Below are 72,089 nucleotides of genomic sequence, written 5' to 3' on the forward strand. Positions count from 1 at the left end.
TAATTACTTTCGGGTTCGATAGGCGTCTTCTTGTGGTAGTCTCACAGCAGGGCCGCTTGGAAGAAAGCAGTTTATCAAGTCGTGGGGAGTCACTGTGACACCTCAGGTTGCGGGGAGCATGTCCACTACACTATCAATTGGTCAAAATCAATAATACTCCCTATAATGACTAACTCATGGAATCCTGCGGACCAAAATCCAAACTTTCCTATTCCAACTGGAAATATCAAATATCTAGGCATTAATATCTCAGCAAAACTTACAGAGTTAAATAATTAAAATCACGTACCGCTACTGGAAAAAAATTGTGATGATTTAAAATGTTAGAACAGTCTACCTATCTCACTTTCAGGGCGTATAACTACAGTAAAAATTAAAACGTTACCACAAATTAATTATTTATTTTCAATAATCCCATTTAAACCCATATTAAAATGGTTCCAAATGCTAGACTCTGCTATTCTAAAATTTTACTATAAAAATAAGAAAAATAGAATCAGCCTAGCTACCCTTGTCATGATTATGCAACTATTTCAGTTAAACAAGTATTTCAGCTAACATTGTTTCCAATAAGTAGGTGCAGCTTCAAATGATTTAGGCCATTAATATAAACCGCTTTCGCAAGGCGCTGGCAGTGTGGTTTTATCTTGTTTGTCACAGGAGGGTCGAAAGTACTATATGTCTCAGATATTGCAAGAGGTAGCATCAGATGATGCGCAAAAATTGTTGCTGCACGTAGAACGCCGCGAAGATCATCTCTCGTGATTGGTCCGTTTTAGTCACACGCTGTGATGACGTACTCAGTGTGCCCCCTTGGTTCTACATACCATCTACGCCGCCACCTTCTTGATCAATTTTGCAGCATAATTAAACGTATCATCATTACTCGTGGACTCACTGTAGTAGTCTCGCCACACTGCACTATTTGCATATCTGTTGTTGACCAATACTGGCCACTCATGCCAGAGTAGCATCTGCTACCATTTGCACACTGATTGAGGAGTATCTGCAACATTTGCACAATAAACATTGTCCCAGATTATCGCACTACTCGTCATTTACACTGCATACACTCCTCAGAATCAGAATCAGAATCAGAATCAGAATCATCTTTATTTGCCAAGTATGTCCAAAACACACAAGGAATTTGTCTCCGGTAGTTGGAGCCGCTCTAGTACAACAGACAGTCAATTTACAGAACACTTTGGAGACATAAAGACATTGACAAAAAACAACAACAAACAACAATTGTGCAAAAAGATGCAGAGTCCTCAGTTCGAATGGCTAATATCGCAATAGTCCGGTGCAATGACCATTGTGCAAAGGGCACTCAGACTTCAAGGAGTGTATGCGGTTTAAAGTGACGAGTACTGCGATAATCTGGGACAATGGTTGTGCAAATGTTACAGATACTCCTCAATCAGTGTGCAAATGGAGCAGATGCTACTCTGGCATGAGTGGCCACTATATGCAAATAGTGCAGCACGGCGAGACAACTACAGTGAGTGCACGAGTAATACATAATACAGAAATGTGACAACGAACTCAAGTCAAAAAATTGCCAGCTTGTTGTAATGGAATTGTAAGTTAGCTGTTCAAGAAGTTGATTGCAAGAGGGAAGAAGCTGTTGGAATGTCTACTAGTTCTAGTTTGCATTGATCGGTAGCGCCTACCTGAGGGAAGGAGCTGGAAGAGCTGGTGACCAGGGTGGGGAGGGTCCGAGAGGATTTTGCACGCCCTTGTCTTAGTTCTGGCAGCGTGCAAGTCCTCAAGGGTGGGTAGGGGGGTACCGACAATCCTTTCAGCAGTTTTGATTGTCCGTTGCAGTCGGAGTTTCTCCTTTTTTGTAGTAGCACCAAACCAGACTGTGATGGAAGAACACAGGACTGATTCGATGACCGCTGTGTAGAACTGTCTCAGCAGCTCCGGTGGCAGGCCATGCTTTCTCAGAAGCCGCAGGAAGTACATCCTCTGCTGGGCCTTTTTGAGGACGGAGTTGATGTTGGTCGCCCACTTCAGGTCCTGGGAGATTGTAATTCCCAGGAACTTGAAGGTCTCGACGGTTGACACAAGGCAGCTGGACAGCGTGAGGGGCAGCTGTGGCGAAGGATGCCTCCTGAAGTCCACGATCATCTCTACAGTCTTGAGCGTGTTCAGCTCCAGGTTGTGTCGGCCGCACCACAGCTCCAGCCGCTCCGCTTCCTGTCGATATGCAGACTCGTCACCGTCCTTGATGAGGCCGATGACAGTGGTGTCATCTGCAAACTTCAGGAGTTTGACAGTCGGGTTCGCTGAGGTGCAGTCGTTCGTGTAGAGAGAGAAGTCTCGGCGCCCTTTGCACAATGGTCATTGCACCGGACTATTGCAATATTGGTCATTCGAACTGCTCTAACTGCTAGAGGACTATGCATCTGTTGCACAATTGTAAAATAAATAAATAAATAAATAAATTTACCGGCATTACCAGACAATTATCCATCCATCCATCCATTTTCTGAGCCGCTTCTCTTCACTAGGGTCGCGGGCGGGCTGGAGCCTATCCCAGCTATCATCGGGCAGCAGGCGGGGTACACCCGGAACTGGTTGCCAGCCAATCACAGGGCAACCAGACAACTAGCAACCCTTTGTTGCTCAGTGACTGTTTTTTTTGTCAATGTCTTTATGTCTCAAAAGTGTTCTCTGTCAATTGATTGTCTGTTGTCGTACTAGAGCGGCTCCAACTACCGGAGACAAATTCCTTGTGTGTTTTTTTTTGGACATACTTGGCAAATAAAGATGATTCTGATTCTGATTCTGATCTAGGTCCAGTTGTTCTAGCAAACACTGTTCCACAGCCGCCATTGTTGTTGCTATGTTCCTTATTACTGAAAGGAAAGTAAAATCGGCTACCGGAAATGGCCCAAAAAAAAAAAAATGCAGAGGAAACTCCACCTTGTGGTGCCCTAGCCAATACCAGCCATAGTAACACCCCCAATTTGGAGGTGAAGTGCAGTAGATTTTCAAAACTGCGCCTGTGAATTACGCTTGATTATAAAGGCAAACTGCGCGCGGGACAGCCACAGTGACGTCAGCGCGATCACCGCCCGCGTGAGTATGAAGAAGCCTTTTGAGACAGACCCGCTTGGAGAACATCTTGAATGCACCACACATCAAATATACATATGAGGGCATTAATATGGCAGACGCTATCCAGGAGGGGGAACCCCATGAATGTGCTGCAAGGACAGTGGAGCTGTCTCAAATCAGACAGGATTTGCAAGTTACGCCCGACTCGGATACTGAGATGATTTTGTGTACAGATGGTTGATGTTTCAGGGATCTGGAGAGAGGCCTACAGGCAGTGTATCTAGTGCTACAGCAGGATGGCAGCAGTCAAGTTGAGGTGAAGGAATCCGAGAAGGTGGAAGGGAAGCAATCGGGACAATTGGCAGAATGGAGAGCGGTGGTAAGCACTTTGGAGTTAGCGGAAGAAAAAATAGTGAATGTTTATACAGATTCCGCCTATGTTTATGGTGTGGTGCATATAGAACGAGCACAATGGTTGAGAGCAGGTTTTCTGACTGCAATAGGAACGCCGGAAAAACATCAAGATGAGGTCATTCGGCTTCGGGAGGCTTTAATGAAGCCCTGCAAGGTAGCTATAATAACATTTAAGGAAAAATAGTAAAGGAAATAGCTTGGCCTAACAGGGAAATAAGGCGACGGATGTCGCCAAAAATGCAAACGGCGGGTTACTTGCCAACATATCAGATGGTGTACACAGAATCAGGACCAGTTAAATTACTTCCAAAGGTGACGTTAGAGACATTGCTGGAGGACCAAAAACGCGCGTCCCCGGAAGAAAAAACTATTTGGAAGGCCAATAAGGCCTCTCCAGATGCCACAGGCTTGTGTCACGTCACCCTGATAGTCGTCCTGTTCCCTCGGCGGTCCGGCTCCGGGTCCTGGTGGAAGACCCTCACGGCGCAGCAGATGTGGGTAAGGCACAAATGACACAAGCACTCATATATTGGTGGCGCCCTCATTTGCAGAACACAATTGAGAATTTGGTGAAAAATTTTGAGGTATGTCAACTATTTAATATTCGGCCAACCATGAAACCTCTCCAGGGCAGCTTTCCACTGCCTAAACACCTGTGATAGGACATTCAGTTGGATTTTATGGATGTTGATCGGGTGAGGGGCCAACGCTACCTCGTGGTAATCTTTAATGCATATTCTCGCTGGCCTGAGGCCTATCCCTGTAAAAAGGAGGATTCTGCCTCTGTCATTAAAGCGTTGGTCAACAGTTATATTCCCATTCATGACTTCCCCAAACAAATTCGTTCAGATAATGGCAGACATTTAAAAAATAAACATCTTCAAAAGGTTGAGGCAGTGCTCGGCCTCAAACATTCAATTGGTACAGTGTATCATCCCCAATCACAGGGGAAGTAGGAACGCATGAATCAAAATCTGAAGTCCAAAATTGCTAAAGTTATGGTTGGAACAAAATTGACATGAGTGGATGCACTTCCCCTAGCACTCATGTCAGTCCGCAGTTTGGTGAACTCGCAAACCCAGTTCACACCATTTGAACTAATCAGGGGATAGCAATTCCCAGGTCCATCGGCTGTGGCAGGAGCGGAAGAAGAGATGGAGCCTCTCAGGTAAGCCGTACTTCAAAGCCCTCAACCGCCTTGTCCAAATGTTTTTCAAACAGGTTGAGAGGCCCAAGGAGGGGACTATTCAGATGACATCTTTACGGCACCATGGGTCTACCTGAAAGTCTTAAAGCGCAAATGGATGGAGCCAAGATGGATGGGACCATACAAGGTCATTGAGAGAACATCTCACGCCCTCTGGCTATCCTAGTTTTTCCGCTTTTGTTTTGCCTGGATCACTGGGACGTTACGGAGGGGTGGTTTGGTCAAAAAGAAAGTTGCACTGTGACGAGGGGAAGGAGACAGGTGTTAGAGAGGGCTCGGTGACAGGTGTTAGAGAGGGCTCCGGGCTTAGCAGACACATGTATGCAGCACTATGGTAGTGACGTCACTATTAATTACACCAAGGGAACCACTCAAACGTTTCGATTTAACGTGTGTGAGGTACTCGACTGTTCCTCTTATTCTTACCATTGGCCTCATTTGTATCTGTGTCTGTATGGATGGCACCCCTGTGATGGGTGGGGTGGAGTGATCGCTTACATGGGGAAATGGTCGGTCCCACATCCCTGGAAGTATTTCGGGTTAGTAAGGGGAAGTTTGGGTCCCCAGGGTGGAGGAAGAAATCCTGTATTGTTGACTATTAAAAATTTCTGGCGAGGACCCAACATGGGGTTCCTATGGGATCATATAAGATGTGAAGGACACAATCATGGGTTTTACATCCCTCTTGGGGCTGAGGTCTCTGGGAGGTACCCGGTGAGCTTGGTCAGGGTTATTTTGCATGAACCGGTAAAGAACTAGAAGTCAACTTTGTTAGAGCAGCAGAAGACGGTGCAGGTGTTTGATACTACCACCCTCTCCCTACCCAATAGATTTCTTGCATCTACAGGGATAGATGAGCCTTCCAATAGCTAGTTGCAGGCAGTGGAGGATGTAGCCAATCGCACCGGGTTAGCGGACTGCATTATTTGTTCACCCCATAGACAACTCCTCCAGATAGTACATTCCATTCTGGGGTCGACCACGACCTCCGATTGGTCCATTATTCCAGCCCCCCCGACCTAAATGGGATTGGTTGTTTGAGTTGATGACAAAAGATAATTTGAAACCTAGGTGTCAGCCGTATGATTCGGTGTTTCCATTGACAGCTCAGAATGCGACACCTCCCATCTTTAGGGTATCGGCAGTAGGTGGTCATATTTGCCTTAAACGGAGACTGGGTGCCTCCACAGCAGTTGATGTAGAGATAATTCAGCCTTGTTTGTGTTTGTCTGAATTTGATTTGATGGACAATGTGAGTGTGAGGGACCTAATTAAGCCTAGGGCGGACATTTGGTGGTGGTGTGGATGGCCCTGTTTGCTCGAATGAATGCCTCCCAATTGGTCAGGTGCATGAGCTTTGATTTCTTTAATTTCACCTGTCACTTTGTTCTCTTTAGAACTTGTAGAACCAGACAAATGGCATTTACCCCCCTGGCTGGAGAAAGGGGAGGGGCAGCAGGGTCTGCCGGGACTACCTGTCGGCGGCCACTGGAGCCTCATCCCCAGTATACATAGATGCAATAGGAGTTCCGCGCGGTGTCCCCGGTGAGTATAAACTGGTAGATCAGGTTGCAGCAGGGCTTGATTCCATTTTCTTGTGGGTGACCCCTCATAAAAATGTTGACTGTATTAATTATTTGCATTACATTCAACAGAGACTTACTAACTTTACAGCAGACGCAGTGGCAGTGATTCATGGGCAGCTGTCTGCTTTTTGGGACCCGTGGATGATGTCCTGGTTTGGAAAATGTAATATATTGGTTACTTCGGTCATGGTCTCGGTTACTGTTATGGTCGGTATGTTTGTTTTTTGCGGGTGCTGTTGTATTCCGTGTTTGCGCTGTTCCATGTTTGTAATCGTGTAATCATGACAGCTATAGAAGGAAAATTTGGTCCGCCTCCACCATATCAGAGCCCCTTTACTTCAGCGGAGCCTGTATCTCTCTTAGGAGCAGAAGAAGGGGCAGTGTCCATTCCCGAGGAGAATACCACTGTCTAACATCTGTATCGACTGATGATCATACTATCCAGAAGGTGGACGAGCTGAAATTTTAAATTTTGCACTTGTATTTGCGTTGACCTCAGACTAGCTGAGATCAAAAGGGGGAATTGTAATGATTAACCAAATATTTCATTTAAACAAATACTTCAGCTAACATTGTTGGCAGTAACTAGGCATAGCTTCAAATGATTTAGGCCATTAATATAAACTGCTTTCATAAAGCGCAGGCAGTGTGGTTTTATCTTGTTTGTCACAGAAGGGTCGAAAGAACATGATTTCTCAGATGTTGCAAGAGGTGGCCTCAGATGACAGGTGAGGAACTGAAATAAGTCACGTGCCTGACGTCATCAACAGCATTCAATAAGAACCAGACAGTGCGTGAACAGAGGAGCAACATCTAGAAACATCCTCATAAAAGCTATAAAATGTAGAGGCTCTTTTTTTGCTCTGTCTGCACAGACAGAGCGTGAACAGAGGAGCAACGTCTAGAACAGTGATTCCCAATGATGGGAGGTGGTTTTGTCGTTTGGTTGTGAATGGCTGGGAAGTGATGTGGTCGCGTTGTGGCTTGGTTTGTGCTTGAACAGTGGTGCTTTGTTCCAGTGAAGATAGGGTGTGGGGGTGTGCTGCTTGGAAGTTCCCGGTAGGGTGCATGTGGAGGTCACAGGAAACATCTGTCAGAGATAACCGTTGCTACAAAGCATTGCTGCAAACCAAATGAGGAAGTGAGAAGTGTTGAGACAGCGTCTGGCACCAAAGGCTGATGTCGCAGCAACGGCCATCATTCTGCATAGCAACAATGACGTCAATGGACCCTGGACCAACCAGACGAAGACAACTCCACACTTCCTTTTTGAAAAATTGTATGAGACTGGGTCCAGGAAGAGATAGTTTTGTTCGGTCTACACCATCTCTGCTAAGGCTAAGATAGGCGTAGCTGCTGATCCAGAGCTCTGAAGTATGTATAGACTCCTCTGTCAGGAATAAATTGGTTGGCTTTTAACACGTCGTTATAATCGTAGTTCTTTCAGGAAAACGAATACGCTTGGAACCTCGAGAGTTAATAGGTGATTTTAAAAACACAGGTTACTTTAAATCGTGACCCCCACGTGATCCTGGAAGGACATCAGATAAAAGGACAGGAGTGGACAGGGATTCAATTGGAGTGCAATCTCCCCGGTGCACCGACAGAAAGAGGTGAGCAGAAACCTGTTTGATTTTATCACGAATTCTGCACATTGTAAATTGTGAAATTTGGGAGATTTGTGGTACAATTGTTTCATTGTCAATAATTACTAAGACGTTGTGTTGTTGTTGTTGTGTTAATCAGAAGTCAGGTAACAGAAGACCTGACTGGCCAGGGTAACAGAGGACCTGGTAAAAGTAGGGTAATGAAGTATCTCCTAGTCCCGTCGTAGACTGACTTCAAATTGGACGTGGTTTCATACTATGACGTTTCGGTAGATGTTGGGGATTTTGGGACCCCCAAAAACCGATTTAGTATAAGATGAGTGTGCCACCAAAAGCCTGGGGTGTGAACTGGACAATCGAGTGTAGAGGTAATGAATTTGATATGTATCAGAGTGATTACCAGAAGTCTTTGGAGGATTTGTGGATTGAAATAGAAGGTCAGTTGTTGGCTGGCATTGAAAGAAAGAAGCAGAAAAAGAAACAAGCAGAATTTAGAAGTGTGTGGGCAAAGTGAAAAAGGAAAGGAAGATAGAAAGGCAGAAATGTACCTTGTTTCATGTAGCAGATGAGTTTCAGAAGGAAGAAAGAGAGGTTATTCTGAAGGGAAAAGAGATGAAGGAGAAGTTGGACACTGCAGAGTGGATGGAGAAAAGAGATTTGAATAAGAAAATAGAAGTGAATGAAAAATTGAGGAGAAATGTTCACGAGATTTGTGTGGTGTCCACTGCCATGCCAGCTGTTTGGCGCGAAAAAGCGTGACAAATCAACCCACTAAATCCAATTACGGACCTTCCCAAAAGCGCCCCCCAGTAACTTCCCTTTATCCGGCTCTGCTGGTCGAGGGAGCTGCTCAAATGACAGACCAAGACAGTAAAACTCCCATCAGCACCCCCAGCCTATGCTATTCTTAACCCATCTGACAAACGACAACCCACGTACCCACTGCAGGCGCCCGTATACCAAATAGTGGGCGAAGTGAACCTGGTTGGTACGTCAGGAACACCCGACTTGACCGGACATGGAAAAAATATTGGCTGCTAACTGACAAGGTACAGTAGAGTAGTATACAACAGTTCTAATTGGCAAATTTTGAGACAACAGGAACCTTCCTCGAGAAGAGACCAGCCCAGAGATATTGGAGCGGGCAACACCGGCACTACGTTGCAGGAAGTTCCCGCTTGAGGGAACCGCAACATAGTGACGAGTCTGACTCTGAATTTGACGATGATCGAGAGGGAAATCAGGAAGAGACGGGCGGGGAGCTACCCCCAACTTTTGAAGTTACAATTGGCCCAGGCATGAAAAGTGGCCACTGACAACAAACAAGAAGGAAAAAAGAACAAAAAAATGGAAGCAGAAAAGCAGATGTGGATGGCGCAGGGATCGACGAGGGGATGAGGCGGGATTCGTGGTAGGGGATACACCAACGGAGACAGGGGAAGCGCTCGCCAACCTCCACCGGACCAAGCATGCTTCAACTGCGGTCAGTATGGACACTGGTACCATCAACCCCCACCGATGCAACAGCGACCTCCAGTGGGACCTGGAGGGGCCCTACCTCAAAGAGGAGGCTACGGAGCTCCACGCGGCAGAGGTGGACGCGGCCCTGCACCCTGGCAACAGCAACCGCAGCAGGCTCCAAAGCAACAACAACCATCTAGCCAGTGCTACTGCGACGAGGACTGGTCCGGTTACCAATAGGGATGCCTGGAGCCCGGGGACGGAGGTAAGGCAGAGCCTCTTATCCCCGCAAAGGTGGACAAGACGGACATCCACATGCGAATGGACACAGGTGCCACATATTCATCTGTATGTCTACCACTTCACGCATCCAAACACTCAGGGAAGATGACCACCTTAATGGGCTTTGCAGGGGTGCCCAGGAGTCTGCCGATTTCAACACCATTAAAGACTGAAATTTCTGGACAGACACATGAGCATCAGTTTGTCATGACGAAGGGGGTTGCTCAAGTGAACCTGATGGGCAGAGATCTGCTTATCAAAACCAGCGCTACCATCCTTTGCAGCCAGGACGGACTGACGATACAGTTCCTAGATGGGACTGTGATGAACTGTGAATGGAAATTGTCCGCCAGATGGAACATGGTGCAACATGAACTCCCGGAAGCGACCGCTGACATTTATTGGGCCCGACTTCAACCAGAAACAAAGGCGGGAGGCGGCGTCGAATCGGCCTTCCTGCAGTGAGGCCCTGGATCGACTCTCTTGCCTCCTACAGCCCTCCGATCGATCACTTCCATCTCACTCTGTACTATGACAAAAATGACTATTTGGTTTACAGAGAAGCCTTTGATTCAATACAGGGTGAAAACTGGACACTCAACAGTACAGGTATTAAGCTAGGTGTGGCGGCTTCCTCCACCTTGACGCCAGACCAGAGTGAGTGGTTTATGATGAGTTCGACATCTTTTCCACAAATTTCACTTGCACTTGCACTAGGTCATTAAGCCAGAGAACTGGGACCCATGGTAAGGAAATGCCATTTGGCGAATGATTGGCAACATGGTCAAATACCCAATGTGTTGTACTCTCCTAGTACTAAATGTTTTTGTATTCAGGGTGCCGCAGTGGACGAGAGGGTGTTGGAGCATGTGACACTGGTGCAATTCCATGGCAGAGAGCTCTTGGACAATGAGGACGCCGAACAGCTGTTGAACTCACTGCCGGACTCACTGTGGTCTGAGGGGCCTGCCGATGGGGGACTATGTGCATCCGTGACGCCGGTCACGTTCTAGGTAGACCCGACTGCTTTTGTTAACGTGCCGCAGTACCCCTGCCCAACCCCGATTTGTCCTCAGCTCCTCTTTCAGGTGGTCGGGTATTCTTCACCAACGGCTGCTGCTGGAGACATACCTCGGGACCGCTACAAGCGGGGGGTGCCTTCTTTGAGGCCCTGACCCCAGGAGACACAAATTCTGACTTCCAAACGCTTTGATCCACAAATGACTTTGTGAAACCCTCTGCTCAAGCTGCAGAATTGCTGGCCATGTGCAGGGACTGGAGTTATCTGAGTGTAACTTTTTATTCTGATTTGGCCCATGTTGGAGGATGCTTGTTTGTTGATTTGGCTGCATGGAGACGACAGGGTTTTGTTACGTCCACTGGCGACCCAGTGGCCCACGCAGAGCTGATTCAACGACTGAGCGAGGCTGTTGATAAGCCAGTGGAGGTGGCTGTGGTCAAGTGTCCAGGACATGTGAAAGCGAGCACACTGGTAACCCAGGGGAATGGTGCAGCTGATGAGAAAGAAAGCTAAGAAAGCAGCAGGCTATCAAACGGATGCTGAAGGTAACTATGTTGTCAAACAGGATCAGTTGATTGACTTACTCCCTGCAGTAACGGTTGATGTAGTGCGCGACCTCCAAGAGGCGGTGCCAGAGGAAGACAAACGTAAGTGGCAAAAGAAAGGTGCTGAGTATGACGACAAGAAGAAGCTGTGGTTTGGCCCGGCGAGAGGCCCTAGGAGACTGGTGTTACCGACAGGAAAGTTCATGCGGTTAGTGGTTGAGGAAGCGCACGCCCCGGCACATGAGAGTTATGTGTCGATGCTGAACAAGCTGTGCTTTTGGTGGCACCCTGATCTTCTGCGTAAGGTAAAAGAGTTTTATGTTTCTTGTGATATATGTCAGAATTTCAGTGTTGGAGAGGAGAGGGAAATGCAACACACTGAGATGGGCCAATGCCCGAATGATGTGGTGGTAATGGACTACACCGACATGGTAGCCCCAGTCCAAGGAAAAAGGTACCTATTAATGATTGTCGACACTTTTTCTGCATGGCCCGAAGCCTATCATTGTGCAAAAGAGGACGCGCCGTCCATCATCAAAGCGCTGGTTAACCATTATATCCCAACACATGGGTTTCGTCGAGTAATCAGATTGGACAATGGTACCCATTTTACGGCTAATTCGTTGGCTACGGACGAATCCATGCTGGGGCTCAAACACAAATTTGGCTCAGTCTAATATCCTCAGTCCCAGGCCCATGTGGAAAGGATGAATTGGACGGTCAAACAACGGCTGGCGAAAACGTGTGCACACACAGGGCTTAATTGGCTGCATGCCCTGCCCCTTGTTGTGTTCTCCATCAGGCAAGCAATTAACCGCAGGAGAAGGTTCACTCCTTACCGGCCGCCTGATGCCTGGTCCAGCCTCGGCTTCGCTCCAGCCGGACATGGAACCGCCAAAGGGCTATAAGCCCTACTGGGAGCAACTGTCATCTCTTGTGTCCTCGCTTTGTGTTTCAGATCCCTCTGTTGCAGACGTCCAAGTCAGTCACCCTTCCCTTCCAACTTACGTGTATTTGAAAGGGCTCCAAGGGAAGTGGTCTGAACCACAGTGGACTGGTCCGTTTGAGGTTACAGTTCGGACATCTCACGCCCTGCGTCTCTTTGGAAAGGGGGGCAAGTGGTACCACATGTCACAGACATGCCCTGCGCAGGCCTCTATTGTAGAGAGGGAAAAAAAAGAGTGGGCCTCTCGTGCCTGAGTGACTTTCTGCTGTATTGTGTATGCTGGACGTTTCTTTTTGCGTGCTGTTATTCGCCGAGGTCGTTTTTACCTAGTCTACCTAGTTTCATTTATTTTCATTCATTTTTCATTTCTTTCATCTTTGTGTATGTGTGTATGGATATTGCGTTTTGGTGTTAAATTGATCATTTAACATTGGGTGAAAATATGTACATCCTGTATGTCTGGCCGAAGAAGGTCATAATCATGACTCTGGTGATCTCTTTGATTATAGTTACAGGAATCTATTTCGGAATGCCCTCAAACCAAGAAGAACGAGTGGGAAAGCGCCGTGAAGCCAACAGGGGCCCTAGAGTTGAACTACACGCTGGGGGAAATTCCGGTACACCAATTTGATTTGTGTAAGGTGATAGATTGTGTAAACTGGGGCGATCCGGCGGGGTACAACATTTACTTGTGCGCTTTGAGTAGAGGACATGGAGCAGCTAACCGGTACCCGGTAAACCATAAGTTCAGCGCGGACCACCAGGTAGATTCATGTTTCAGCTGGGAGCAGGTGATTATCCACTCGAAACCGGGATACTGGGAGCCGATGAAGGGTAGGAATTGGCAGTGGAAGGACAGGATCAAACTTGAAAAAGGTAGTATGTACCCGGTAACCCCTGGGGACCGACACCCCGTACTGCTTGTATGACCTTCTATGATATAAATAGCCCCCCATTGAAAGAGTGGGGCGAACCAGTGCCAACCTTTACGGTCTTAACCTTGGGTACTGATGCCTCAGGGGCCGACCCCCTAGGACAGATTATTATTAATTGGCTACAACCGACAAAAAAAATCTAATCCAATAATGAGAAAATTTGCTAATTTAACAGTATAAAAAAACGTGGATCCGGTGGTTTTTCGAACCTCTAACATGACGGCATATGACCTAAATAATGACTTGGTCCAGGGAATGGTATACCGATGTATGCCAGAGGTGGCTAAGGGGCGATCGTCAGGGATTAATACAGGAAATTTTTGTTTTAAAGAAATTATTGTGGAAGGTAGGGACGCAGTCAAAATCAATCAAAAAGACTGCCTTGTCTGTGCTACTATGAATAACCTCAATTGGATTGTTAACTCTGTGATCCAGGAAATTTTTACTGCTGCTACTAAGTTCGCGTCGTGATGACTAAAGACAATCTGGAGGGTGAGTGCCAGCACTGGCACCACGTGTATCCTCTAACAAAGGTAAAAGGCGCTCCCCTCTATGATGTTGAAATGGTCCCGTCCCTACCTTGCATCTCCCAAAATAAGAGTAAGGTAACTTTTGGCCACAACAACAAACTATCTCGACCAATTGGCCACCTGGATCCACAGTTTTGTAATGTCACACTTTCAATTGACTATTATAAAGCGGCCCGATTGAGAAAGACGAGGTCCAATTTGTGGTGGATGTGTTGTGAGTTGTCAGTTGTGGGACTTCCTGCCCAGTGGATGGACAGGCACATATGCATTGATTTCTATGATAACCCCCACGGTGATCAAGCCTCTCTCTGAGCAAGAAAACAACCACATTGCGGCTTTCACCTGGGGGCATGACTGGTGGGGTTGCTTAACCCGCTCCCGCCGTTTGGTCAATGGCTTCAATGTGGGTGGAAACGCCTGGGAAGCAGGAGAAGACCCCACCTTCCTTGATCCCATCGGAGTTCCCAGAGGTGTCCCGGATGATTTCCGCAGGTCTTGAGAGTATTTTCATATGGGTAACCCCGAATAAAAATGTTGATTTTATTAATTACCATCAATACCAAATTCAAAGACTGGTGAATTTCCCCTCCCAATTGGCACAGGGCGTCCATGAGCAACTATCAGCTACCTCTCTCATGGCATTCCAGAATAGGCTGGTCCTCGATAGTATGTTAGCGGAAGAAGGGGGTGCCTGCTCTCGAATCAAGGGTCACTGTTGAATGATTATCCCCAACAATACGGCACCAAACGGAAAGATCACCAGAGCCATGTAAGGTTTGCAAGCCATGTCTGTTAAATTTAAATTAATGTCCGGAGTGGATGACGACCCATTCCATAGCCTGCTGAACAGGATGTTTGGTAAATGGAAAGGTCTCATGCTGACTTTGGCAACTACCATCCTGGTTGTCATTACTGTGCTTGCTTTGTGTGCTTTGTGTGTCCTTTATCATTCCTTGTCTCAGGAGTCTTATCCTCCGGATTGTCCACAAGGCCTTTGAGGGGAAGGACCCCCACGGCCATGGTCAGTTGCTGCCCCCGAAAGAGGACGTGGAGACCAAAAGCGCGCTCGCTCCGTTCGACATGGCCTTGGTATCCTCTCCTTAAGTTTTTTTGATATTTGCTATATTTAGTTTGGGCTATATTAAGTATTAGAGCGAACTTGGCTGCATATTTAGAGGGTGATCCAAAGGGGTAATGATGGGATGTGGTTTTGCCATTTGGTTGTGAATGGCTGGGAAGTGAGGTGGTCGTGCTAGTGGCTTGGTTTGTTCTTGAACAGTGGTGCTTTGTTGCAGTGAAGATAGGGTGTGGTGGTGTGCTGCTTGGAATTTCCCGGTAGGGTGCACGTGGAGGTCACAGGAAACATCTCTCAGAGATAACCGTTGCTACAAAGCGTTGCTGCAAAACAAATGAGGAAGTGAGAAGTGTTGAGACACCGTCAGGACAACGGCTGATGTCGCGGCAACGGCCATCAGTCTGCATAGCAACGATGACGTCAATGGACCCTGGACCAACCAGACGAAGACAACTCCACACTTCCTTTTTGAAATATTGTATAAGACTGGGTCCAGGAACAGATAGTTTTGTTCAGTCTATACCATCTCTGGTAAGGCTAAGATAGGCGTAGCTGCTGACCCAGAGCTCTGAAGTATGTATAGACTCCTCTGCCAGGAATAAATTGGTTGGCTTTTAACACGTCGTTATAATCGTAACGAAAACAAACACGCTTGGAACCTCGAGAGTTAATAGGTGATTTTAAAAACACAGGTTCCTTTACCAACCAGTGTACCAACATTAGTGCGCCGTGAGCGCTCTTCATGTGTGCTGTGGGAAATATCAAATTTTACTTAATTGCTCAAAAAAATATTAATTTCTAAGAAATAATTATCTTAATTAATCTATTTATGTCAGTGAGGTAAGGTGACAGACAGAACAAATAAATGTTCTTCTATTAGATGGCAGGAAGTACATACAGTAATTAATGTATCCACTTTTTGTGACATTTTTGTTTGTTGGTGTGCCGTGAGATTTTTCAATTGTAAAATATGTGCCTTAACTCCATAAAGGTTGCAAATCACTGACCTAGAAACATCCTCATAACAAGCTATAAAATGTAGAGGGCTGAAGGGGGAGGTGGTCTTTTCTTGCTCCATCTGCCCAGTGGATGCAAGGTTCGGCGGGGGGGAAAAAACGGCCCGGAATTCTGTGACTGTGTATTCCTGTATTACTGAACTCTGAAATACGGATCAAATTGCAACCTGTGTGAGTTTCATTCTTTGATTATGTTTTAATGGAAAAACAACAAGCATGCAGTGGTGAGTGTGTTTATCAATCAAAGGTGAGGAAGTGATGCCAACTCACAACACCCTTCAGAAAGGTAACAGAAGTGGCACTTGACGCACCTAACGTCAAACACTGTTACTTAGCTAACCTTTTTTTTTTTTGTCCTGTTCGGCTGTTAGGTCAAGCAGAATGGAGGATCTGTATCCCTTTTATTGCGGAACAGTTTTAATGCGTCACAGTGGAGTTTTTAAGCTGCCACTGTTGTTTCTTAGTATTATAATGGATATTTATTGAGAATCAGAGCCCCAGCGCCAAGCAGTCATCCAGCCTGGGGGGCCCGGTCTCAGGAGCACTGCCATGAAGCGAGTGAGAACCCACTATGACTGCCAGGTCCCCGACTGGCAGTTATTGTCCCTACCCCGTGTATCAGTGCCCCCCTTGAGTGGTGTGGTACATTAAAATCTGGAGAGGCCAGTGAGCCGGGAGAAGGGCTGCCAGGCACTGCTGCCTAACAGCCAATCCCCCACCCCCCCCACCCCCGCCTAACCCCCCCCCCCCCCACACCCAAGACCCACCGCCCCCGGAGGTGCGTGTATGTGATGCATTAAAAGCAATGGGGATGAGTGTGTGTGATGCATTAAAATCCTAGGGGGAAGGCAGGGTGGAGGGGCAGGGCGTCCAGACCGGGAAACAGCACTGACGTACTGAAAGCCGGTCCAACACCTGCACCCTCCCGACCCCATACCACTTCCCCAGGGACCCACTGGATATGTATGTGTGCCCAGATGTGTCTTTATTTTGCCAAGTACATCCAAAAACACACAAGGAATTTGTCTCTGGTAGTTGGAGCCACTTTAGTACGACAACAGACAGTCAATTGACAGAGAATATTTGAGACATAAATACATTGAGAAAAACAGTCACTGAGCAATAAAAGGTTGCTAGTAATCTGGTAATGCCGGTACAATTTTATTTTTTTGACAATTGTGCAAAAAGATGCAGAGTCCTCCAGCAATTAGAGCAGTTTCAATGACAAATATAGCAATAACAATATAGCAATGAAAATTGTGCAAAGGGCGCCGAGACTTCAAGGAATGTATGCTGTTTAAAGTGACTAGTTGTGCGATAGTCTGGGACAATGTCGATTGTGCAAATGTTGCAGATACTCCTTAGTCAGTGTGCAAGTGGTGCAGATGCTACTCTGGCATGAGTGGCCAGTTTTGGTCAACAACAGATATGCAAAAAGTGCAGCGTTGCGCGACTACTACAGTGAGCGCACGGGTAATAATCGGCCCGACAGAAATGTGACAACAAACTCAAGACAAAAAATTGGCAGCATGTTGCAATGGAATTGTAAGTTAGCTGTTTAAGAAGTTGATGGCAAGAGGGAAGAAGCTGTTAGAATGTCTGCTCGTTTTAGTTTGCATTCTTCGGTTGCGCCTTCCTGAGGGAAGGAGTTGGAAAAGCTGGTGACGAGGATGTGGAGGGTCCAAGAGGATTTTGCACGCTCTTGTCTTATTTCTGGCAGCGTGAAAGTCCTCAAGGGTGGGTAGGGGGGTACCGACAATCTTTTAAGCAGTTTTTATTGTGCATTGAAGTTGGAGTTTGTCCTTTTTTGTAGCAGCACCAAACCAGACTGTGATGGAAGAACAACAACAGTTCCTGTGGTAAGCTGTGCTTCCTCAGAAGCCGCAGGGAGTACATTCTCTGCTGGGCCTTTTTGAGGATGGAGTTGATGTTGACCGCCCACTTCAGGTCCTGAGATACTGTAATTCCCAGGAACTTGAAGGTCTCGATGGTTGACACAAGGCAGCTTGACAGCGTGAGGGGCAGCTGTGGCGAAGGATGCCTCCTGAAGCTCACAATCATCTCTACAGTCTTGAGCGTGTTCAGCTCCAGGTTGTGTCAGCCGCACCACAGCTTCAGCCTCTCCACTTCCTGTCGATATGCAGACTCGTCACCGTCTTTGACCGCCAGGTGCGTTCAGGTGCAGTTGTTTGTGAAGAGAGAAAAGAGCAGCAGAGAGAGGACACAACCTTGCGGTGCCCCGGTGCTGATGCTGCGTGTGTATGAGGTGGCCTCACCTGCTCTGTCCTGCCTGTCAGAAAGCTGTACGTCCACTGGCAGATGGCAGGCGAGACGCTGAGCTGCAGAAGCTTGGAGGAAAGGGTTTCAGGGATGATGGTGTTGAACGCAGAGCTGAAGTTCACGAACAGGATGCCCGCGTAGGTCTCCACATTGTCGAGGTGTTCTAGGATGAAGTGCATTCCCATGTTGACTGCTTCATCCGCAGACCTGTTTGATCGGTAGGAAAACTGCAGGGGGTCCAGCAGGCGACCTGTGATGCTCTTGAGGTGTTCCAGCACAAGGCGTTCAAAGGACTTCATGACCACAGATGTCAAGGCGACAGGCCTGTAGTCATTTAGACCCGAGATTGCAGGTTTCTTGGGGACTGGGATGATAGTGGAGCATTTGAAATAGGATGGTACTTCGCACAGTTCCAGAGATCTATTGAAGATCTGTGTGAAGACTGGAGCGAGCTGCTCCGCGCAAACTTTGAGGCAGGATGGGGACACAAGTTCTGGGTCTGATGCTTTGTTTCTTTTGTTTTTTGAAGATGGGTCTCACATCCTGTTCGTGGATGGTCAACGCAGAATTCAGAGGGGTGATTGTGGTCGGTGGTGTGGCTATGTGGGTGTGTCCTTTTCAAATCTGCAGTCGAAGCTGTTTAATTCGTCGGCTAGTCTGCTATTGTTCTCAGCTTGGGGGGGATCTTCGCTTGTAATTGGTTAGCGATTGTAATGCATGCCAGACTGATTTAGAGTCGATAGCGCTAAACTGTTTTTCCAAATTTGCTGCAGAGTTTCTCTTTGCAATGTTAATTTATTTTGTCAGCTGGTTTCTTGTGTGATTATACAGGGCCCTGTCCCCGCAATGATATGCGTCGTCCTTAGCTTGACGAAGTTGTTTAAGTTTGGCAGTGAACCATGACTTGTTGTTATTGAATGTGCAAAATGACTTTGTTGGTACACACTCATCTTCACAGAAACTTATATAGGATGTGACAGTGTCCGTATATTCACGCTGCCAGCTGAATTTTCAAAGACACTCCAGTCTGTGCAGTCTAAACAGCTTTGAAGTTCTATCTTTGCTTCATTGGTCCACTTTTTCACTGTTTTCACTGTAGGCTTCGCACATTTAAGTTTTTGTCTATATGTTGGTATTATGTGAATTAAGCAGTTATAAGACGAGCCCAGGGCTGCACGAGGTATGGCACCGTAAGCCCTATTTCGCGTAGTATAGCAGTGGTCTAAAATGTTATTTTCCCTGGTAGGACAGTCGATGTGCTGCTTGTATTTAGGGAGTTCGTGGTTAAGTGTAGCTTTGTTAAATTCCCCGAGAATAATGAGGGGTGAGACCGGGTGTTTTTTTCCAATTTCGTTAACTTGTTCAGCGAGCATTGGCAGTGCGGCATTCGTGTTAGCTTGAGGCGGAATGTAAACACCGGCGAGTATGAAAGATGCAAACTCACGAGGCGAGTAGAATGGCTTACAGTTCAAAAACAGGGACTCTTACTGCGGGCTGCAGTGTGTGCTGAGCTCCGTGACATACGTACACCATTTTTCGTTGATATAGAAGCATATCCCGCCGCCTTTTGTTTTACCCGATAACTCCATGACCCGGTCTGCCTGGTGGAGATGGAAGCTGGGAAGTATGATGGCCCCATCGGGGACAGCCTCACAAAGCCAAGTCTCAGTAAAGCACAGGGTGGCTTTACAAATCTTTACTGGTCTTTATCAGAAGATGAAGCTCGTCCATTTTGTTGGGTAGGGAGCGTAGATTTGCGAGGTGGATCGACAGAAATGCCATCTGTATCCTCTAAAGTCAAGATGCCGCCTACCAGTGTGGTCGCCTCGGTTACGCGCTCTCTAGTATTGTTTTTGTTTTTGTGTTTTTTGTTGGTCTTTGGAGACATCACTTACACAAGGGGAGACTTGCTAACCATCAAGGAGGCTATTCTGGACTTTCCTTCACCAACTTTTGCAAATCCGTTACTCACCGGCGCAGCGCCCGCGGTCTTTGGCGCATGGAGACGGAGGCGACGCCACAGAGGGAAGCGCGCCGCATCCAGGTGAATTGTAAGCCATTCTACGCGCCGTGTGAATTTGCATCATTCATTCTGGCTGGCGTACAGCCCTATGGGGGGGGGGGGGGGGGGGTGGGTGCAAACTGTAGGCTGGTCCCAAGCCTGGATAAATGCAGAGGGTTGCGTCAGGAAGGGCATCCGGCTTAAAACTTTGCCAAACAAATATGAGCGTTCATCCAAAGAATTCCATACCGGATCGGTCGTGGCCCGGGTTAACAACGTCCGCCACCGCCGCCGTCAACCTGCAGGGCGCCGTTGGAAATTCAGCAACTCTGGGTCGAAGTCAAAGAAGAAGAAGAGGTGGAAAGCGAGTTTTTCGCCAGAAAGAGAAGAGGAAAGCACAGACCCTAGCACTGAATGTGGGGACTTTGAATGTTGGGACTATGACAGGAAAATCTCGGGAGTTGGTTGACATGATGATTAGGAGAAAGGTTTATATATTGTGTGTCCAGGACACCAGGTGGAAAGGCAGTAAGGCTAGAAGTTTAGGGGCAGGGTTTAAATTATTTTACCATGGTGTAGATGGGAAGAGAAATGGAGTCGGGGTTATTTTAAAAGAAGAGTTGGCTAAGAATGTCTTGGAGGTGAAAAGAGTATCAGATCGAGTGATGACGCTGAAACTTCAAATTGAGGGTGTTATGTGTAATGTGATTAGTGGCTATGCCCCACAGGTAGGATGTGACCAAGAGGTGAAAGAAAAATTCTGGAAGGAGCTAGACAAAGTAGTTCTGAGCATCCCAGACAGAGAGAAAGTCGTAATTGGTACAGATTTGTAATGGACATGTTGGTGAAGGTAATAGGGGTGATAAAGAAGTGATGAGTAAGTACGGCATCCAGGAAAGAAACTTGTAGGGACAGATGGTGGTAGACATTGCAACAAGAATGCAAATGGCTGTAGTGAACACTTTTTTCCAGAAGAGGCACGAACATAGGGTGACCTACAAGAGCGGAGGTAGAAGCACGGAGGTGGATTACATCTTGTGCAGACGATATAATCTGAAGGAGGTTACCAACTGTAAGGTAGTGGTAGGGAAGAGTGTGGCTAGACAGCATAGGATGGTGGTGTGTAAGATGACTCTGGTGGTGGGGAGGCATATAATGACAATTAATGGCAGGTCGGACACTAAAAAAGGTGAAAAGGATCTATACAGGCTGGCCAGACAGAGGGATAGAGATGGGAAGGATATGCAGCAGGTTAGGGTGATGAAGGATAGAGATGGAAATATGTTGACTGGTGCCAGCAGTGTGCTAGCTAGATGGAAAGAATACTTCGAGGAGTTGATGAATGAGGAAAATGAGAGAGAAGGGAGAGTAGAAGAGGCAAGTGTGGTTGACCAGGAAGTGGCAATGATTAGTCAGAGGGAAGTTAGAAAGGCATTAAAGAGGATGAAAAATGGAAAGGCAGTTGGTCCTGATGACATTCCTGTGGAGGTATGGAAGCATCTAGGAGAGGTGGCTGTGGAGTTTTTTACCAGCTTGTTCAATAGAATTCTAGTGTGTGACAAGATGCCTGAGGAATGGAAGAAAAGTGTACTGGTGCCCATTTTTAAGAACAAAGGTGATGTGCAGAGCTGTGGGAACTATAGAGGAATAAAGCTCATGAGCCACACAATGAAGTTATGGGAAAGAGTAGTGGAGGCTAGACTCAGGACAGAAGTGAGTATTTGCGAGCAACAGTATGGTTTCATGCCTAGAAAGAGTACCACAGATGCATTATTTGCCTTGAGGATGTTGATGGAAAAGTACAGAGAAGGTCAGAAGGAGCTACATTGTGTCTTTGTAGATCTAGAGAAAGCCTATGACAGAGTACCCAGAGAGGAACTGTGGTACTGCATGCGGACGTCTGGAGTGGCAGAGAAGTATGTTAGAATAATACAGGACATGTACGAGGGCAGTAGAACAGCGGTGAGGTGTGCTGTAGGTGTGACAGACGAATTTACGGTGGAGGTGGGACTGCATCAGGGATCAACCCTGAGCCCCTTCCTTTTTGCAGTGGTGGATAGGCAGACAGATGAGGTTAAACTGGAATCACCGTGGACCATGATGTTTGCAGATGACATTGTGATCTGCAGTGAAAGCAGGGAGAAACTAGAGGAACAGTTAGAAAGATGGAGGCATGCACTGGAAAGCAGAGGAATGAAGATTAGCCGAAGTTAGACAGAATATATGTGCATGAATGAGAGGGGTGGTGGGGGAAGAGTGAGGCTCCAGGGAGAAGCGATAGCAAGGGTGGAGGACTTTAAATACTTGGGGTCAACCGTCCAGAGCAATGGTGAGTGTGGTCAGGAAGTGAAGAAACGGGTCCTAGCAGGTTGGAACGGGTGGAGGAAGGTGTCAGGTGTGTTATGTGACAGAAGAATCTCTGCTAGGATGAAGGGCAAAGTTTATAAAACAGTGGTGACGCCAGCCATGATGTACGGATTAGAGACAGTGGCACTGAAAAGACAACAGAGCAGAGTTGGAGGTGGCGGAAATGAAGATGTTGAGGTTCGCTCTCGGAGTGACCAGGTTGGATAAAATTAGAAATGAGCTCATCAGAGGGAAAGCCAATGTTCGATGTTTTGGAGACAAAGTTAGAGAGAGCAGACTTCGATGGTTTGGACACGTCCAGAGGATGACGCGCTGTGGCAAGCCGAAAGGAAAAGAAAAATTCTGGCTGGCGTGTACATTCCGCCTCAAGCTAAAACGACTGCCGCACTGCTAATGCTCACTGAACAAGTAAACAAAATTGGGAAAAAAACACTCACCCCTCATTATTCTCGTGGACTTTAACAAAGCTAAACTCAACCACAAACTCCCTAAATACAAGCAGCACATCGACTGTCCTACCAGGGAAAATAACATTTTAGACCACTGCTATACTACGCTAAAAAACGCATACCGTGCCAAACCTTGTGCAGCACTGGGCTCGTCTGATCACTGCTTAATTCACTTAATACCAACATACAGGCAAGAACTTAAATGTGCGAAGCCTACAGTGAAAACAGTACCAATGAAGCAAAGATGGAACTTCAAAGCTGGTTAGACTGCACAGACTGGAGTGTCTTTGAAAATTCAGCTGGCAGCCTGGATGAATATACGTACACTGTCACATCCTATATCAGTTTCTGTGAAGAGGTGTGTGGAGCAAACAAAGACATTTTGCACATTCAACAAGAACAAGCCGTGGTTCACTGCCAAACCTAAGCAGCTTTGCCAAGCTAAGGAGGACGCATATCAAAGTGGGGACAGGGCCCTGTATAATCGAGCTAGAAACCAGCTGACTGAAGAAATTAACATTGCAAAGAGGAACTATGCAGCAAAGTTGGAAAAACAGTTTCCCGCTAACGACTCTAAATCAGTCTGGCATGCATTCCAATCGCTGACAAATTACAAGCGACGATCCCCCTCAAGCTGAGAACAATAGTACACTAGCCAACGACTTGAACACCTTCTACTGCAGATTTGAAAAGGACACTTTCACACCCCACACCCAGCGTTCAACATGATCATCCCTAAACTCCTTTCCTTCAAGCTTCTCCAGCTCACCGTCTCATCTGCCATCTGCCAGTGGATTTACAGCTTCCTGACGGGCAGGACACAGCAGGTGAGGATGGGGAAGGCCACCTCATCCACACGCAGCATCAGCACTGGGGCGCCCCAAGGTTGTGTCCTCTCTCCGATGCTCTTCTCTCTCTACACGAACGACTGCACCTCAACGCACCTGGCTGTCAAACTCCTGAAGTTTGCAGATGACACCACTGTCATCAGCCTCATTAAGGACGGTGACGAGTCTGCATATCGACAGGAAGTGGAGCGGCTGGAGCTGTGGTCAAGTCCGAAGTCGTCCATATTCATCCATCCATCCATCCTCTTGCGATCAACTTCTTAAACAACTGACCTCCAATTCCATTACAACATGCTGGCAATTTTTTGACTTGAGTTCGTTGTCACATTTCTGTGGGGCCAATTATACATTACTCGTGCACTCACTGTAGTTGTCTCGCCATGCTGCACTATTTGCATATACTGGCCACTCATGCCAGAGTAGCATCTGCTCCATTTGCACACTGATTGAGGAGTATCTGTAACATTTGCACAACCAACATTGTCCCAGATTATCGCACTACTCGTCACTTTAAACCGCATACACTCCTTGAAGTCTCAGCGCCCTTTGCACAATGGTCATTGCACCGGACTATTGCAATATTAGTCATTCGAACTGCTCTAAGTGCTAGAGGACTCTGCATCTTTTTGCACAATTGTCAAAAAAATAAAATAAAAAATGTACCGGCATTACCAGATAGCTAGCAACCCTTTACTGCTCAGTGACTGTTTTTTTTTTGTCAATGTCTTTCTGTCTCCAAAGTGTTCTGTAAATTGTTCTGTTGTCGTACGAGAGCGGCTCCAACTACCGGAGACAAATTCCTTGTGTTTTTTTGGACATACTTGGCAAATAAAGATGATTCTGATTCTGATTCTGATATACAGCTCGAAAATATTGGCGCATTGTGGCTGAATGCTATTTTTGAGATTTGAGTGATATATTAGTGGATTTAGGGTAAGGTTAAATTCTCTTCCCATGATAATAGTAGAATTGGCTTATATGTTTAACAAGTGTGAAAAGAGCATGTGAAAAAAGGCTGGATCATCTTTATTAGGAGCGTATACATAGACAATTATGTAAAGCTTGTTAAATATTGTAGCCTGTATAATTATATATCGGCCTTCAGGATCTGCTACTGTGCAATTTATTCTAAAAAGTAGTCTTTTATGGACTAGTATTGAGACTCCTCTTTGTATACCATTATAAAAGGCCGAGATAGCCTGAGTAAAATTAGAGTCAATGAGGTATTTTACTTCTGACTCAGTAAGGTGCGTTTCTTGTCATAGGAGGAGGTCTGTTTTAAATTTTCATTCAGAAACAACAGATCAGAAGAAATACTTATCTACAAGAGCCAGGGCATGACGTTGCATCACGAAACAGTTGGCCGTGGACGTATAGCTTGTCGACAGCGAGCCACGCTCGTTTGCCTTTGTCACGGTGGTTCTTCATCATCGGGTACAAGATTTTACGCCTCTCGTTGATTTCCTTGGGGAACTGGTTGTTCATTCCAAACGAAGACCCTTTGAGCTCACGACCTTTTGATTTCACTAAAACATTTTGCTGAAAGTGTTAAAACTTTGCAGTGATGGGACGTGGTCGGTTTCCTGGACGAGGGCCTCCCAATCGATGAACACGGTGAAAGGTAATCTCTTTGACTGTATCTTGTTGTATCTTGAGTGCGGACATCATTAACTTTTTAATTTATGCCTCGGCATCTTCCTCTGGGTTTTCTGAAATGCCCGAGAAAATTAGATTGTCGCGGATGCTTTGTGATTGAATGTCCAGCGTAGTTTCTTTCATGATTTTATATTCCAGTCTAAGAGTTTGTAATTCCCCTGACGTTGACATCATGTTTGATCGGAGCACAGTATTATCTAATCTTAGCTCCCTAAACTGTTGCTGTGTGAATGCCGATCTCTTGGCGAAGCAAGTCAAGTGTAATTGACTCAGTAAAGTGTGTTCCATGGAGCACTTTATTTTGTATAAACTGTAGATTTGTGTTTTTTGTCATTCTAAATTTTGTTCCATTTTAATATTGTTACAAATCTGTATCCATTAGCTACGGTCAGCAGACATGGAGAGGTCTTCTTCCCATTTGGTGATTGGTAAGTGCATTTATTTTAAATCGATGAAATTGATTTATAAACTTTGACAGATTTATTTTACTTTGCGTGAGAAGCTTCATTATTTGCTTGACAAACTCTGGCAGTTCGAGGGTGCGCTGGAGTGTTGGTATTCTTTTTTTATTGCTGCTTTTAATGTATTGTATTGAAGAAAGTTTCCGGGTGTTATTTGGAATTCATGGAACACGTCATCACGTGTCCTAAAAACATTATTGTTAAATAATGGGGAGAGCATCCTGGGAGCTAATTGAGATCCTGTTGATACTAAACTTTGCCACCAAGCGGTTAAGGTGGATGCGATTATTGGATTCTTGAAACATTGATGGCGTTTACGACGAGTAGAAATAAATGGGAGTTTTGGTAGTTTGATGTTGTTGCAGTCTATTTGTTCCAGAATCACACTCCTCACTGTGGTGCAACCATTTGATGAGGTATTGTAATTGGTTAGCTTAATAATAGTATTTAAATTTGGGAGCATTTAGGCCTCCCTCATGTTTACTTTTCTGAAGAGTGGATAGACTGATTCTATGTTTCTTATTTTTTTAATAAAAATTTATTACAGCAGAATCTAAGGTTTGAAACCATTTAAACGTGGGCTTAAATGGAATCATTGAAAATAAATAATTTATTTGAGGTAAGGTTTTCATTTTTATTGTAGCTATTCTTCCCAGTAATGATATAGGCAGGTTATTCCAGCGTTTTAAATCAGCTGTGATTTTTTCCAGAAGTAGTGTGTAATTTAGATTGGTTAGCTCTGTGAGTTTTGACGAAATATTGATACCTAAATACTTAATGTTTCCTATAGGAATAGGGTATTCTGGGATTTGATCTGCAGGAGTCCATGAGTTTGCTGTTATTGGCAGTATTGTTGATTTTGTCCAGTTAATATTATATTTGTGAAAATGTTTTAATGAGTTTGAAGAGTGCCTGAAGAGAATTCTTAGGTTCCTGTAAGTAAAGAAGAATATCATCAGCTTTATAGATTGGTTTTGTGTTCTGTCACGAGTGAGCATATACCTTTTTTAGCATTCTGACGTATAGAGGCAGTGTGGTGGATTTTTTTCGCCTGTGGTTCCGAGTCAGAGGTCACCCGGGAGAACTCCGACGTCCGTCGGGCATGGGAGGAATGAAGACTTCGAGACACTTGGCGTTTGGGCTAATTCGATTTATTGAACAAGCCTTAGTGTCATAACAGCTGCTTACATTGCCAGAACGACGAAAAAGCCCCCGAAAAACCCTGGATCTCTCTTTATCAAGCTTTCCTTCTCTGGGAGTGGCTTTATTGCCTCCCTGGGTGCACCCGGAAGGATGGTGCTCCTCATGACCATATTTGGAATCGCACTCGCCTGCTGGTGCCTCTAAATCGGGTCAATCTACCCCCGGGGCCCTTTGCTGCGATAATGCAAAACAGTCCTCTTTGAAGACCTGGCGCCTGTTGCAAACCCAAGACAGGTTTCTGTCAGGGATGAGTAGGAAACCCCAATATACATATAACTGGTTAAAGGATGTCCTTTGATGTAGAATTACAAAGAAAAGATAGTTGGTGTGAATACAGGTCTCCAACCATTTGTCCTGTGCAAAGGAACTCTGATTGTGTTACTATTAAAATATACTACATAACCCCCCTTTAATGAGATCCCCAAACTCATTACAAGACCTAGAGTTAGCAACTGACACCTGGCAAGAAACAACAAACCAGCGTTAGCCCAAAAAGTTAACCTATTATCTACAATTTGGAAGAATCTACTTGGTCAAGAAAGTTTATCATGCTCCAAGCCATCTACTTAAGGTTAACCATTGACTAGGAAAAAAAATATTCTAATAAGGCCAAATCACTCCCTGCGTCCCCTTGTCGCCTCCTGAGGCCACACGTGATTACCAAACAGCCAAATAAACCAAATCTCCTTCCCGCGAACAGTAACGACACAACGTTCGCCAATCCTAAATTTATGCATTTGTACGTGCAACCTCGTGGGAGCGCCAAGCGGCTCTGTCGAAAAACCTCTCTCTTTAAGAGATGAGGAAAAGAGAGAGAGCCATATCAAGCCCCCATCAGAGCCCCTTATCTTATCGCCAAAAGGGGACCCGGATGGCAAAACATACAAAACAACAAACATACACAACAGAATAATGCAAACATCAAATAAATGAACAAAAACAGCGTAAAACACAAAAAAGACGTGGAAGCAAACATATCAAAATACACACAAATGAAAATAAAAATCTTAAAGGTGGTCTCCCTCCATATGGTCTACAGCTCGTGCCATTGATGAAGAAACTCAGAACCCTTCCGCTCAGGGCCCGCTGTCCACCATCACAGTCCATGAATTAGTCCCAGGATCCAGGTTTATACAAGCGGGACCCCCCACAGCTCCTGGACACTCCTGGAAAAACAAAAACACCTGCCAGTATTTTGCAACAAAATCAAACCTAATCCAACACATTTTCAAATGGATATCTAGCAGTTCAACATATGGAGGGCAGTTAGTTCCACACATCTGAGGCAGACACGGTTGGGGGAGTCGTTTAATCCGTAAGTGCTAATACCCCCCTTGCATCGCGTTATGCCTCCAAACCACTGCGGACATGACTCCTGCGCGTACCACCGCTGAATATTATTTTGTTTTGAAACACCCTTGCATGAAGGAATCTGAGCCAAGAAAATGACCTAACTTCCATTTAAAAACCATCCACAAAAGTTCCCATTAGATATACATCTATTACCATGGACTTCATTGATACCACGTCACCATTAGGTTCACCCCCCTTTAATACTGGCAATTGTACTTCGTCTCCCGGGATCGCAACGCCAACCCACCTAAAGATCACGTCCTTTGTCTTCTACCAGGTCAACTAACTGGGTATTATAGGTTGGCTTTACCCGTTTAGTAAGGTCACCTGTACTATTCGATAACGGTCTGATCCAAGAACCTGTGTATGGTCCCAGTCTGTGGTTTGGACACGCTGTATGAATATTTCACAGTCACCTTTGACCTCAAACCTCCTAAAATTATTAACCAACTGTCATATGTGTGTGTGTTCCGGGTTTTGTCTTCCCCCCCTGTTTCACACACACCTGCTCCTGTGAGCATCTTCATCACCTGTGCCTCGTTCACCCTAATTACCCCTTGTATATAACCTCGTGTCTCATTTCCTCTCGTTGCCAGTTCGTTGTACCTTGTCGTCGCGTTCCAGCATTCCTTGTTTCCACGTCATAGATTCACAGTAAGACTTGACCCTGTTCCGATTATCGACCTTGCCTCTTTGCCTCATGTTTTTGGATACTGTTGCCTCTCTTGGATTGCCTGCCTGTGTACCAACCTATGCCCGTCTATTAAACCTCTCTTTTTGGAAAATGTCAATTTGTTTTGGAGTCGTGCATTTTTGGGTCCTATCCTCTGTTCCGTTCATGACACCAACAAGAAATTATCGTCTAAAGTTACCCTCGGCAGATCAAGTTTTTTCCCATGATTATCTTTCCACTTTGCCCCTTGTTTACAAAGAACAGTATTATATTGTGGGCACCCACACGGTAGTAAAATGGAGTTCCCTTCCATTGGTTTTACCCTATCAACAAAAGTCCACAACTAGTTCCCGCATCTGCCCCTTGGGTGTTGGGATGTAACCTGGAGGTCATCACCCATCTCCTGACACTGTCCCCCAGACCCATGGTGCGTCTACCTTGCCATCCATCCACTCTCTGAGCCGCCTCTCCCCACAAGGGTCGCGGGAGTGCTGGAGCCCATCCCAGCGATCATCAGGCAGGAGGCGGGGCACACCCCGAACTGGTTGCCAGCCAATCGCAGGGCACATAGAAACACACAGCCATTCGCACTCACATTCACCCTTACGGGCAATTTAGAATCTTCAATTAACCCACCATGCATGCTTTTTGGGATGTGGGAGGAAACCGGAGTGCCCGGAGACAACCCACTCAGGCACGGGGAGAACATGCAAACTCGTGACCCCCACAAAATATCAACAGAGGGTACGTTAGGAAGTTCACTCCTGGCGCGCTCTCTGTGCCCCGGAAGGTTTGGAAACTCAGGGCATTGTTGGAGTATGACATTCGGTACAGGCAGAACTGACACACTCTGTCTCTGAGTACCGCAATCTTGAGGCACGGTGAGAGGGTCGGACTGAATTTACAAATGTACCCAGACATCGAGGCAAAGCTAGGATTGGTCCGAAACTGCATGACGTCACGACAGGAAGCAGTCTCTTGACTATAAAAGATTATGACGAAAAACTTCCTAGGTCTTTTACGCCCGTGAGCTGCGTGTGGAAGATCTCAGCCCTGAACCTTCACCGACCTTATTGTTTGACTCTGTAGTTTTGAATAAATTAGTAAACATTTCATACAGGCTAATCATTGAAAAATCACCTAGCCCAGAATAAAAGAACCGGGTATTAGAGTTTTGAATGGTCGCCAGGCTAAATCCAGGGTGTGGCCTTTCTTTGGTCTCTTTACATCTAACAATAATTTGTAAATATTATAATGAATTTTCAAAACACATATGCTATGAAGGCGGTACGGTAGTAAAGACCATATCCTTAAATTTGAAAAATACTCTACTTTCCTTGTTAATTCATAGTCGTGGCCGTGCCAGAGCCTATTCCACCTATCTTTGGGTGAGAAGCAGGGTACACCCTGAACTGGTTGCCAGCCAAACGCAGGGCACATATAAACAAACAACCATTTGCCCAATTTCGGCAATTCGGAGTCTTTAATTAACCTACCATGCATGTTTTTGGCATGTGGGAGGAAACCAGAGTTGCCGGAGAAAACCAACCCAGGCACGGGGAGAAAATGCAAACTCCACACAGGCAAGGCCGGATTAGAACCCGGGTCCTCAGAACTGTGCGGCAGATGCTCTAACCAGTTCTCCACCATGCCGTCTATAATATATACTTATTTATTTATTTATTTATATATATATATATATATACATCCATCCATTTTCTGAGCCGCTGCTCCTCACTGGGGTCGCGGGTGTGCTGGAGCCTATCCCAGCTATCATCGGGCAGGAGGCGGGGTACGCCCTGAACTGGTTGCCAGCTAATCGCAGGGCACATACAAACAAACAACCAGTCGCACTCACATTCACACCTACGGGCAATTTCGAGTTGTCAATTAACCTAACATGCATGTTTTTGGGATGTGGGAGGAAACCGGAGTGCCCGGAGAAAACCCACGCAGGCATGAGGAGAACATGCAAACTCCACACAGGCGGGGCCGGGGATTGAAACCTGGTCCTCAGAACTGTGAGGCAGACACCCTAACCAGTCGCCCACCGTTCCACCATATATAAATATAATTTATTTATTTTTAGATATTGCTCCATTGCTACTCTGCTTCTTGCTTTGCTTCTTATTTAAAATAGACTGAAGACACGTTTTCTGTGCTCAAAACAATGAGAAGTCTAGACTTCTTAAATCCTATCCCTTCTCCGTATTCTGTTAATTTATATATCTATTCCACTTCTTCGATAAAAATACTAATGATAATATACATACATATACATATACATATATATATATATATATATATATATATATATATATATATATATAATATACGATAATAAAATAATCTATTCAGCATTTACTATTTAAAATGAAAATGATTAACATATTGTAGAAAAACAAACTGAAAGTGATCAAACTGGACTGGTGTGAATTTTCTGTTTTTTTCTGCTTTTTTACCAAGGAAACCTGACTCATAACCCTCAAGGAATCTGAGATGATGTTTACGACCCTCACATACAGTATGCTTCTTAGTTTGCATGTCTGATGAGGCAATAGTGTTTTTTGTTTCTGAAATCTTGTGCTGTGGGAACATAATCATTCACATGGGAAGGAGAAAAAAAAGCACCTACAACCTCATGCAGGCTTATTGGAAATGTTACGAACACCCTCCTAGTGGAAGAACTGTAGAGGGGCAGGTGTGTGCTCTGTTTGCATGCTGATATATCGGTAGATGATGATAGCTGTGACGGGTCAATACTAAACATGCCCAGACATGCCTTTGGGGGAGGTCCTCGAGAGAATTTAAGACAACAAAGTTATGATTGTTGATAGGAACACATATGTTCAACTGTATGTTTATTGATATAAAGAGACAACCCATGTGGCATGGGAACAAGGGATTTTCGCAACATCATCAAATTATTTCTGACACAAGTGGACCATTTGGGTCCATATTATCATTTTATAAAGAGGTGCAATCGAGCATGACTGAAAATATGTGGGCGTGAGGTGGAGGGAGGCGGCACGGTGGCCGACTGGTTAGAGCGTCATCCTCACAGTTCTGAGGACCCGGGTTCAATCCCCGGCCCCGCCTGTGTGGAGTTTGCATGTTCTCCCCGTGCCTGCGTGGGTTTTCTCCGGGCACTCCGGTTTCCTCCCACATCCCAAAAACATGCATGAATTGGAGACTCTAAATTGCCCGTAGGCATGACTGTGAGTGCGAATGGTTGTTTGTTCCTATGTGCCCTGCGATTGGCTGGCAACCAGTTCAGGGTGTACCCCGCCTCCTGCCCGATGACAGCTGGGATAGGCTCCAGCACGCCCGCGACCCGTGTGAGGAGAAGCGGCTCAGAAAATGGATGGATGGATGGAGGTGGAGGGACATGACCGGATGTGACGAGGGCCCGCTCGTCAATTCCCTAAATTCATCAATCTATCAATGAGTGCGTTATCAATTTATCCATAGGTATGGGGATGGGGTTCCCAGGTGTGTTATCAATCTATCAACAGGTGTTTTATGAATCAATCAACAGGTGTTGACATGTGACTGAATGTGAGGGGCCCCTTTCCATGAGATTTCCGGCTATGGGATTTTTGGCAACACAATTTCTGGCAGAAATGACGTATTGACTTCGGCAGATTTTCTGTGACGTCATTACTTCCGACCAGCCATCACCTTTGGTCATAAAGCAGATACTATTACTCTCTCCCTGGACCAGATGATTTCCATGACTACCTATGGCAAAACCCATCACTGTCACTACAGTGGAGTTTGTAATCCATAAATTACTGCTTTGAGACATTTTATGACTAAACTTCATTAGCATCATGTGGACTTCAGTCGTGGAAAGAGGAAGTGAGAAGACTTGCTGTTTTTGATTTGCATGAAAACAAATGAAGGTGATGACACTGAATAAGAGTTTTGACAGTGATACGCTCATACCACAATGATGGACAAAGTTCTTCTTGTCGTGGCTATCATTGCATCAGGCAAGCTCTTGACTCTTTGTACATACTGATGTCCACACGCGTGTCACTTTCATGCGTTCCTCTCTTCTTCAGGCTTGTGTGCATCATGCTCCACTGCTCGCCGTCGCTTCCATGTTGATTACAAGCCAGTGACGTGGAGCGAGGCCTTGCGTTACTGCAAAGCCAAGCATCACAACCTCGCCACTGTGCATGACGAGGAGGACGTGAAGACCTTGATGGACACGGTCAAACTCAACAGGATGCACAAAGGAGAACAGGTAATCATGTTATGGTATGTAATGACATTGGACAGAAATAAAATATCATGGTTCCACTGCTGGAACGAGGAACTTTTGGAGGAACATTGTGTGTTTACATTGCAAGGACTGTGTTTAAATTTACTGAGATAATTTAGCGGGCGGAAACAAGACTCTGCTAAGCGGTGGGAGATTTGTACTTGTGAAAGTTTCAGTAATCTTCGGGGTGGGTTCTACAGTGGAAACATACTGTATCAGTTAGATCAGTGTTTCTCAACCAGGGGTCCATGGACCCTGAGTGGTCTGTGGTGAATTGCAAGGGGTCCGTAAAATTAAAATACATCCATCCATCCATTTTCTGTACCGCTTCTCCTCACTAGGATCATGGGTGTGCTGGAGCCTATCCCAGCTATCTTCGGGCGAGAGGCGGGGTACACCCTGAACTGGTCACCAACCAATTGCAGGGCACATAGAAACAAACCATTCGCACTCACATTGACACCTACTGGCAATTTAGAGTCTTCAATCAACCTACCATGGATGTTTTTGGGATGTGGGAGGAAACCGGAGTGCCCGGAGAAAACCCATACAGACACATGGGGAACATGCAAACTCCACACAGGCAGGGCCAGGATTTGAACCCTGGTCCTCAGAACTGTGAGGCAGATGTGCTAACAAGTCGTACACCGTGCCGCCTGAAATTAAAAAGTGTTTTTGAAACGATCCAATAACTTTTATAGAAATAATTCCATGTTACTCTAGTAAAATTCATTGTATTTCTAACAAGCTCTCGCTGCCATTCGTATTGTTGAAGTTACTGCATGACACTATTAATACAAAATTAACATTATTTGCATTGTTTTGAAATTATGATGGTGGCCGACTCTTTAGAGCGTCAGCCTCACAGTTCTGAGGACCCGGGTTCAATCCCCGGCCCCGCCTGTGTGGAGTTTGCCTGTAGGTGTGAATGTGAGTGTGGATGGTTGTTTGTTTGTATGTGCCCTGCGATTGGGTGGCAACCAGTTCTGGGTGTACCCCGCCTCCTGCCCGATGGTAGCTGGGATAGGCTCCAGCACGCCCGCGACCGTAGTGAGGAGAAGCGGCTCAGAAATTGGATGGATGGATGGATGAAATTATGACCCCTTAGCATTTTAGTGGGCCTATACCTTTTGTTGTGAAACATCTGCAGCAAGGTGTTGTGGGAAAACTCGTGAATTTGCAAGGTCCATGTTAAAAAAAATTAAATATAAATTCTGTTTTGTTTCATATTTTTGAAATCTATTATATAACAATTCTGTTTTGTGACATATTTCTGAAAGCTACTGCATAAAATGTTGTTGGTTACATGTTTCTGGAAACGCTGCATAAATATGCTGTTGTTATGACAAGAAGCTACTGCATGAGTAAGCTCTTTTCTTCTGGAAGTTACAATCGAAGGCTCATATTTGCCTCAAAGATTAATTAAACGCCATAATCCAAAAAGGTTGAGAACTACTGTTGGATTTATCTTACCCAACATTATAAAAAATAGACACAAAAGGAATGAAGACGCTGGTTTCTTTTTCTCATGAGGAGGGCGTATGGGAGATTGTTCAGATCACAGTCTCTCAACACGCTCTAAACAATCCCCCCCCTCGCTCCTGCTTTTATTTGAAATAGGAGGGATTTACAAATCATAATGTTCTAAGCAATAAGACACAACACAAAATATTTGATAATAAGAGGGTTTTTCCCAGACATAGTATTCTAAACAATAAGACACAACACATAATATTGAACCAACACCTGTCACGAACCGACCACATCCGATCACGTCCTTGGTCCAGGCGCCCTTCCATCGGATGATGCTGAGTCTTCTTTTTGAAGGCGAGACATCTAAAATTGTCCATTATACTAATGCAAGCTAAGCAAATAAATGATAACTTCTACAATTTATCTAACATTTCCCTCCTGTTTATCATGTATTTGCACAAATTCTCATATCATCTTACAGTCACTTCATTTCGATTTTTAACTGTAGAATCATTTTTATGAAACAACTACATTTACACTCAGAGTAACTTGTCATATATGAATGTTGTAGTTTAAACATTGTAATCATCTGTATCAGGTAACAAATCAGGTAAAGCAAAATCATCATTATCATCATAATCATCATTATCATCATACAGTATACATCAGCTCCATACGATTTCTCCATCGGGGTTATGGCTGTGGTGATTAATTTACTGATTAATGCCAGAATGCATGGGATACAACAACATCCACATAATGTCAGAATGGCTGCAAAAACAGCAATTGATATCAATATTGGTGTAATTAGGGTTTTATATTTACCAAAAACGTCCATTCGAGCTGTCCCACAAGGAGTGTTGATTGAGGGTCCGCAGACCATCGATGGCTCTGGTCAAGCTGCCATCTGAAGCAGTATTGTTTGTTCTCCAAACATACCGCAAACACCTCCCTCTCTTGCGAGGAGCATGTCGACAGCTATGCGGTCTTTGGAACGTCCTTGAGCTGCTCGTGCACAGCTTCCAACCCACTCTGAGTCCAATTTCCTAATCTCTGTACATTGAAGTGGATGTAGTTTATCCCATCAACATTTTTATTAATCGTACACCACCAGCATATGAAAGACTCAAATCCTCCTGCAACCTGGTCACCCAATTTGTATTGATTAGGAACCCCCACGAGGAACACCTGGCGTTGATGTATGTTGGATTATTTTGCCCCTGCCATGACAAATCTCTTTTTTGTATATGTTTTTAGATTGGACAAAAACATTGGTGCCCTTTCCATTAAATCTTGAACAGGCATAGGGTATACTGACACATGCAATATCTAAGTGATAATAGCGCATAATCTAGATATATCTTTAGGTAATCTATCAAACAGTCTATCATCTCCGCACCACCACCAGATGTCGCTCCGTGCCACTGGCACAAAATTTGGTTTGACTTTTAAGATTACTTTAACTGTGTGTCGTTCAGTGGTCCTAATTTTTTTTCCTTTATTAATCATGTTTATACAAGTGAAATTATTTGGTGCTACTAAAGTAGAAAACATCGGTTTGTGTTTATCTGCTTCTTTTACGGGATATATAGGATCCCATGATTTAGAAGGAACCAATCATCAGTAGTTATGTTGTTAAAATTAAATTAAAATTTGTCCACCTTTCTTTGAAGTTTTCAATGGCATTTTTGGTTTAACACTGTTCCTATAACACAGTACACAATATACAATACACAACATAACACAAGCCGTTTTGCTTAGGTTAAACTCCTTTCTATGTTCTTTTGCTGTTTTTTTATTTTTTATTTTTTTTGACCAACTGGACCAATCATAACTTGTTTCACCAATGAGGTGTTCCCATCCAAAGCCTATAGTTGCATACCAGTGATATCCAAATCCCCAATTCTGCCCATTCTCTTGAGCATCATTGGTGAAAGCCGCATATGGAATTATGATTAAAGCAGCTTGATTTTGGGGGGCACAAAATATTAAACCTTTTTGCCGCGTTTGGAGGCCATGCGCACAATTTTGATCATCAGCTGTACTCCTTTTGACACGAGTTAATGATTCAAATTTTTTTATTATTGGGTTTGTCATATTGGTCCAGTTGGTAGGTGATTTTCTATCTAAAAATGGGTTTTATCATTGAGGGTGGGACGTCCCATGTACCACAAAAACAAAACCAACATCATAGTAGCCAAAGTTGCTACGTAACAACTTAGCGAATCTCATAACCAACGTGGGTGTGCCTTTCTGCTGAGTTCTCACTAAAAGGGTTGGTGTCTTTTTTCTTCACTGACCAGCAAGCGTTTTCAGAATCTACACATCTGCTCCCGCTCCGTTATCAGACTTTTGCTCACCTTCCCTGTTTGAGTACTCAGCTGAAATGACTCTTTTACAGTTTATTAAATGAACCCACGTGTTTCCCTCTGCTATTTTTTAAGTGTCAATCTATCTGTGCCACCATCCCTTTTTTTTTTTTTTTTCTTTGCTAATGTAAATTTCATTTTGTAGTTTTGCACTTTGTTTTTCACAATAATTACGGTCTTGTTGTGGAATACTCATATTGGCTATCAGAAAAATAAGCTGTTGGTTTTATCTTATCACCATATTGTTGTGTAAGTATGGAGGTCATGCAATAGCTTTTACAATCTACCATTTGAATGAATGTTTTATCATTAAATTTGGAAGGCCTAGCGCAGCACTGGACACCAAATGTTGTTTAATGTCACAGAAGGCCTTTTCTGCCTCTGTACTCCATTAAACAGGTGATGTCATTTTAAGGTTGTTTTTATACATTAATTTTGACAATGTTGCAACAATTTCTGCATAGTTTGGAATCCATGCTCTACAATAATTTGTCAGACCTAAAAATGATTATTATATGTTTCTTCGTCTGTGGTTTAGGATTTTTTAAGACTATAGCTCTCCTGTCTTCTAATATAGTCTTTCCTCCTATACTTAAATTATGGCCTAGATATTTAACTTGTCTTTTACATCATTGCAATTTATTTTTTGTTAACTTTATGTCCCTCTTCTGTTAGATGATGCAGTAAAGTCAATGAATCCTTGCATGTCTCTCCATCTGTAGATGCCAGAAGACATGCGTGTTGTCATAACTTGTGAATAATTAGTTAGACTTTCACAGTAACCTTGCGGTAATCTAGTAAAAGTATATATATATTTTTTTGTTTTCTCAAATGTGAATGCAAACCAAAATTGACTGTTTTTTTCTATTGGTACTGTAAAGAATGCATTACTTATGTCTACTACTGTAAACACAGTAGCGTCTGGTCTTAATGAATTTAACAATGTGCGTGGGATTGGTACGCATGCTGCTCTCTGTATTACTGCAGCTCATCACATTCTTTTTTATCTTCTATTTTTGTGATAAGCTCCAAGGCTGCAGACAACAGCCTTTCCCACGTTTAACTGTGGTTTGTCTGGGATATCGATTGTGTAATAGAATGTACTTTCTCTGTTTTCCAGTGTTACATCAAGGTCCTCTCTTTTTAATTTATGTTTAATTCATATTTGAGTACAAGTCCTAGTTGGAATAAGCCGTCTCTTCCCAACAAATTCACAGGGCACTCCGGGACTTCGAAAATGGGCATTCTACAAGGTTATTTCAGGTTTTTCAGTGTCCAAACTCAGAATGTCCTGTAAATTGAAATCCACCTCCTCATTCTCTGTAATGTTTACACAAGAGGATTTGTTGAGTTGGGAAGCAGGCTGGCCTAGTCATGCAGTAGTTTGTCCGTATTCTCTTTTCTTTTTCTTTTTTTCTTTTTTAGGGCATTCACGTGCAATGTGGCCTTTGTTTCCACAGCACCAACAGATGGTATTATCATAATAATTTCGATTTCTACCATATCTTACTCTCCCACGGTCTCTGCCGTGTCCTCTAAAATTATCTCTCTCTCTGCCTTGATAGTATATTTCTGCTTCTTCGTCGAGGAAGACATCTATCTTCTCTTTTTGTTTTTTCTCTAACACTCTTTCTGCGTGGAGGGCATGATTAACATATTCCTCCAGAGGGCCAGTTGCTAGGTTTATCCAATGTTTATCTACCCATCTGTTAATGTGTTCTTTCGAAATCACATGTAAAGCATTTTTTAACTGTTAAGGTGTGATGCCGGCTACGGCCTTTTTCACATCCTCATTAGTCCAGTTTAACCAGAAGAGTAAGTCGTCAAATCCATCTTTTTGTATTTGTGATATATCATTTTTGTGTCGACACTTTATTTCGTTTTGAAGTTGAACTATTTTTTGCGAATTTAGCTGGCCAGCGAAACCGTATTTGGTTATCCACGTGTTTAAATCTTCTATTTTGAAATGGTTTTGAAGTTGAACATATTTCCAATCTTTACACGTTAGGTCTATTTTTTTATCCTGTTTACTGTTATTTATTCCCATTTTTGTGAATTTGGAAGTCAGTTCATTTGCACCTAGAGTGACCTAAATACTGACTTTATTCAAAAATGACAGGGTGACAATAAATGTCTGAGTTTTGGTAATTCTCAAGCTTCTACCCTAATTGGGGCGGAGAATTCTTGCCTTTGCTTCCAAACTCAGTTGTCACTTACAATCCCGTCTTATACATTCATACTTTTACACATACACACGATATTAATAACGTTTTTATAAACACACGAAAACACGGAAACACAGAAACACAGAAATACGGAATTTAAGTACGTACAGGACCCCGCCGTCCCCACGGATTTTATCGGATACCGTTGTCCATCTTGACCACTTGCCAGTGACTAGTATTACACAAGGTTTGTTCTGCCGCAGACTTCTTCGTCGCGCAATTCACTCACTCTTTAATCCTTTTTTCCCCCAAAAATTTTTTAAAATTTAACTCACCACTCGTCTTCAATCCTGTGGATTGTCGTCAACCTTCAGATCCCAGTTGAGGAGGACGAAGACCAGTCCCGTAAAAGGGTCTTACTTGCCGTGGCCACGGTCTCTTAACTGGAAGTCGGCTCCACAACTGGAATCCTCGGGTGTGTTGACATCCGGCTCGAAGGACCAATTTAATGTTGGATTTATCTTACCCAACATTATAAAAAATAGACACAAAAGGAATGAAGACGCTGGTTTCTTTTTCTCATGAGGAGGGCGTATGGGAGATTGTTCAGATCACAGTCTCTCAACACGCTCTAAACAATCCCCCCCCTCGCTCCTGCTTTTATTTGAAATAGGAGGGATTTACAAATCATAATGTTCTAAGCAATAAGACACAACACAAAATATTTGATAATAAGAGGGTTTTTCCCAGACATAGTATTCTAAACAATAAGACACAACACATAATATTGAACCAACACCTGTCACGAACCGACCACATCCGATCACGTCCTTGGTCCAGGCGCCCTTCCATCGGATGATGCTGAGTCTTCTTTTTGAAGGCGAGACATCTAAAATTGTCCATTATACTAATGCAAGCTAAGCAAATAAATGATAACTTCTACAATTTATCTAACAACTACTTAGTTAGTTAGTTAGTTCGATGATAACATAGTTGGTTAGTTAATCTAGTGTTTCCCAACCTTTATTGAGCCATGGCACATATTTTACATTAGTACTGCGGCTTTGTTGATCTTTTGTTGTTTAAAAAACGTTTCACGTCCAGTTCATGAATGGTCAATACAGATGGGGGAGTCAGAAACAAGAAAACGAGATCAAGCAATGTTTACTTCCATAGGGGGTCTTTAAGGTGTGCTTTGTCTGGTCCCTCACCTAGGACCTGTTTGCTATGAGTGACCTTGCCAGGGGCAAAAAGCCACAGACAACTTAGCTTCTTGGATCATTGGATTCATATTCTTGCAGAAATTCATGAAAGACACACATGGAGATCTTGAATAATAATTTTCCATCCAATGTGGAGGCGGGGCCGTAACCAGGATTTTAGAAATACTGAGGTCATAATTGGAGCGGTCCAAGCACAAAGTTTCAGCAGGTGGTTCCATAACAAAATGTGTATTTGTAATGGACACTGTGTGTGTGTGCGTGTGTGTGTGCGCGCCCCTGTGTGTGTGCGTGTATGTGAGCGCGTGTATGTGTGTGTGTGTGTGTTAAGAGTTGTGACGTTCATGAACGAACCAAATCTTTTGACCGGCTCATTAACATGAACGATGGGAACCAAGTCGCGTTTGGCTAGGAGCCGTTTTTTTTTTTTTTTGCTCTCTCCCTGATTTCACAAAGATGCTCACACAAGCTCCTCCTTGCTCCTCCACTGAGTGAGATGGAGAGAGCATGGGGAGGAGCGCTTATCTATATTTATATATATTTATATGTAGTTGTGCACGCTCCCTTCACGTGAGTGCCTCAGTTATATATATATAAAGCGAGTGCGTCTGAATCGGCAGACGCAGAGAGCATGTGGAGGAGCGCTTAATTCATATGCAAATGTCGCATGAGTTGTGCACGCTCCCTTCACGTGAATCCTTCAGTGAAAAAAAAAAAAAAAAAAAAAGCGAGTGCCTAGAGAGTCGGGAGGGCAGTCAACATGTTGCAGAGTTTCCTCACCGACAAGAACCCCATTGTCTCCACTCTGGTTGTCACCAATGCACCTGTCCACCCTTTATCTCCAGAAAAATGGACTACATTGCAGGAGTTATGCACCCTCTTGAAGCCATTTGAGAGGTGACTGTTGAACTCAGTGCAGAAAGGTGTGTAGTCCAACTGGTCAGTGGTAGTTTTCTACAGCATGCATGAAAAATAGCTGATACTAAATTACGAATATTTGATACATAAAGGATACTGTGTTATACATCATAGTATTTATTATTTTTGTTACAACTTCATAATTGTATCATTATAATAACATTTATCTTTTTTCTCACTAGCTACGTGACTGCCTCCAAAGCAATACTGCTGGCCAGGCGACTGCAAAGAGCCACGGCTGATTTCCAGAGGAGGGTAACAACACAGGCAGCAAAAGACATGGTCAACTCCGTTTCTTCTGGCAGGTCAGCTAGATTCCATAGAATGAATCCAACCACATCCTTGCGGATGCTGCTGCTTTTGACCCAAGATTCAAAAGGATGGCATTCGGGGCAGAACTGCAGACGAGGCTTTTCAAAGAGTATCCACTGCAGCAACAAGACTCACAATTAGCAGCAGCAACCGCATCCAGCAACCGTTCCAAGAAGAAAGAGCAGGCAGTGCTGCTCCGGAATCAGTCGTTTAGAGCTATTATCATGAGGAAGTAAGGATGGCAAAAATTCATCACAGTTTTTTCTCTAAATCTAAGATGACATAAGTCTAATATCACAATCTCATAATAAAATTGTTTTATCTCCACCCCATTGTTGTATTTCCCACCTATATGAGCAGCTAAGCTGGAACAGTGGCAACTCGGAACCCCACAGCAGACAATGTCATGGAGGTGCTGGCGTCCCAAGAGGAGCCTCTTGTTCCAAAAAATGAACATCCTCTCAAGTGGTTGAAAAGTCAGGTGCCTGTGTACACCAGGCTTAGCAAACTCATGGCTAAGAAGCTTTGCGTTGTGGCCAAGTCAGTTCCATCTGAGAGAATTTTCTCTAAAACTGGACAAATAATCACAGAGAGGAAAAGTCGCCTCAAGCCTGCAAAAGTGAAATCACTTGTCTTCCTTAATGCACTTGTCTTCCTTAATTTGCCCAATGACAAGAAGGAGAGGCCATAAAACATGGAACTGCTTTATTATTTTTGGGAATGTCATTTATTTTGTTTGTGTCTGTCTTGTTTACGCTTTTTTTTATTGGAGTTGTGGTTCAGAGTAAAGGGACTGATCTCCTGTTTTTGTAGGTCAGGTATAGGCAACTACTCACCCAGGGACAGTTCAGGAGTCCTCCTCAGGCTTTAGCTCTATTTTAATTTTTTTACAAAGCAACTATATGCACCTCAGGACAGTTCACCAGTCCATTCTACAGTTTTTATTAGTAGTACTAGTGGGCTGTGTGCACATTTTCTTTCTCACATTTTTTTTTGTTTTATCTATTTTTTTTAATACTTGAAGTATTGTTTTTGAGTTCCATCCAACCATGTTCTGAGCCGCTTATCCTCACAAGTGTCGCGGGAGTGCCGCAGCCTATCCCAGCTATCTTCGGGCAGGAGGCGGGGAACACCCTGAACTGGTTGCCAGCCAATCGCAGGGCACACATAAACAAACAACCATTCGCACACACATTCACACCTACGGGCAATTTAGAGTCTTCAATTAACATACCATGCATGTTTTTGGAATGTGGGAGGAAACCAGAGTGCCCGGAGAAAATCCACGCAGACACGGAGAGAACATGCAAACTCCACCCAGGCGGGGCCGGGATTTGAACCCCGGTCCTCAGAACTGTGAGGCAGACGCTCTAACCAGTTTGTACACCGTGCCACCTGCTTTTGAGTTTTCTATCAAAACATGTTTGTGTGGAACGTTTTTCTCTAAAATTTGCACTAAAACAAGACATGGTGTTACTGACTAGCAACTTAGTATTTTTTTTACATCACCTTTAATCTTTATTATAAGCCGTTATTATATAATTTTAAAATATTGTTTTGAGCTTTTCTGTATTGTTAAAAATGTTCATGGGTGGAATTTCTGCACTAAAAGCTTTTGCATGGAACTTCATTGTAGCCTGCTTTGTTTTTTATTGTGTATTTATAAGTCTCGAAGAGCCATAAATCACATCTCTCATGTGTGTTGACCCACCTTTGAAAGGGCAGTGACAGCAGAGGGCATGTGGCAAGTCACCAGGCATATCCTGTAGACTTACTAAAATTGGAGGATTGTTGATAGTACACTGATTTTAATTAACATAAAATAAACCACGTTTCAAAGATTATTTAGCCTAGAATATAACAGGGCATAATGCAAGACAAGATCTTTAACAAGAATGGTTTTCCATAAGGAAATGTGTTTTCGTAACTGATTTAACACTGCCTCAAATCACGCATGATGCCTGAGAACTGACGTTATGTTTTTGTCAAAGGATAAAGCTTTCTGCAAGGGGCTGAGGCATCCCAGTGCCTGAGTGCTTAGACTGCATCTAGGGCTCCCTGAGGCATCCCAGCGCCTGAGTGCTTAAACTGCATCTAGGGCTCTGTGTTTATGAACATGCATCATTGCAAGTCCTGGCATTCTCTCATTGCCCATGGATGATATAGAGGCAGGGTGTGGGGTCGGGGAAGGGGTGTTGCTATGACAGTCGGGCCATAGTCACTACAACTGGTTATCTTTCACTGACTGACTGACAAGGCTCATTCACTCACTCTCATTGAGATTTCCCCCCTTTTACCGATCCTAGAAGAGATGCAATGTACATTGAACCAGCATGACACTACAGTATGTAAAGTATTCACCATTGTGTTGCTTTTAAAAGGAGGAGGATTCTCCAAGTACCACCAGAATGACAAACATTAAAATGCAGTAGCGTCATAGTCAGTGTTCATTAACAATGACGCAGAGGTATATTTGTTAAAAAGCATTTAATATTTATTTATTATTATAAGCCACTGTAACATTACACAGAGTTTGGACTTTAACAGTGTTCTTAAGTACCGTCAAATGTACACAAGTAACAAATTCAATTCCAATATTTTGAGCACAAAAGTTAAAATTGTACCTAAATAAATATTTTAAAACAAAGAATTCAAAAATTCTTAAATTCAACTGTATTTAACTTAAAAGTTACATACAACTGAACTGTACTGAACAAATTTACTGTACTGAAGAAAAACCTTTTAGCCACTGTAACATTGTTTTCATTTGAACATGTAAATTCAGGGATTACCACATACCAATACAGGGAGCCGGCGTAACACTCGTGGTACCCTCTGGAACATGCATGCTGGCCTATGATTGAGAGACAACAAAATATGGATATACACGTTATAGAAGTTTTACTGACATGACATCTTGTGCAAAAGGATTGGCACATACAGAATAAGGCTGCACAATTTATCAAATGTTCATCATCAAGAGATACTGACATCATGCACACTAAATTTGAGAATCAGAATCATCTTTATTTGCCAAGTATGTCACAAACACACAATACATTTGTCTCCAGTAGTTGGAGCTGCTTTAACACGAAAACAAACAGTCAATTGACAGAGAATACTTTTTAGACATAAAAACATAAAAATACAGTCACTGAGCAGCAAAAGATTACCAGTAATGGTAATGCCGGTACATTTTTTAATATAATTTAATTTTTTTTTAAATTGACAATTGTGCAAAATGATGCTGAGTCCGCTAGCCATTTAAAGCAGTATGAAATTACTAATAGAACAATAGTCTGGTGCAGTGACCATTGTGCAAATGGCACAGAGACTTCAAGAATTTTATGCAGTTTAATGTGACTAGTCGTGCGATAATCTGGGAAATTGTCAATTCTGGAAATGGTGCAGATAATTCTCAAGCACATGAGAGGCCAGTATTGGTCAACAACAGATATGCAAGTAGTGCAGGGTGGCGAGACTACTATAGTGAGTGCACGAATAATGTATAATTGGCCCGACAAGATGTGACAACAATCTCACGACAAAATTGGCAGCATGTTACAATGTAATTGTAAATTAACTCTTTAGGAAGTTAATGGCAAGAGGGAAGAAACTGTTGGAATGTATGGTTGTTTTAGTTTGCACTGATCGATAGCGCCTACCTGAGGGAAGGAGTTGAAAGAGGTGGTGACCAGGATGCGGAGAGTCCAAGAGGATTTTGCATGCTCCTGTCTTAGTTCTGGCAGCGTGCAAGTCCTCAAGGGGGGCTAGGGGGGAACTGACAATTTTCTTCAGCAGTTTTGATTGTCTATTGCAATTGGAGTTTGTCCTTTTTTGTAGCAGCACCAAACCAGTCTGTGATGGATGTACACAGGACTGATTCGATGACTGCTGTGTAGAACTGCCTCAACGGCTTCCGTGGCAGGCCCTGCTTCCTCAGAAGCCGCATGAAGTACATCCTCCGCTGGGCCTTTTTGAGGATGGAGTTGACGTTGATCTCCCACTTCAGGTCCTGGGAGACTGTAATTCCCAGGAATGTGAAGGTCTCGACGGTTGACACAGGGCAGTGGACATCGTGAGGGGCAGTTGTGGCGAAGGATGCCTCCTGAAGTCCACGATCATCTCCACAATCTTGAGCGTGATCAGCTCCAGGTTGTGTCGGCCACACAAGACGACGAGGCTATACTCGACACCTTTTGCCATGAGTAAGCAAACAAATGTTAGCCAAATAAACATTTTCACCTAAAGCATCACAAACTTTCAAACATATGACTGTCTGTTGTCGTACTAGAGCGCCTCCAACTACCGGAGACAAATTCCTTGTGCGTTTTTTGGACATACTTGGCAAATAAAGATGATTCTGAACATAACTTACCATTACATCACTAGGTCTTTCCTGTTTGTCGATATCCAACTTTTGAGTGCTAGGGTCACCGTGGCTTGTGCTTTCAACGGACTCCTGTGTGGCGGTCAGAGGTGGGTAGAGTAACCTAATATTGTACTCAAGTAAGAGTACTGTTATTTTAGAATAATATGATTCAAGTAAAAGTAAAAAGTAGTCCTCCAAATATTTATTTGAGTAAGAGTAAGAAAGTACTCGGTCCAAAAACTACTCAAGTAAAGAGTAACTCGTGAGTAACTTCTGATTTAAAATAATAATAATAATCAGAGCATGAACGTCAAATAAATTAAAAAAAAGTACCCAAAAACCAACAACACATGCATTGGGCCCAACAACAACATTATTTGCTTTTTTCACTGAAATGACTTAATGAAGAAGCTGTTTTCTGACCAGACTTATTGATTGAGTGTGTGTGTGTGTGTGTGTGTGTGTTTGTGTGCGAGAGAGAGAGAGAGACTGAGAGAGAGAGGGAGAGAGAGAGAGAGAGAGAGAGAGAGAGAGAAACATTTACAACTTACCGCAAGGCATTTTCACAAGTTAGAAGTGGGCATGCTTGGGCAGTCATAATTTAAGACTACCCCGCATGACAGAGCTGTTGTGTTTCGAAGTCAGTAAAGTAAACACTTGCGCGGCTGTTCCCCCCCGCCCCCACCAAAATGAGTCACTTTGATTGTTTGTCTGATGGTAAATTGGGGTCAAATGACAAAAGTGATGAAGTTGGATTGGTGCAACGGCACCCTATGCGGGAGTCGAAGACTAAGTCTAAAAATAGATCTCGCACGCAATAATGGCTCAAAAAAAAAAGTAGCGCACAGCATTTTGATTATTGGAACGGAGTAAAAGTATCAATTCTTCACATAAATACTCAAGTAAAACTAAAAAGTATGGTGCATTCAAACTACTCTCACAAGTACAATTTATTTTAGTTCTTTCTATTTTATTTGCTTCTTTGTCTTGTGGCAGGGCCGGCCAATGGGGATATCCCAGTCCACCCTTGGGGAAAGTGGAAGCAGGGTGCTGATATTTCTGTTGACCGCTACTACATTACAACGCTGCATTACACTACTTCAGGCTTGTTGACATAGTCCATTACTGCTAATACAACCCCAATTCCAATGAAGTTGGGACGTTGTGTTAACTGTGACCAGGCATGTATAGACATCACAGTATGAATAAACTGAGTTCAAGATACCAGGGCTTGTGCTGCGCTCCATCAATTATTTCAAATTTACTCACAGTCAACATGCAACATGGCTGAGTGGTCCATTGTTTTTCATGCACAAATCCAGCGAAGCATCAGAAGTGTTCAATATGTAGTATCCATTGACAATGTTCTGCGGCTATCAAAACTAAATTACTCACTGAGAGGGGAATGCAGGGATCTGACACAGTATAGCCAGGATGGAGACTTGTATCCATTACTGCAGTTTGAGGGTGGTTATTGGACTATTCCAACAAAACATAATTTCAGATGTACATTTGATGAAGATGGTCAACCCCAATTCCAAGGAAGTTAGGACGTTGTGTTGAAAATAAATAAAAACAGAATACAATGATTTGCAAATCATGCTCAACCTATATTTAATTGAATACACTACAAAGACAAGATATTTACTGTGCAAACTGATAAACATGTTTAGTTTTTTTTTTAGCAAATAATCATTAAGTTTGAATTTTATGGCTGCAACACGTTCCAAAAGAAGCTGGGACAGGTGACAAAAAAGACTAAGAAAGTTGAGGAATGCTCATCAAACACCTGTTTGGAACATGCCACAGGTAAACAGGGTAATTGGGAACAGGTGGGTGTCCTGATCTGCTATAAAAGGAGCTTCCCTGAATTGCTCAGTCATTCACAAGCAAAACTGGGGCGTGGTTCACCTCTTTGCGAGCAACTGCGTGAGAAAATAGTTGAACAGTTTAAGGACAATGTTCATCAACGTACAATTGCAAAGAATTTAGGGAATTTATCATCTACGGTCCATAATATCATCAAAAAGTTCAGAGAATCTGGAGAAATTACTGCATGTAAGCGGCAAGGCCGAAAACCAACATTGAATGCCCGTGACCTTCGATCCCTCAGGCGGCACTGCATCAAAAAACAACATTATTGTGTAAAGGATATCACCACATGGGCTCAGGAACACTTCAGAAAACCAATGTCAGTAAATACAGTTCGGCGCCACATCCGTAAGTGCAACTTAAAACTCTACTATGTAAAGCAAAAGCCATTTATCAACAACACCCAGAAACGCTGCCGGCTTCTCTGGGCTCAAGCTCATCTAAGATGGACTGATGCAAAGTCAAAAAGTGTTCTGTGGTCCGATGAGTCCACATTTCATCCAAATTGTGGACGTTGTGTACTCCGGGCCAAAGAGGAAAAGACCCATCCGGACTGTTATGGACGCAAAGTTCAAAAGCCAGCATCTGTGATGGTATGGGACTGTGTTAGTGCCAATGTCATGGGTAACTTACACATCTGTGAATACACCATTAATGCTGAATGTTACATACAGGTTTTGGAGAAACATATGCTGCTATCCAAGCAACGTCTTTTTCATGGGCGCCCCTACTTATTTCAGCAAGACAATGCCAAACCACATTCTGCACGTTACAACAGCGTGGCTTCGTAGTAAAAGAGTGCGGGTACTAGACTGGCCTGCCTGTAGTCCAGACCTGTCTCCCATTGAAAATGTGTGGCGCATTATGAAGCGTAAAATACAACAACGGAGACCCCGGACTGTTGAACAGCTGAAGCTGTACATCAAGCAAGAATTGGAAATAATTCCACCTACAAAGCTTCAACAATTAGTGTCCTCAGTTCCCAAACATTTATTAAATGTTGTTAAAAGAAAAGGTGATGAAACACAGTGGTAAAAATGACCCTATCCCAGCTTTTTTTGGAATGTGTTGCAGCCATAAAATTCTAAATTAATGATTATTTGCTAAAAACAATAAAGTTTATCAGTTTGAACATTAAATATCTTGTCTTTGTAGTGTATTCAATTAAATATAGGTTTAACATGATTTGCAATTCATTGTCTTCCCATGGGCTCACCACCTGTGGGAGGGGCCATAGGGGTCGGGTGCAGTGTGAGCTGGGCGGTGGCCGAAGGCGGGGACCTTGCCGATCCGATCCCCGGCTACAGAAGCTGGCTCTAGGGACGTGGAATGTCACCTCTCTGGCAGGGAAGGAGCCCGAGCTGGTGTGTGAGGTCGAGAAGTTCCGACTCGATATAGTCGGACTCGCCTCCACACACACCTGGGGCTCTGGTACCAGTCCTCTCGAGAGGGGTTGGACTCTCTTCCACTCTGGAGTTGCCCATGGTGAGAGGCGCCGAGCAGGTGTGGGTATACTTATTGCCCCCCGGCTCGGCGCCGGTACGTTGGGGTTCACCCCGGTGGACGAGAGGGTAGCCTCCCTCCGCCTTCGGGTGGGGGGACGGGTCCTGACTGTTGTTTGTGCCTATGCACCAAACAGCAGTTCAGAGTACCCACCCTTTTTGGAGTCCTTGGAGGGGGTGCTGGAGAGCGCTCCCGCTGGGGACTCCATTGTTCTGTTGGGGGACTTCAATGCTCACGTGGGCAATGACAGTGAGACCTGGAAGGGCGCGATTGGGAGGAACGGCCCCCCCGATCAGAACCCAAGCGGTGTTCTGTTATTGGACTTCTGTGCTCGTCACAGATTGTCCATAACGAACACCATGTTCAAGCATAAGGGTGTCCACACGTGCACTTGGCACCAGGACACCCTAGGTCGCAGTTCGATGATCGACTTTGTGGTCGTGTCATCGGACTTGCGGCCGCATGTCTTGGACACTCGGGTGAAGAGAGGGGCGGAGCTGTCAACTGATCACCACCTGGTGGTGAGTTGGCTCCGATGGTGGGGGAAGATGCCGGTCCGACGTGGCAGGCCCAAACGTATTGTGAGGGTCTGCTGGGAACGTCTGGCAGAATCCCCTGTCAGAAGGAGTTTCAACTCCCACCTCTGACAGAACTTTGCTCATGTTCCGGGGGAGGCGGGGGACATCGAGTCCGAGTGGACCATGTTCCGCGCCTCCATTGCTGAGGCGGCCGACCGGAGCTGTGGCCGTAAGGTGGTCGGTGCCTGTCGTGGCGGCAATCCCCGAACACGTTGGTGGACACCAACGGTGAGGGATGCCGTCAAGCTGAAGAAGGAGTCCTATCGGGCCTTTTTGGCCTGTGGGACTCCTGAGGCAGCTGATGGGTACCGGCTGGCCAAGCGGAATGCAGCTCTGGTGGTCGCTGAAGCAAAAACCCGGGCATGGGAGGAGTTCGGTGAGGCCATGGAGAAAGACTTCCGGACGGCTTCGAGGAAATTCTGGTCCACCATCCGACGTCTCAGGAGAGGAAAGCAGTGCACCATCAACACTGTGTATAGTGGGGATGGGGCGCTGCTGACCTCGACTCGGGACGTTGTGAGTCGGTGGGGAGAATACTTCGAAGACCTCCTCAATTCCACCGACACGCCTTCCCATGGGGAAGCAGAGTGTGGGTTCTCTGAGGCGGGCTCTCCTATCTCTGGGTTTGAGGTCACCGAGGTAGTTAAAAAGCTCCTCGGTGGCAGGGCCCCGGGGGTGGATGAGATTCGCCCGGAGTTCCTAAAGGCTCTGGATGTTGTGGGGCTGTCCTGGTTGACACGCCTCTGCAACATCGCGTGGACATCGGGGACAGTGCCTCTGGATTGGCAGACTGGGGTGGTGGTCCCCCTTTTTAAGAAGGGGGACCGGAGGGTGTGTTCCAACTATAGGGGGATCACACTGCTCAGCCTCCCTGGTAAGGTCTATTCAGGGGTGCTGGAGAGGAGGGTCCGTCAGGAAGTCGAATCTCAGATTCAGGAGGAGCAGTGTGGTTTTTGTCCTGGCCGTGGAACAGTGGACCAGCTCTACACCCTCGGCAGGGTCCTCGAGGGTGCATGGGAGTTCGCCCAACCAGTCTACATGTGTTTTGTGGACTTGGAGAAGGCGTTCGACCGTGTCCCTCGGGGAGTCCTGTGGAGAGTGCTTCGGGAGTATGGGGTACCGAAACCCCTGATACGGGCTGTTCGGTCCCTGTACGACCGGAGTCAGAGTTTGGTCCGCATATCCGGCAGTAAGTCGGACTCGTTCCCGGTGAGGGTTGGACTCCGCCAAGGCTGCCCTTTGTCGCCGATTCTGTTCATAACTTTTATGGACAGAATTTCTAGGCGCAGGCCACTGTTTGGTGGCCTCAGTATTGCATCTCTGCTTTTTGCAGATGATGTGGTTCTGTTGGCTTCATCAAGCCGTGACCTCCAACTCTCATTGGAGCAGTTCGCAGCCGAGTGTGAAGCAGCTGGGATGAGAATCAGCACCTCCAAATCTGAGACCATGGTCCTCAGTCGGGAAAGGGTGGCATGCCATCTCCAGGTCGGGGATGAGATCCTGCCCCAAGTGGAGGAATTCAAGTATCTTGGGGTCTTGTTCACGAGTGAGGGAAGAATGTAACGGGAGATCGACAGGCGGATCGGTGCAGCGTCTGCAGTGATGCGGACTTTGTATCGGTCCGTTGTGGTAAAGAAAGAGCTAAGCCGAAAGGCGAAGCTCTCAATTTACCGGTCGATCTTCGTTCCTACCCTCACCTATGGTCATGAGCTGTGGGTCGTGACCGAAAGAACAAGATCCCGGATACAAGCGGCCGAAATGAGTTTCCTCCGCAGGGTGTCCGGGCTCTCCCTTAGAGATAGGGTGAGAAGCTCGGTCATCCGGGAGGATCTCAGAGTAGAGCCGCTACTCCTCCGCATTGAGAGGAGCCAGATGAGGTGGCTGGGGCATCTGATTCGGATGCCTCCCGGACGCCTCCCTGGTGAGGTGTTCCGGGCATGTCCCACCGGGAGGAGACCCCGGGGACGACCCAGGACGCGCTGGAGAGACTACATCCTTCGGCTGGCCTGGGAACGCCTCGGGATCCCCCCGGAAGAGCTGGGGAGAGGGTAGTCTGGGCGTCCCTGCTGAAGCTACTGCCCCCGCGACCCGACCCGGATAAGCGGTAGAGAATGGATGGATGGATGGATGTTTTTTGTCAATGTCTTTATGTCTCCAAAGTGTTCTGTAAATTGACTGTCTGTTCTACTAGAGCGGCTCCAACTACCGGAGACAAATTCCTTGTGTGTTTTGGACATACTTGGCAAATAAAGATGATTCTGATTCTGATTCTGATAAATAAAAGGTGTCCCTGTCATGAACATGGTTAGGGCGACGGCGAGGAACGCAAGGCAAGAACATGGTGGACCCAATTGCAGGGAAGCAGGGAGGCAAGGCAGGAGTGCGGGAATCTCAAAATAATAATATTTAATTACAATGATAAAACAACAGGTGACTATGACAAAAACAACTGGCGACTATGACAAAAACAACTGGCGACTATGACATGGCAAGACATGTGACAACGACAATGAACCGACAAGGACTGAAAGAACCCAGGGAACTAAATACAAACAAATTGACGAGACAACGAGGAACACCTGGACAAGACACGAGTGGCTGGAGAGAGCTGATTGGTCGACACAAAATAGACGAGAACAGGTGGACACAACAACCTAATGAGCACACGACAAACATGGAACACAGGAAAACATGGAACAAAACTAAACACAACCCAAACCCAAAACACAGACCATGACAGTACCCCCCCTCTAAAGGAACGGATCCCAGACGTTCCCCAAACAACAACCAAAAAGTCATCAACCCAGGGTGGGCGGAAGGGGGCCTGGAGGAGGGTACAGAGTCCACCCCTCAGGTCAGTCTGGTGGCCATCCAGGCCACCCGAGGTGAGGTGCTTGGCTGAGCGGTTCAGGAGGTCGTCCAGGACGCCAAGCACCAGGGTCTTTACAGGGCCATTCAGGCGGACGGCCACGGTGCCGAACCCAATGGTAATGCAGGGGCCAGGCAATAGGGTTGGGTGGCGGCCGCTGGACGAGCGCCGCCGGAGCGTTGTCGGGTGGGGGCCGCTGGACGAGCGCCGCCGGAGCAGGGTCGGGTGGCGGCCGCTGGACGAGCGCCGCCGGAGCAGGGTCGGGTGGCGGCCGCTGGACGAGCGCCGCCGGAGCAAGGACGGGTGGCGGCCGCTGGACGAGCGCCGCCGGAGCAAGGACGGGTGGTGGCCGCTGGACGCGCGCCGCCGGAACATGGTCGGGTGGCGGCCGCTGGACGAGTGCCGCCGGAGCGTGGTCGGGTGGCGGCCGCTGGACGAGTGCCGCCGGAGCGTGGTCGGGTGGCGGCCGCTGGACGAGCGCCGCCGGAGCGTAGTCGGGTGGCGGCCGCTGGACGAGTGCCGCCGGAGCGGGGTCGGGTGGCGGCCGCTGGACGAGCGCCGCCGGAGCAGGGTCGGGTGGCGGCCACTGGACGAGCGCCGCCGGAGCAAGGACGGGTGGCGGCCGCTGGACGCGCGCCGCCAGAACATGGTCGGATGGCGGCCGCTGGACGAGCGCCGCCGGAGCAAGGACGGGTGGCGGCCGCTGGACGAGCGCCGCCGGAGCAAGGACGGGTGGCGGCCGCTGGACAAGCGCCGCCGGAGCAGGGTCGGGTGACGGCCGCTGGACGCGCGCCGCCGGAGCAGGGTCGGGTGGCGGCCGCTGGACGAGCGCCGCCAAAGCAAGGACGGGTGGCGGCCGCTGGACGCGCGCCGCCGGAACATGGTCGGCTGGCGGCCGCTGGACGAGCGCCGCCGGAGCAGGGTCGGGTGGCGGCCGCTGGACGCGCGCCGCCGGAACATGGTCGGGTGGCGGCCGCTGGACGCGCGCCGCCGGAACATGGTCGGGTGGCGGCCGCTGGACGAGCGCCGCCGGAGCAGGGTCGGGTGGCGGCCGCTGGACGAGCGCCGCCGGAGCAGGGTCGGGTGGCGGCCGCTGGACGAGCGCCGCCGGAGCAAGGACGGGTGGCGGCCGCTGGACGAGCGCCGCCGGAGCAAGGTCGGGTGGCGGCCGCTGGACGAGCGCCGTTGGAGCAGGGTCGGGTGGCGGCCGCTGGACGAGCGCCGCCGGAGCAAGGACGGGTGGCGGCCGCTGGACGAGCACCGCCGGAGCAGGGTCAGGTGGCGGCCGCTGGACGAGCGCCGCCGGAGCAAGGACGGGTGGCGGCCGCTGGACGAGCGCCGCCGGAACATGGTCGGGTGGCGGCCGCTGGACGAGCGCCGCCGGAGCAAGGACGGGTGGCGGCCGCTGGACGAGCGCCGTTGGAGCAAGGACGGGTGGCGGCCGCTGGACGAGCGCCGCCGGAGCAAGGACGGGTGGCGGCCGCTGGACGAGCGCCGCCGGAGCAAGGACGGGTGGCGGCTGCTGGACGAGCGCCGCCGGAGCAAGGACGGGTGGCGGCCGCTGGACGAGCGCCGCCGGAGCAAGGATGGGTGGCGGCCGCTGGACGAGCGCCGCCGGTGCGGGAGCCTGGCGCAGCTGCCGAGGAGCCGGAACGGGAGCTGCAGTCGCTTCCTCAGCCTGCCGCCATTGAGGTGTGGTAGTATAGGGTACGGGAGTGGAAGAGTGCACAAGGTCTCGGGAAGGTGAACTAGGAAAAATGGCTGGTACTGAACATGGCTTGGGGGCAGGTTTGACTAGACGTGACTTAATTGGAGCCGTGGAACAACGTGTGGGAACAGGTGAAAAATCAAGTGATTTGTGAACAGGGGGGAAAAAACGAGGGGGCAAAATTTGACCTTTACTTGGGCGCCTCCGTTGGCCACCACGCGGCGGTCCCGGGTAGATGGCCAAACGGGTGCCCAAGAAAAGGTCCGAGGGAAAGGATTTGGACTCACTGGGGTTGGAAACGTGGAAACGTGACAAAAACTGACGAGGACGGGATAAACTAGGGAAGGAACCAGAAAAATCTAAATCTGTGTCAGAGTCAGAATCCGACAGGAGGTTAACTAAATCAGGGCCATCTTCACAATCAGAAAAATCTGAATCTAAAGAAACATGTGGATGTACAATAGTAGGGCATGGTGAATAACTAGGACAAGTGGGGGGACCCGAGGAAAAGGACAGAAAAGACTGAATGATAGGGCTTACTGTAATCCCATGTATTACATGTAATAAATGTTGCTTTGTATCACTGACATTGGCATATGCCAAAGTGTATGGTTGCAGTGCGCGCAATGGTTTCCCCCTTGCCATTGTCATATCCAATCAGTGCCAATGACCAAAGATAGTATAATTGATACAAACTAATTCACTCTGTAACCCACGATGATGATTAGACAGAAGGTGATAACTGCCGACAAATAACTTCACTCTATAGAAACCACTTTTTTTTTCCAATAAGCAAAAAATACTGAGGGGATGACCTCGGTGTCCTCAATGGTAATTATGGTGTGTGGAGGCAAAGTAGCACCCAAGGGCAGGGGAGCAGGAGAGGCAAGGCAGGTGACCTGGGGTAATGTGAAAATATTATTTACACAAAGCCAAAACAATGGTATAAAGTATCACAATCAAAAATACAAAATCAACAAAGTCCACAAACTAAGATGCAAAGTAACAATCAACACAAGGGAAAAACTCACCACAACAGACGACTGGCAACATGACGTTAACACAGGACACGACAAGGATATCCGACAAGTGACGAGTGAGCAGAAACTGGGATCTAATAACAAACATACTGTCATATGTCATAATATTTATGTCACAATTAGGGTTGTTGAAGGCGAGGAAGGCAAGGCAAAAACTTGGGGGACCCAAGTGCAGGGAAGCAGGGAGACAAGGCAGGAGTGCAGGAGTCTCAAAGAAATTATATTTAATTTCCAAAAGAAAGGCAAACAAGGAACATGGATAAAGCAAACTAAGTGAAGTCCCACAACAGATAACCAAAGTAACAAAGAAAAACTGGAAACAAACTATGACTGGTGAGTACAACGTGGAACAGACAGAGACAATGAAACCTGAACAAGACACGAGCGGCTGGAGGGAGTTGATTGGTTGACACAAGGTAGACGAGAACAGGTGGACACAATAACTAAATGAGCACACGACATGAACAACATGGAACATAGGAAAACATGAAACAAAACTAACCACAACCCATACCGAAACACAGACCATGACAATTTAAACATACATTGCCAGACTTTCACGTTTTCCACATTTTGCTATGAATCGATTGCTGGACTGGACTGTAATGTTTGTCTTAGAAGACGTTTCGCTTCTCATCCGAGCAGTTTTCATCAGTTTATGCAACAAGCCTGAGTTACAACGCACTAGCCAGTGTTTGTGTGGAAGACTCAACAATTAATGCTCCAACTTAGAGGCATGCCCCACACCACGTATGAAATCATCCTTTTGGAATGCATAAAAGTGGGTGAGCCATTCAGCCACCTGGCCGAGAGCCATTGTCAGTCCGCTGAAGTCGTTGGGGGGAAACTCCCTCATTGATATTCCGTTCAATTGGAAAGTAGTCGTGGAGTTAAGGCCTCTTTATACTCCCGCAATCGCGCGGCCAACAACGTCCGCATTGCATCACGTGAACGACGAATTGGCCCGTCCACCCCCTCTGCAAAAATTGCTGCTGCGCGAAGCAAATGTCTTCAAATAATTTTTTGAAGACATTATTGATCCCAGTGCCGGGCGGTGAGCTTCGGACCTGGGCCTTCAGTGACCTAATCCACCTCGCAAAAAATAATGTACAAAAACTTACTATGTGTTACATTAAAGAAGAGAAAGAGGCATTCCCCATATATGAGGATGAATGCCATTAGCAAGAAACATAGTTACCTTTATATGCCAATACATCACCACGAAACAACTCCAAACCTGTATAGTCATCGCTGTGTATAAACTACAATAGAGCATTTAACAGTCAATATTTATCTAATAACATGAAAAAAAGGTCCAAACTCACCTGAGATGCTTTCTTTTCTCCTGGCTGTCTGTGTAAGCTAGTTTATATATGCTGTTATGAAAGTACTCCAAAATCCTTTTGCAGGTTGAAAACAAGCCAGAGAGTAAGTAATATGTTGGTTGACCTAGCCACACAGTCGAATAATAATAATAAAAAAAAAGTGCAGTTGAAAATGAATTTTTTATCATGTCCAAAATCGTGCTCTTCAGTAAATCAATTCTCATGCGCATATTCAGCTCAACTAATCAGAGGATTATTTAGCTGAACCAATCAGAGGATGGGGAAAATACCAACGTGACTCAGCCTGCGTGAAGGTGCAGTAGTGAATACAAAATCTGATTGGTTAGAGCATTTCAACGGTGTGTGTGTGTTTGTGTGTGTGTGTGTGTGTGTGTGTGTGTGTGTGTGTGTGTGTGTGTGTGTGTGTGTGTGTGAGAGAGAGACTGTGTGTGCGTGTGTTTGACTTGGTAATGCCATCACTTGGGATTCTGAAGGCCTCGGGGCAGATTACATTTACAGGGCAACACAAAGAAGCTGAAATTTGATTGGACAAAAAAAAATAAAAAATTCTTCATTTACAGCATTGTACGAAACTGGAAACCGAGCAAATCACATGCACACATACTATGAAATGAAGATTATATAACATTATATATATTATAATAAATACTGTAATTGGCTGGTGACCAGTTCAGGGTCTACCCCGCCTCTCCAACATGCCTGTGACCCTAGTGAGGATAAGCGGTAAAAAAAATGGATGGATGTATATTATAATTAATATTATAAATAATTAATAAATTATTTAATTAAGTTGTAATTGTAGGTCAGTGCTTTTGATAGTGTTTAGCCAGTAGAAAAGACTCTGAAGGCCCTCATGGAACACCACTGATTGATCCTTACGTGGAAATTACAGCAGCCTGATAGATGGACAAAATAGCTCATGAGCAATAACAATTTTAGATCATAATACATTTGGAAAAAACTAAATATACTGTAGATGTGTATAATTATGCTAAATATAACTACAAATAGCATATATATACACAGCACCTCATCACATTGCACACCTAATGTTATGTATGCCAGTCCTGGCCAAGAGCTTAGAATCTTTTATTAAAGGTCAGCGGACAAAGATATTACAATTTTTCTTAACAACTCTAGAACCCCTTCACAAACCACATCTGCCATTTCGAAGTAATTATATAGCAGATATACAGCAGTTAAATCGATAAATATGATTCAGAATGCGCCTTCTACCTTTTTGCATCTTGCGCCTTTCAGTCTTCGGCTCTATCCAGCCCTGTGATGTAACAGAAGCCAAATAGCCTGTTCATTCACCTTTGTGTGCTATTGCTCCATGCTGTTGTTCCCGTATATTTGTTGTGTTATGATTTAGCGATTTGACATTGGTTTATTGTGTGGCATTTGGTTGTACAAAGGCTGAGGCAAGAGTTCCTTTGGCTTTCCAAGTGTAAAAGGAATACGTGACCAGTGGATAGGGAAAGTCAATTGATGGTCGTGGTCACCTATGGGTGCCTAGCAAGCATTCCAAACTCTGTGGTGATCACTTCGAACTGGCGTGTTTTTAGAAAGACTTAGCAGAAACCATTGGATACAGAGGCAGAGGCTGAAATCAGCTGCGGTCCCAACTATTTTTCCAACGGCCATCAGGACCTCACCAGCCAGCAAGAGAACTAATTCTTGCAGCTGTCATGCTGCAGCGGCGAAGTGGCGCAGACGAGGTGAGGATTTCCTTGTCTATACATACGACTCTATTACGGTTATCGTGCACTGGGCAGGAGACTTTACACTGATCTGATCAACTCGATTGGTATCGGCCGATAATTAGCATTTTATGCTGATCGGCTGGTTGGCTTTAATGTCATAATTCACCGTTCCGATCAATGACGTCCTTAATCTGCTCTGCAAAAGATATTTACTCTGCGTCGCCATCGTGTACAGTATATCCATCCATCCATTTTCTGAGCCGCTTCTCCTCACTAGGGTCGTGGGCGTGCTGGAGCCTATCCCAGCTGTCATCGGGCAGGAGGCGGGGTACACCCTGAACTGGTTGCCAGCCAATCGCAGGGCACATAGGAACAAACAACCATTCGCACTCACAGTCAAGCCTACGGGCAATTTAGAGTCTCCAATTCATGCATGTTTTTGGGATGTGGGAGGAAACCGGAGTACCCGGAGAAAACCCACGCAGGCACGGGGAGAACATGCAAACTCCACACAGGCGGGGCCGGGGATTGAACCCGGGTCCTCAGAACTGTGAGGCTGACGCTCTAACCAGTCGTCCACCGTGCCGCCGTGTACAGTATATTTGAATCCCAAAGATAGTTTATTTTTAGCCTTAAGCGCTATATAAGTGCTGTCCATTTACCATTTGCCGCGTGTCTTTTAACGTAGTTATGTAAATATCTGTCTGAGGGCAGCTGTCATCTCCCCTCCTTGAGCTGTCACCTTATCGTTGTGGAGGGGTTTGCATGCCCCAATGATTCTAGGAGCTAAATTGTTGAGGGGTTTATGCCCCTGGCAGGGACACACATGGCAAACAGTTCCTAGGTAAGGTACCAGACAAAGCACAGCTCCAAAGACCCCTATGATGATTGAAAAGAGGAAAATGTTTTCCCTTAACCCGGATGCGGGTTACCAGGGTCCCCCTCTGGAGACAGGTCTGGAGGTGGGGCTCGAAGGCGAGCGCCTGGTGGCCGGGCCTGCGCCCGAAAGTTTAACGTGGGTCCCCCTTCCCATGGGCTCACCACTTGTGGGAGGGGCTGTAGAGGTCGGGTGCAATGTGACCTGGGCGGTGGCCTAAGGTGGGGGCCTTGGCGATCCGATCCCCGGCTATAGAATCTGGGTCTAGGGATGTAGAATGTTACCTGTCTGGCAGGAAAGGAGCCCAAGGTGGTGTGTGAGGTTGAGAAGTTTCAACAAGATATAGTCGGGCTCACCTCCACACACAGCCTGGCTTCTGGTACCAGTCCACTAGAGAGGGGTTGGACACTCTTCCACTCTGGAGTTGCCCACGGTGAGAGGCGCCGAGCAGGTGCCTGTACATTGGGGTTCAAGAGAGGGTAGCCTCCCTCCGCCTTCGGGTGGGGGCACGAGTCCTGACTGTTTGTGCCTATGCACCAAACAGCAGTTCAGAGTACCCACCCTTTTTGGAGTCCTTGGAGGGGGTGGTGGAGAGCGCTCCCGCTGGGGACTCCATCGTTCTACTTCTACTGGGGGACTTCAATGCTCACGTGGGCAATGACAGTGAGAAGGGCGGGATTGGGAGGAATGACTTGTTTGGCCTTTGCCACCTCTACCTTTGCCCAACGTCGCATTTCAATGTATTCCTTTCTCCTCTTCTCGGTCCTCTCAGTGTCCCACTTCTTCTTAGCTAACCACTTTCCTTGTATGATTTCCTGGACTTTGAGGTTCCACCACCAAGTCTCCTTCTCTCCTTTCCCCCCAGAAGACACACCAAGTACTCTTCTTCCTGTCTGTCTGATTACCTTGACTATAGTGCTCCAGTCTTCTGGAAGCTCCTCCTGTCCACCAAGAGCCTGTCTGAGCTCTTCCTGAAAAACAGAAAAACATTCCTTTCTCAGCTTCCACCACATGTTTTGCTGCTCTGCTTTTGTCTACTTAATATTCCTCCCCACCACCAGGGTCGTCTTACACACCACCATGTTGCTGTCTAATCACACTGTCCCGGACCACTACCTTACAGTCAGTAACCTCCTTCAGATTACATCATGTGCACAAGATGTAATCCACCTGCGTGCTTCTACCTCCGCTCTTGTAGGTCACCATATGTTCCTGTCTGTTCTGGAAAAAAGTGTTCACTCCAGCCATTTCCATACTTTTTGCAAAGTCTACCACCATCTGTCCCTCCAAGTTCCTTTCCTGGATGCTGTACTTACTCATTACTTCTTCATCACCACTGTTTCCTTCACCAACCTGTCCATTACAATCGGCACCAATCAAAACTCTTTCTCTGTCTGGGATGCTCAGAACTACTTTGTCTAGCTCCTTCCAGAATTTCTCTTTCAATTCTAGGTCACATCCTACCTGTGGGGCATAGCCACTAATTACATTATAGAAAACACCCTCAATTTCAAGTTTCAGCCCCATCACTCGATCTGATACTCTTTTCATCTCCAAGACATTTTTAGCAAACCCTTCCTTTAAAATCACCCCTACTCCATTTCTCTTTCCATATACACGATAGTAAAATAATTGGAACCCTGCCCCTAAACCTCTAGCCTTACTGCCTTTCCACCTAGTCTCCTGGACACACAATATATGTATCTTTCTCCTTATCATTATGTCAACCAACTCCTGAAATTTTCCTGTCATAGTCCCAACATTCGAAGTCCCCACATTCAATTCTAGTCTCTGTGCTTTCCTCCTCTCTTTCTGCCTAAGAACCGGCTTTCCACCTCTCCTTCGTCTTCGACCCACAGTAGCTGAATTTCTACCGGCGCCCTGCAGGTTAACGGTCCGATCCGGTATGGATTTTGTTAGATGAACGCTCATATTTGTTTGGCAAAGTTTTAAGCCGCATGCCCTTCCTGACGCAACCCTCTGCATTTATCAGGGCTTGGGACCGGCCTATATTTTGCACTGGCTTGCGCCCCCCATCGGGCTGCAACGATCGCAGTTATAAGAACAAAATGGGGAAAAACGTGTGGTGGTGGTCACAAGTGCCCAGCCGAGGACTTTCATTCAAGGATTGCTTGAAGTATCTTCACGTACTTTTAATACGATACGGCTCGCAAGCAGGCAACAAAACGTTATATACCCTAGCAAGGTACTGCTAGCACTAACGGTTAACGGTTTACGGTTTACGTAAACATTGGCATTCTGTCGAATCATGCGCTAAAGTTTCGGTGTGTGTGAAGTAATTTAATTTGATAATTTAATTACAGTAAGTTAGCACCCATTATTTCTGTCATGTTGTAATGTTGGTTTGACCTGACTGATTAGAATACATGACCTGACTAGAGAATACTCAGTATACAGTACACAAGTATAAGCAGTAAATGAACAAGTCATTTAAATGGACAGATTGCTCCATCTTGTGATCGGATCGGTGATCGGTTTTCGTTTTTTAAAAATCGTTGATTGGTGATCTGCCCCAAAAATACTGATCGTGTAAAGCCTACTGGGCAGTAGGAGAAAAAAAAGACCCACGCAGTACTTTTCAGTACTGTCGTCTGTACTTTTGCCTATATGAAAAGCCAACAAACACGGCAACGACTTTCTGTGCGCTGTATTATAAAGCTACTTGAGCGAGAGGCACACAATATATAGAAATAGTGCATACTCTGTAGAAGCTTGTGCCGTGTCACTGAAACATATATGAATATATAATACGTATAGTCGTGCTCAAAATATTGGAACCCCTGGTGTGCCATTATTTCTAGTCATATAAATGTATAAAAAGACATTATTTTGACATACATTGACCCTGTGGCCACTCTCTTTTTCTGTTGTACAGCTGCTATTTGGCTGCTTGTCGTTGTTACTGTCAGGTTCCGAGCTCCTGATCGGCTCAAGCGTATGGTTTGACAATGCCAAGATCAGCCGGGTGCTCCTATACGTCTAAATCCTCCTCATATTCCAACACGTTGCTCGCCATTGCGTACAGAGTGTAGTGCGCTGTGTTTGGCAATTGCATCGTCACTTCCAGTAGCCCTTGCAGTGGATGGAGTAACCACACATCTTGGGCTTCGGGTATGTTCGGGGAGTGCTCAATACGCGTAGTAAAAAGTTCCTTTTTAGCTAAGCTACAGCTGACAACTTGCTGGAAGTCATGTGCATGTATTACATAATATATAAACAATGCAAATATGAATTTTAACTGAACGCATAACATCTTTGTCCTCTGACTTTTAAGGAGTAATTCAAAGACATTTTATCCTGCACAAGTCAGAGGTGTCAAACAAATTATTTTTTCGACCATCATCGTTCTGGTTTCCCTCGGACGGGCGTTATAACCGTGAACCCGTAAAAATGTATGATCGCCTCATAGTATTACATATACACAAAAAATTGATAAATGAATATTTTTTAAATCACAAGCCACTAAAATGTGTTTGTTCAACTATTATTGAATTATTATTCAGTCTGTTTTGGAAGGGGGATGGGCAACAAAAAAATGGTTGCAATATCTCAGCGTTACTAAATGTGAAGACAATTTGCAATTTTGGTATTTTAGCTAGAAACATGGTGTCGATGCACATGATTTGCTTTTTGTGGGCCACATAAAATGATTTGGCGGGCTGTATCTCTATGCTTTATATTTCATATATTATAAAATACGGAAAGGTGCGAGGGGATGAAACTTCAAGTGAAAGAGAAAAAGGACAAAACAATAAAAGAAAACTAGAGACTTTTTCATCCATTTTTATTCAGAAAACAGAACATAAACAAAATAGGCAGGAGGTGGCAAATCAATGGCAAAAAAACGTAGATTAGTGTATCACAAAAATACATTATAAAGAGCACATACTATACTACAATATAATATACATACGTTTGAATGGCTTTTGCCATGTCAAATGGTCCTCATGTATTGTTTGACTTTATTTTAGTATTTATATTTTTTTAATCGTTGTAGAAACACCTTAAATGGTATATGGACTGCACTTATATAGCACTTTATCGACACCATCACAGTGCCCACAGCGCTTTGCAAAGCCTCACATTCACCCACTCACACACACATTCACACACCAATGAGCGACTGCTGCCATGGAAGGCGCTGCCAGGCCAACTGGGAGAAAATTGAGCTTCAGTGTCTTGCCCAAGGACATTCGTAGTCGGGATTCGAAGCAGTGACCCTTCGGTCACTGCACGACCTTCTCTACCTACTGAGCCACAGCCTTTACATGAGTAGAATCTGTGAATTATTTTAAAAGATACTTTTTCATTTTATGAACAAGGAAATATTTTTTGGGTAAAGACCGCTAGCTAGAGATTATGTCAGCAATACTCATCGTCACTCGATGACGTCAGTTAGGAAAAGTGAAGTTTCATTCATTTGAAACATTGCTTTCCTTTCCTGTGTCAAAAGGAAGCACCATTTCATCTCTCCTTGACTCCATGACGTATTCCAACAAAGGTTAAGAAAGGAATGGCAGCTCCACTACCACTTTCCAACTGAATGGAATATTAATGAGGGAATTTCCACCTGACGACTCTTGTGGACGAACAGTGGCCTCTCTGCCAGGCATCCTAACAACTGTCCCTTTTTGCATTTCGAAAGCTTGATACCATCCATGGTTTTGGGGTATGCCTCCAACTTGGAGCATAAATAGTTAATCTGTGAAGGCACTATTAATGCTGATAGGTACATCCAGGTTTTGGAGAAACATATGCTGCCATCCAAGCAACGTCTTTTTCATGGGCGCTCCTGCTTATCTCAGCAAGACAATGCCAAACCACATTCTGCACGTGTTACAACAGCGAGGCTTCGTAGTAAAAGAGCATGGGTACTAGACTATCCTACCTGTCGTCCAGACCTGTCTCCCATTGAAAATGTGTGGCGCATTATGAAGCGTAAAATACGACAACGGCGACCCCGGACTGTTGAACAGCTGAAGCTGTACATCAAGCAAGAATGGGAAAGAATTCCACCTACAAAGCTTCAACAATTAGTGTCCTCAGTTCCCAAACGTTTATTGAATATTCTTAAGAGAAAAGGTGATGTAACACAGTGGTAAACATGACCCTGTCCCAGCTTTTTTTGGAACGTGTTGCAGCCATAAAATTCAAAATTAATGATTATTTGCTAAAACAATAAAGTTTATCAGTTTGAACATTAAATATCTAAATATCTCCGGATCTTCCAGAAGGGCCTTCCTCTCCGCCATTAGGTATGGTGGGACCTCTCTTGACGACCCATAGCTCCGTCAATGCACCTGATGATCAGCGCCCTATTAAAGGGAATACAACAACTGCAAATCACAAAAACCCCAAGAATAGTGCCAGTTGAGATTATCAAACTACCAATGATCTCTTTCTATTTGCCAAACCATCTTTCCATTAGATCATTAAAAGGGTGAGGTATTCCTGATTGAGCTTTAGTTCGTTGGATAAGGCTATCAGGCCGTTAAGACTTGATGAGGCTCCCATCTGGGGCCGTATTGTTTTGAATGAACGTGCAGCAGCTTTCGCCAAATATGGAGCACACGCCTACTCTTTCTGCCAATAAGGATTGGAGTGCCATCCTGTTCTGATAGGCAACTAACAAGGTGGCAGCCAGTTGGGCATGTGCAGTCTTGATGCCATCATGTGTAAAATTTGTCAACGTTTGAATGTTATAATGTATGTAGTTTATGCGATACATGTTTTTGTTGGGTGTTACCCATACACAAATAAGACTCGAAACCTGCTGCAATTTGGTCAACTAGTGTATACTCATCCCGGACGCCTTGCGGGACTCTTTTGGTATCGATGTAGACTGGACTCCCAGTCATGGGGTCTGTTAGGTCCACAGCCCTTTTCCTCTTCGTCAAGGTGGGCAGTGGGTTGGACAACCATTCAGCAATATCCAGGCCTAACACATTGTATATCTGTATGCGTGAGAGAAGAGAGACCAAGGCACATCTCCTGGCCCAATTTGGGGCCAGGAACCCATACAAAACACGACCTCCACAGAACCACCATACGTTGGCTCTTATCCCGGGCAATTAAGAGCCAGATCTGCGGGTTGACAAATAAATGGTTTTGACATAGTTATTTTCAGTGATTTAGCCACCACTGAACACATTGGTAGATACAGCTTTTTTAGATATGCAAAATTTGGAATAAGCCAGTAGGGGCCAATTTTTTTTCCCTTCCGGCGATCCCCAAATACATCTATGATTATGTTGCTCAGTTCTCTTTCCACTGTTGTTTTTCAGTCGAGGTAGCTCCCTTTTATTTCTGCTGATCCTCTTTGTGTTTGCAAATTGTCCACTATTTTACACACCAGTTGTGGCCTAGGTGTGGTTTGATCGTCAGCATCTTGCTTGGCTGCTAAGTTGGCACTGGCGTTACCATGTGCACAAATGTACCAGGTTTGGCCTGGTAATTTGATGAGCGAGACTTCCTTAGGTAATTTTACTGAATTCTGCCAATTCTAGGATCAATTTGTGGTATTTCACTCGTGTGCTTGTGGTGGTCAGGAAATCAGTTATTTGCCATGCAACAATGTCTATAAGCAGTACCCTGCAGACATGGGCTGAGTCTGTGTACAGTGTATGTTTTTACAGCCTTACCTTCCGCTAGTTGACATGCCCGGTGGACGGCACGGAGTTCTGCTGACTGGTGGTGTGTGGTGTTGGTAGTTTTTCTGCTTTTAGAATTGAAAACACATTCTCATCTCCAATGTTTGGTGTCGTGATTGCATATAACACGACTACATATCCCGTGTCTTGGTCGAAGTAACTGTGGTCATCTGTAAACAATGTCATGCCTGGGGTTTCCTGTGGTGTGCTTTTTACTCTGATTGTTTGTGGCAATTCCTCTTCCATGGCTGCCTCACAATTGTGTACTGTGTCATCATGGTCTCCTAGTAAGCCTGCTTAGTTAGCTTGTGTATTGGTTGGGAATTATATGTTAGTTTGTCTCAACATCTCTGTGAGTTTTAGATGCATTTTGGGTTAAAGTGTGAATCTTTTACTGTTCAGGACTGATGTTACTGCATGGTTGGTGTGTACGTGTCTGTCGCCCCCTGTTGTTATTTGAGATGTGCGAATCAGGGCTTTTGCAATTGCTGACACTCCTCTTGTGCATGTGTTTGGGCTTTTTCTGCAGGAAAGATCTAAAGATCGAGAGTTGTAACAAAGGATTTTCCTAACTTGAGGGCTATGCTGGTACAGCCCAGCACTCACCATACCTTTGTTTTCAGACACGGCAGGGTGTAAAGTACTCCTAAAGTCCTCCGCAGGTGTGTCCTGCAATGGCCCATCGCTTGGTTACAGGAGACCACAATTCATCATATTCCTGATATGTGATTTTTCTTCTTGCATTAAAGTAATTCTATGCGCAGTGCTTGGGGTCATGTAGTGGTGTCTACGACCGGAGATTAAGAATCCATGGTAGCCATTTGTCAACGTGTTTTCAGTGAAGATGTGTCTAATTGATTAACTTACCCCACCACGCCACAGCACCAGTCTCAACCAGACCCTTCTCTGCGGCCACTTGCAGCATGCAGAGGCGGACCTTACCATTTAGTAAAATGATATCTGTTGAGGATTTCCTGCCCACCACTGACACCTGTAACTCATGAAGCAGATCTTGGGCACAAAGACGAGTTGGACAGCACTTATTTACGAGAAACTGAGGGTGTATGTCATGTTATTACAACAACATTTCACCAGCATGCTCAGACAACAGTTTTCAGGTTTACCCAAAAGTCCAACCACACTGGAATTTATTTAAAATGGAAAGAAAAAAAAACTACTATACTAATTTAATAACCTGTTTCTACTTATATCCTCTGGCTGCGTTTATGTAATTATTTATTTTCTTAAAACATTTTGCCACAAACAGGAACTATGTCCAGACACAATATAATTATTGAATCTCTCTATATCCCCAACTTTTATGTAATGAGGATTTGTCTTCATCTTAATGTAGTCAAGAATGTGCTCCTGATCATCTTGTGGATGCTTTTTCTAAACATTAGTCAACATAAATATACTTTCTAAAAATATTTACAATGCTCACTTGTGCAGTTTCGTGAACACAAACAAAGCAGCCATCAGACCTACAAATTAATCCTTTTTCCACTATTATAAAATGCAGATATAAAATTCGTCCGCACACCATTCACAAGCAACCCGCTTCCAACTCTGTATTCAAACTTTTAACGCTCAGCGGTACAGAGCTCCCATATAAGCCTCTTATATAGGTATTTCTGTTAAATTATAGTATATTATTAGTCTTATTATTATTGTTATTATATATATGTACATAATATATGTGTTATATAGTGGTATATATGGTGGTATGGTATATTATCAATATAATTAGTACCTTTTTAAAGACCCTTTCCAAAAAATTTTAATGTACTGGAAACGTTTATTTATTTCCATAATACCATTCAAAAAGTAAAAGATTCAGGGCCCACAATTTAAACAATTTCAAATATTTATTTGTTTATTTTTAAATAATTTGGGCTTCCATCTCATTACATTAGGAATTTAAAAAATTAGAATACTGTGAAGAAATCACCATTGACCTCTCAGTTTGTGTAGAAAAAAATAAATAAATTAGGGTCACATTAAATCAATCAAAATATGGTACTTCCAAAATTATATGTTAATCCTAATCAATACTTGGTTGGGAATCCCTTTGCTGTAATAACTGCTTCGATGCACCGTGGCATGGAATCAATCAGCCTGTGGCATTGCCTGGGTGTTATGGAAGCCCAGATTTTCTTGAAGCTTGATGTCATTTCTTCTTTGTTTGTGAGTCTGGTGGCCCTAATTTTCCTCTTGATAATATCCCATAGATTCTCAGTGGGGTTTAGATCCGGCGAGTTGCCTGGCCAGTCAAGCACTGTGATGGCATGGGCATCAAACCAGGTTTTGGTGCCAGGTCCTGCTGGAAGATAAATCTGCATCTCCATACAGATCCTCAGCAGAAGGAATCATAAAGTCCTCTGAAATATTCTGGTAAAATGTTGCAGTGACCTTGGATTTAAGAAAGCAGTTTGCCAATACCTACAATGGACATTGCACCCCAAATCATGTCTCAAACAGCTTGGGTTCTGTTCTTCACCCGTCTTCCTCCAAACCCTTGGACCTTGATTCCTGAATGAAAGGCACACTTTTCTTTCATCGGAAAAGAGGGCCTTGGACCACTGGCCAACAGTCCAGTCCTTCTTCTCCTTGGCCCAGTTGAGACGCTTCTTACGTTGGCTCAGGCTCAGAAGTGGCTTGGCCCGAGGAACCCAACAGTTGTAACCCATCTCCCGGATGCATCTGAATGTGGTGGTTTTTGAAGCTGTGACTCCTGCTTCATTCCACTCTTTCTGGATATCTGCTAGATTCTTGAATCTTCTCTGTTTGATAATCCGCTGAAGCTCACTGTCATTTATTTTGTTGGTGCATCTTCTCCTGGCACATTTCGTCCTTCCACTGGACTTTCCATTGATATGCTTGGACACAGCACTCTGTGAAAAGCCAGCCTCCTTGGCTATGAACCTTTGTGGCTTACCCATCCTATGGAGGGTATCAATGATGGACTTCTGCCCAGTTGTCAAGTCTACAGTCTTCCCCATATTGAACCCAACTGAGACAATTAAACCAAACTGAAGCAATTTAATGACAGCTGGGGAAACCTGTGCAGGTGCTTTGAGTTTAGTCGATGATTAGTGTGTGGCACTCAGTTTAAAACATTTATGGCCTGCAAAATTTGGGCTGATGTCTTCACAGTATTCTATTTTTTTTTTAATTCCTGATTTTGTGGGTTTTATGAGCTGGAAACCCAAATTATGTAAAAATAAACAAATACTTGAAATTGTTTAAATTGTGGACTCTGAATCTGTAATCTATGAAAGTTTAACTTTTTGAATGGAATTATGGAAATAAATAAACCTTTCCATGATATTCAATTTTTTTGGAAAGGGTCTGTATATATCGAGAATAAACAATAAAATTAAGGAAATCCTACGCCTGAACAAATGTATACATGCCTTTATGACTACCCCGACTGTACACCTTGATTTCTGTTTCATTAATATGTTGATTCTGTAAGTTTTGCGATGAGTCTACTCATTAGAACTGTGCCACAGGGTTACAAACATAAAATATCTGAAATAATGAGACACAAAACAGATTATGTAAAAATAAACAAATACTTGTTTAAATTGTGGAACCTGAATCTGTAAATCTGCAAGTTCCTGTCCTTGGCCCAGTTGAGACGCTTCCTACGTTGGCTCAGGCTGAGAAGTGGCTTGACCCGTGGCTTAATTGTGAGCATTGAAGTCCCCCAGCAGAATGATGGTGTCCCCAACGGGAGCACTCTCCAGCACCCCCTCCAAAGAGTCCAAAAAGGGTGGGTACTCCTAACTGCTGTTTGGTGCATAGGCACAAACAGTTTGTCCCCTCACCCAAAGGCGGAGGGAGGCTACCCTCTCGTCCACCGGGGTGAACCCCAATATACTGGCACCGAGCCGGGGGGCAAGAAGTAGACACACACCTGCTCGGCGCCAGTCACCGTGGGCAACTCCAGAGTGGAAGAGAGTCCAACCCCTCTCAAGAGGACTGGTACCAGAGCCCAAGCCGTGTGTGGAGGCGAGCTCGACTGTATCTAGTCGGACCTTCTCAACCTCACACACCCTGCCAGAGAGGTGACAGTCAATGGCCCTAGAGCCAGCTTCTGTAGCCGGGGATCGGATCACCAAGGTCACACTGCACCCGACCCCTATGACCCCTCCCACAGGTGGTAAGCCCATGGGAAGGGAGACCCACATTACCCTTTTGGGCTGTGCCCGGCCGGGCCCCATGGCTGCAGGCCCGGCCAACAGGCGCTCAGCTTCGAGCCCCACTTCTTGGCCTGGCTCCAAAGGAGGGCCTCGGTGACCTGCGTCCGGGCAAGGGAAACCTATATCCATTTGTTTTGTTATCATAGGGTTTTTTGGAGCCATGCTTTCCCTAGGTCCCTCACCTAGGACCTGTTTGCCATGAGTGACCCTACCAGGGACGTGAAGCCCCAGACAACTTAGCTCCTAGGATCAGTGGGACACATAAACCCCTCCACCACGATAAGGTGACAGCTCAAGGAGGGGAGGTTGATTATAACGTTAAACTAAATCGAACTGAAGCGGAAGTAACGCAGGCATTCATCCATCCATCCATTTTCTGAGCCGCTTCTCCTCACTAGGGTCGCGGGCGTGCTGGAGCCTATCCCAGCTGTCATCGGGCAGGAGGCGGGGTACACCCTGAACTGGTTGCCAGCCAATCGCAGGGCACATAGGAACAAACAACCATTCGCACTCACAGTCATGCCTACGGGCAATTTAGAGTCTCCAATTCATGCATGTTTTTGGGATGTGGGAGGAAACCGGAGTACCCGGAGAAAACCCACGCAGGCACGGGGAGAACATGCAAACTCCACACAGGCGGGGCCGGGGATAGAACCCGGGTCCTCAGAACTGTGAGGCTGACGCTCTAACCAGTAGCCCACCGTGCCGCCGCAGGCATTCACCTCCGATGTATTCTTTGTCCAAAATGAATTACGTTTTCATCCAAAACCAATATATACTACACCGTTATTTGCTGCCGTTTCAGATATCTTGGCTCGCCTTTCCTGTCTTGTTACCTCTTCAGAATCCGGGTCATGGCACCATTTGTTAGAGGTAAAAGGAGACCAAATAAAACCCTCGACCCTCTGTTACCCAATTCTTTTATTCTGTTCGAGGTGATTCTTCAATGATTTGGCCTGATAAAAAGTTTTACAATTTATTCAAAAATACAGAGTCAAACAATAAGGTTGGTGAAGGTTCAGTGTTAAGGTCTTCCACGTGCAGCTTGATCAGGTCCAGGCGGAAAAGACCCCAGACGTTTTTCCTCATAGTATCTTATAGCCCAAAGACTGCTTCCTGTCGTGACATCATTCAGTCTCGGACCAATCCTAGCTTCGCCTTGGTGTCTGGGTACGTTCAGAAATTCAGTGTGACGCTGTCACCGTGCCCCGAGATTGTGGTACTCAGAGACGGAGCGCGCTCCATTTTCTATAAATTTACTGATGAACGTGTTGGCTATTGGCGGGGATACGTCTATACGTCCGCCATATTGAATGTGTAATTTCTGCTTGTACCGAACGGCACACTCCAACAACGTCCCGAGTTTCCGAATGTTCCGGGGTACAGAGAGCACGCCCCGAGAGTACTTCACTACGTACCCTCTTTTGATATTTTGTGCGGATATTGTCTCTGCGTAACTAAGTGTGAATGCAATTATATATTTTTGAGAAGAGCTGGGTGTGTATCTGTAATGGGATGTATCAAACAAAACATATATTCACAGTTGTGTTGTAATTTCTATCAAATACAAAGAGAAAGAGATTGAATTGATTCGATCATCGCTCACCAAAGACAATACGAATATTGATT

At 45.3% G+C, this 72,089-nt stretch overlaps 1 long non-coding RNA gene across 5 annotated transcripts; it reads left to right on the plus strand.

Annotated features, from left to right (window-relative positions):
• Positions 1-7,448: 7,448 nt before the first annotated feature.
• LOC133473515 (uncharacterized) lies at positions 7,449-43,340 on the plus strand. Of its 5 annotated transcripts, none has more exons than XR_009787124.1 (9): positions 7,449-7,886; positions 10,460-10,636; positions 10,700-14,689; positions 25,200-25,258; positions 25,676-25,721; positions 33,051-33,235; positions 41,326-41,403; positions 41,581-41,942; positions 42,071-43,340. It is a non-coding gene; the product is annotated as an uncharacterized LOC133473515 (long non-coding RNA). The 5 variants fall into 5 exon arrangements; XR_009787123.1 differs by lacking the exon at positions 41,326-41,403 and having other exon boundaries at positions 10,700-12,752; positions 14,563-14,689; XR_009787122.1 differs by lacking the exon at positions 41,326-41,403 and having other exon boundaries at positions 7,449-7,647; positions 7,775-7,886.
• The last annotated feature ends 28,749 nt before the right edge of the window (positions 43,341-72,089 follow it).

The sequence above is a fragment of the Phyllopteryx taeniolatus genome, unplaced genomic scaffold, assembly GCF_024500385.1.
Source record: "Phyllopteryx taeniolatus isolate TA_2022b unplaced genomic scaffold, UOR_Ptae_1.2 contig_27, whole genome shotgun sequence".
Lineage (NCBI taxonomy): Eukaryota > Metazoa > Chordata > Actinopteri > Syngnathiformes > Syngnathidae > Phyllopteryx > Phyllopteryx taeniolatus.